This window comes from Piliocolobus tephrosceles, chromosome 3, assembly GCF_002776525.5.
Source record: "Piliocolobus tephrosceles isolate RC106 chromosome 3, ASM277652v3, whole genome shotgun sequence".
Taxonomy (NCBI): Eukaryota; Metazoa; Chordata; class Mammalia; order Primates; family Cercopithecidae; genus Piliocolobus; species Piliocolobus tephrosceles.
The window spans coordinates 92,078,652-92,150,740 of NC_045436.1; the positions used below are offsets into that span (position 1 = coordinate 92,078,652).

The 72,089-nt window shown below is 38.3% G+C and overlaps 3 protein-coding genes across 18 annotated transcripts in view; 2 read left to right on the forward strand and 1 right to left on the reverse strand.

Moving 5' to 3' along the window:
• The first annotated feature begins 1,982 nt into the window (after positions 1 to 1,982).
• AP1AR (adaptor related protein complex 1 associated regulatory protein) lies at positions 1,983 to 43,812 on the forward strand. Of its 3 annotated transcripts, XM_023219942.3 has the most exons (10): positions 1,983 to 2,421; positions 24,425 to 24,473; positions 25,976 to 26,002; positions 28,709 to 28,734; positions 32,011 to 32,107; positions 34,195 to 34,293; positions 36,211 to 36,269; positions 36,940 to 37,013; positions 37,777 to 37,905; positions 39,324 to 43,812. In XM_023219942.3, exons 1-10 carry the CDS (start codon positions 2,339 to 2,341, stop codon positions 39,587 to 39,589), a joined length of 909 nt encoding a protein of 302 aa, XP_023075710.1. In that variant the 5' UTR covers positions 1,983 to 2,338; the 3' UTR covers positions 39,590 to 43,812. The 3 variants fall into 3 exon arrangements, with proteins under 3 accessions (XP_023075710.1, XP_023075713.1, XP_023075711.1); XM_023219945.3 differs by lacking the exon at positions 37,777 to 37,905; XM_023219943.3 differs by lacking the exon at positions 34,195 to 34,293.
• A 3,229-nt stretch (positions 43,813 to 47,041) lies between these two features.
• On the reverse strand, positions 47,042 to 56,941 carry TIFA (TRAF interacting protein with forkhead associated domain). Of its 4 annotated transcripts, XM_023219946.1 has the most exons (4): positions 56,684 to 56,939; positions 55,173 to 55,231; positions 52,721 to 52,812; positions 47,104 to 49,447 (listed from the first exon to the last, which is right to left on the reverse strand). In XM_023219946.1, exon 4 carries the CDS (start codon positions 49,427 to 49,429, stop codon positions 48,872 to 48,874), a length of 558 nt encoding a protein of 185 aa, XP_023075714.1. In that variant the 5' UTR covers positions 49,430 to 49,447; positions 52,721 to 52,812; positions 55,173 to 55,231; positions 56,684 to 56,939; the 3' UTR covers positions 47,104 to 48,871. The 4 variants fall into 4 exon arrangements, with proteins under 4 accessions (XP_023075715.1, XP_023075714.1, XP_023075717.1 ...); XM_023219949.1 differs by lacking the exon at positions 52,721 to 52,812; XM_023219948.1 differs by lacking the exons at positions 55,173 to 55,231; positions 56,684 to 56,939 and adding an exon at positions 54,029 to 55,152.
• Positions 56,942 to 68,624: 11,683 nt separating this feature from the next.
• ALPK1 (alpha kinase 1) overlaps positions 68,625 to 72,089 on the forward strand; it is a 150,230-nt gene continuing 146,765 nt past the window's right edge. For 10 of the 11 annotated variants that reach the window (XM_023219960.3, XM_023219950.2, XM_023219961.2 and 7 more), the window contains exon 1: positions 68,625 to 68,838. The gene's annotated coding sequence lies outside the window, so the exon portion shown is untranslated. The remainder of the gene's footprint in view (positions 68,839 to 72,089) is intronic. The other variant, XM_023219962.2, reaches the window with a different exon arrangement.

Below are 72,089 nucleotides of genomic sequence, written 5' to 3' on the forward strand. Positions count from 1 at the left end.
AACAAGAATACACCAGCAAATTTCATCATCCTTCAATTTTTGAGCATTTAGTTTGTTTCTGGCTCTTGGTATTTCCAAATGATTTCTCAGAATGAGTTTCACTATCTGCAGCAGTTTAGAATAGTATCATTTCATTGTATCCTTGCAAATACTGAATATTTCCATCTGTAAGTCTTTGTTAACCTGACAAGTGAATCAATACAAATGACTAAAACATGCATTTTAATTTGCATTATTTTGCTTAGTGAAGTTTTTAAACGTCTTATTCATTTGTATTGCTTCTGAGGATCATTCATATCTTTAACTGAGATCAGATTTACTACAAAAAAATTATTTTTAAGTGAGACTTAGTTTTAATACAGGCTTATAGAATGCCTATAGGAAGTGCTGTCAAGTCTATAGCTATATTTTTTAATCAAACTTTTTATATTGAGACAATTGTAGTGTCACATGCAGTTTTAAGAAATAATATACAGATGACCGCGTATACCTTTAATCTAGTTTCCCCCAATGGTGACATGTTACAAAACTATTGCAATATCACAACCAGGATAATTGACATTAATATAGACAAGATGCAGGATTTCCATCCCTGACCTGTGGCAATCAATTATTCTGTTGTCCATTTATATAAATTTGTCAATTCTGAAATGTTACATAATGAAATTACACAGTATATAAGCATTTGAGATTGGCTTTTTCTTTAACCATAATTTCCTACAGATTCATTTCAAGGTGTGTTCATCTAGTGTGTTCCTCTTTGTTACTAAATATTCCATAGGATAGATGTGCCAGTTTCTGTAAACCTTTATAGTTGAATTCTAATGACTATTTCATTAATACATTTGTCTAATTTCAAGAGCTGGAAGAAGAAAATGCATTCACTATTTAGGAAGTCATTCGGTCATCCCAACATTCACTGAAAGCAGACCATTGGGACAAATGTTATCCCATGCTTCTGATTACAAAAATAACTAAAACCCAAATAAAATAAACATTAGTTAAGTAGCAGTGCTAAAATTGAAACCGGACAGGTATTTAAAGCAGCAAGAAAATGAGTTCAGAGAACATTTTATCATCAATAAAAATTTTCTAAAATCTAACAGTTTTTCTAGGTTTAATTAAACAGGCTAAAAACTTGATGTGTCCAGTCTACGAGAGCATCCTCCTATCCACTGGACTAGGTGTCCACTAAGCCACATCTTATATCTATTGTGAGGCCAACTGTCTTGAGGCCAAACAAGACGCGAGTTACATGGTAGCACTTGAGGGCTGCGGACCCATCAGAGCAGCCTTCTCTTCCCATCTACAGCAGTTCTGGGCAGCATGCTTGGAATGGCAACGCTGGCGTCCCCGAAAAACCCCAGCCCTCTTGCCAATTTCCTCTGAACCCCAACTACCCGACCCAAAATTATTTGAAGATCTGATTTTAAACAAAACGAGGCCAATAGTGCACCATTATTGTTTCCCTAAAACACTAACAGTATGGAGATTAAGATACAAACCAGAGACCGGAAAAAAATCTTGGTGCGTTCAAAGTAACCTCAGCTCCCGACTCTATTCTCCACCTACGGTGCAATAGTAACAAAAACTAAGCACACCATGCAGAGAAACGCCCCTTCGCACTTATAACTTCCGGCCTGGGACTCGAGCTCCTCACACGCCTTTGATACAAAGTGCGAAGGCTGAGCCTTAACCATGCCAAGCCCAGCGTGCTCCGGACTAGGATGCCCGAAACTGCAATGAAACAGGGAAATTTCCTAGTCAGGTCAAGGTCCAACAAAACAAACGTCCGCACGCAGAAACTGAACCCTCTCGCAGGCAGAGGCGGCCGGACCAGTAGCGAGCGGAAGTGTCGCAAAGGCCAGTCACCGGAGAAGGCGGGGCCCCGAGGCAGGGCGCCCAATTGGGGCGCGGTAGAGGCCGGGGGTGTGGCAGCGTCGGCGGCGAGCGGGGGCCTGGGCGCGCTGGGGGGCGGGGCCAGGGTGTAGGCTCGCGGGGACTGGCCTCCTTCAGCAGCTGGAGGCGGTCACTCGCGCAGGGCTGGGGGCTGAAGCAAGAAGGGCCATGCGGGCGGCGAAGGAGTCTAGACCCTTCAGTCCGGTGCTCTTCCCTCGCGCGGCGGTGGCTCTACGGCCGCGGGAGTAAACACTGCCTTTGTTCCCTAGCGCCTCGTCTCTTTCGCCGCCCAGTCCCCTCACGCCGCCGCGCTCCGGCTGGCCCACCCTCGGTCCCTGAACCCCATTTCGGCTCGTGCCGCGCGGATGCGGCTGCCGGGCCTGGGATTGGGCATTGAGCGGGAGGAGGAGGAGGAGCGGCGGCGCCTGGGCGGCATGCGATGGGGAACTGCTGCTGGACGCAGTGCTTCGGGCTGCTCCGCAAGGAAGCGGGGCGGCTGCAGCGAGTAGGCGGCGGCGGAGGGTAAGCCCGCTGGGGGAGGGGCCCGGCCCCCATGGCTCCTCCTATTCGGCCCCCGGCGGGGAATCCCTTTCACTGTCCCCCGGCGGCTGGAGGTGGCGGCCAAGAGCCCGGCTACACTCACTTGCTTAGCAGACGTCAGACGGGTGGTCGTGTTGGAGGCCCAGTCTGGGGGCTGGTCTCTGGGCCTCCTCGGAAAGAGGTAGAAGAGGGGGCAGGGTGTCGCTCCTGCCAGGGCACCCTGTCACGCGGGGAAGGAGTCACGGGAGACATCATCTCCAGGAAACAAGGGGTAACCTCGCGCTAATGGGCTGTAGGATCGGCTCCAGGGCAACCTGGACACACCCTGCGCTGAGCTTGGGTTTAATGCCAAAGCTAGTATCCCTGTATTTGACCCTCTCTTTAGCCCAGGCAGAGCAGGTGGGATCTGGCTACGGAGTTAATGCCTCAGACTGATTTTACCCAGAAGTCATTTGGATGCTGGAGTAAAATAAGGTTCCAGATGCTGATGAACTCTTTGATAGCTACTGATGAACTCTTTGATAGCTACAAAGACTTGCTGAATTACAGAGTTCCCAATGGGCATTCAGATTCTTGGTGCTGGTAACACAGGGGCTATATGTAATTTTTTCATATTAAGTTTTTGAAATTTCGAGAGGAATTCCCTGCCCTGATTGCTACTCAAACGTCCTATAACATTAGGTAAATTGCAGTCCTGAACTTAACTTCTCTTAAGTAAACCTGGGATGTTCTTAGGTTTTGTATATGCACCATCCACAGAATAGTAATTTCATAATTCCATTTTTTGTGTATTTTATTTCATGGATATTGAAAAAATTAGAGCAAATTCCTTTGGGGTTGACTTTGTTGTTATTAAATACCCCTCAAATTCAAATCTAGAATTGAAAATCTGAATCAAGCCAGTTTGTGTAAGGATTATTTTGCCCTTTCTGAAACAGATTGCTAATTTTTCATAATCTGTTCCATTTAACATTATTGGGTAATAAGATGTTACAACATAAATTGAACTAAATGATCATGATTTGAATCTTTGGTAATGGAGATCTTATAAAATAGGATTCTCATTCATTCATTAGGCATTGTGTCACCTTTCTGATACAAAGTAGCTAGGGTTTTACACTGATTATTTCTAGAATGGAAGGGCAAGGATTTGCTGTTTGTGCCTAGTTTAATATTTCGATTTCCCTAATTTATGAGTTCTTACTGTTGAGTGGGACATGACAACTGTTTTATCTTGTCATCCAGGATCATCTGATTTAAGTATTTCTAATTTTTATGTGTGAATGCAATTTACAAGGTCAGGCTGCTTAAGTAGGCTTGCCCAAAAGCTAGATACCACACAGTCTTTGGCTTTTACTATTATTCGTAGTTGTGTTACAGGGCGTTAAATTTTAGCTCTTAAGAAAGTTGGTTTGTGGGGAGCAGTACTTACATTATAAATGGATAAACAAGAAACTTTATACTTGACTTTGGACTACATGATGTGTCTGTGGGACTTTAGTTTTGCTTTTTTCATGTGGTCTCCGTAGAGTACAGCATTAAAATTGTATGTTCTACTCCCTCAGCTTATGAACTTGGCAGCATAGGGAGGTGGCAGGAGGAAATCCATGAATCAGCGTGAGTGTTAATTGTAGATATGCCATAAAAACATAAACAGGTTGACTATAAGTATTTCTTTTCTTTTTTTTTTTTTGAGACAGAGTCTCGCTCTGTCGCCCAGGCTGGAGTGCACTGGTGCGATCTCGGCTCACTGCAACCTTCGCTTGCCGGGTTCACGCCATTCTCCTGCCTCAGCCTCCCGAGTAGCTGAGACTACAGGCGCCCATCACCACGCCTGGCTAATTTTTTTGTATTTTTAGTAGAGACCGGTTTTCACCGTGTTAGTCAGGGTGGTCTCAATCTCCTGACCTCATGATCCGCCTGCCTTGGCCTCCCTAAGTGCTGGGATTACAGGCATGAGCCACCGTGCCCGGCCAGCAGGTTGAGTATTTCTTATCTGAAATACTTGCTTTGGAGTTCAGATTTTTATTCAGATTTTGGAATATATGCATTGTATATGGTTTAGTATCAGAAAAACTGAAATCCAGAATTCTCCAATGAGCATTTCCTTTGAATAACATGTTGGCAATCAAAAAGTTTCAGATTTTGGAACATTTCAGATTTTGGGTTTTGAGGTTAGGTATACTCAACCTGTGGTTGGATTTTTACTGTTTGTGGGCAAAACTCCTTGAACAAGTCCTGTGGAGGCAGTGAGAGTTTATAGGTTGTGGACACTGTCATCTAAAATCATACAATGGTGATATTAATCCTATTACTTTAAGTCTATAAACATAGGATTTGACAGTTCCCTTACTTGAATTTTCTGATTAACTTATTGTTTAACATCAATTTTAATACTGTTTTAGCAGCTTCCAGTAAGCATGTAGAGACAGATGGACATAGTTACTTGTGCAGTAAGGTTAAACTGTCTCTTATTTTAATTTCTTTTTTAATCAACTGTTTTGATTTTCTTTCAAGTATAGGTCTGGATAGTTAGTAGTTCTTCTAAAGGTGAAAAGTTGAGGAGTAGTCACAAAAACTTGATTTGATCCTATGTGTCATTGTAGTGACCGCAGAAGAAGAGGGTGTCCTCAACTTTTTTAGCTTGATTTAAGCTAGACTTCACAGGGATACTTTATGATCTGAGGCCTGGTTTCTGAGTCTTGCCGATCGACGTACCCCTGAGAAATCTCAAACTCAGATCATTCATTTTTTACTATTCAATCTGAAAACCAGAATTACCACTTTTTCCGTTTATAAAATACTAGGGAATTCTAGTATTGTATATTCTAGGATATGTTTCACCGGTCAAAATATCAATATCAGTGTTGAGGTATGTTGGAAACCTTACTACTAATAAAATTATTTGGTGATTTAAGCAGAGACAATTAAATGTCTTTAAGGAAAAAAAACCTAGGCATCTTAATAAGTCATACTTCTTCACTTTTTGCCTGCCAACACTTTCTACAGAGCTCCATCTGCTGGTCAGTTCTCCTGTTTCTCTGAGCAGGCCTTTGTATATTTCTTAGTTTTTTCTTTCTCAGATGGAAGACCCAATTAAGTTTTATTGTGTTGTATTTAATTCCTATTTCTATATTACTGTATAATTCCACATAGTAATTCTACTTAAGATAAACTATAGTTTTTATAGAAAGGTATAACCATATTTTGTATCTTTATCAATATGTAACATTTGTTGGCCTTTTTGGCTCTGGCAGCAAAGTTGCTTTCAGGCAATAGTTTACAGTGATTTGCTTTTCCATTCCTAGTAAAAGTGCTTTTAATAATAACTGCTAACATTCCATTACTTTCTATGTGCCAGGCACTGTTCTAAGTAGGGCAAGTAAGTATACATATTCTATATATTATAGGTTGAAAACTGAAACTTAGAAAGTTGAACTTTCCCAGGGTAGCAGAGCTGGGATTGCAACTCAGGTCCCTCTGAATTCAGAGTTCTTATCCTTAACCACCACAAATAGTTCATGGCACTTATTCTATAGGTAAACATTTGGTTGCTATCTCTCTCATTGCAGTATCTTGAACTTTGTCACCAGAAGAATTTATGAATATACCTGAACAACTTGACTCTTTATTCTGTGTGCTAAGCTGTCTTTTTCTTGAACCTATGCACTTGACTTCTGCAACATGACCTTTATCTTGTTTTTCTGTTTCTCTCCTAGCTATTCTTACTGTCTATTAAATGTGGGGTTTTTCCTGTCTTCTCTCTTTTGTTTAATTTCCTTCATGTGTGTATTACCTGCCCCTGAAGAAATTTTACCCATTTCTATGATTTCAACCACCACTACTTCCAAATCTCATCTTCTGCTTGTAGATCTTTTCAGTTGTCTACCTAAGAGGAACTCTTGGATATATTCAATTAAATCTCTATATATTATTTTCAGTCTCTCCTTAAACGTACCGAACCTGTTTCCTTCCTGTCTTCTGCCATAAACATTGCCTTTCAAACCGCTTAGTCAGCAGCTTCCAGACTACTGTCTGTACTGTAGCTGTCATACTTCAGCCCACCCTCCCTTCCTGTCATGAGTTAGGCTTTCTAAAACCCATATTGGATTGTTTCTTTCCTTTGTTCACCAACTTCCATCTCCTCCCTGATTCCCATAGCTAAATTTCTAAGTCTTTTTTTTTTTCCCCAAGAAGAAATCTTGCTCTCTTGCCCAGGCTGAAGTGCACTGGTGCGATCCTGGCTCACTACAGCCTCCGTTCCGCCTCCTGAGTTCAAGTGTTTCTTACCTCAGCTCCACAAGTAGCTGGGATTACAGGCACCTGCCACCATGCCTGGCTAATTTTTGTATTTTTAGTAGAGATGGGATTTTACCATGTTGGACTGACTGGTCTCGAACTCCTGACCTGAAGCAATCTGCCCACCTTGGCTTCCCAAAGTGCTAGAATTACAGGCATGAGCCACCGCGCGCGGCCCTAAATTGCGAAGTCTTTTTTCCTTCTGTAACAGCATGATGAATTACATGGCATTCACATGTATGGCATAATGTCCATTTGTACGCTTAGGATTATATTTAGTTCTATATTTGGGTTTCTATAATCTCTTTGTCAAAAAATGTCAGGATACTAATCAGTGAGAAAAACATTAAAAGAATAACATTAAAGCTATTCTAATTTCAAAAAACTTGTCATTCATAAATCTTAGCATTTTAATGTTTTTGATAAATTACTATCCTCCCAGCCTACTAGTTGAAACTTCTGACAAAGCAATGTAACCTTAACCTGTTTTTACCAGTGTTATTCTCTCCCATCCTCTCACTTACCACTTTCAATATCCTATATACCAGATGGACTGTGCTTGTTCTTGCTTTCCTAAAATACAGTGTTTTCTTCCCCCACCCCCCAAGACGGAGTCTTGCTCTGTCGCCCAAGTTGGGAGTGCAGTGGTGCGATCTTGCTCACTGCAACCTCCGCCTCCCAGGTTCAAGCAATTCTCCTGCCTCAGCCTCCTGAGTAGTTGGGATTACAGGTGCATGCCACCACACCTGGCTAATTTTTGTATTTTTTTAGTAGAGACGGGGTTTCACCATGTTGACCAGGCTGGTCTCAAACTCCTAACCTCATGATCCCCCCACCTCGGCCTCCTAAAATGCTGCGATTACAGGCGTGAGCCACTGTGCCTGACCAAATACAGTGTTTTCTAACCCTGTGTCTTTGTGGGTTATATTTATTTTTTACTTTTATTTTTATTTTTTGAGATGAGGTCTCACTCTGTCACCCAGGCTGGAGTGCAGTGGTGCAATCTATGCTTATTAAAACCTCCACCTCCCGGGCTCAAACAGTTCTACCTCAGCCTCTCGAGTAGCTGGGACTACAAGCGCAGGCCACCACGCTTGGCTAATTTTTGTATTTTTTGTAGAAACAGGGTTTCACCATGTTGCCCATGCTGGTCTCAAACTCCTGAACTCAAGTGATCTGCATACCTCAGCCTCCCAAAGTGTTGGAATGACAGTCGTGAGCTACTGTGCCTGACCTCTGTGATATTTCTTCTTTTTTTAGTTTTTTTGTGAGCTTTCACTTACCTTTACCTTACCTTGCTTACCTTCCCTGTGAAACTCGCTCCAAGCCCCTGAAGCCATATTATCTCCCTGAGGAAATAATATTTTCTACAGGCTTATTTTTGCTGTATATCAAGGGTTGGCAAACTTTTTCTGTAATGGGCCAGGTAACACGTATTTTAGGGTTGGCAGGTGGTGTGGTCTGTCGCAACTACTGAACTTGGCTGTTTTAGTGCAAGAGCAGCCATAGACAGTGTTTCAACAAATGAGTGTGACTGTATTTCAATGCAACTTTATTTACAAAAACAGGCAGAGGGCCAGATTTGGCCAGTGGGCCATAGTTGCCAGCTCCTGGTATCATATGTACCATGATATAGGCTGAGAGCTCCTCAAGGTCAAGGACTGTGTTTTATCACTCTATCCATTCTCAGTATCTTACATTTGTTGAATGAACAGCCAGAAGAGTTATTTGAACTTGCAGGGTCTACAAAACTGTAGTTTCTCCTATCCTTCATTTTTGTTATGGCCTAAAGATAATTCCCTAACTTTGGCAAAAACACCACATACCCAGATACTTAAACACATACCCTACCAGTTTTATATTGACTCACCGTTTTGTTTTTAAAGAGATCATATTGAGTACCTTTGAGAATTTTAAAAATATTTATTATATATTGCTAAAATATAGAAATCAATAGTGTCATCATTAGAAGATTTATTTTGGTTCTGCATGTTTTTCAGTTTTGAAAAAAAATATAAAAGTGTAAGATGTTTCCCTTGGAATTTCAGAAGATAGGAAGGAAAACAGTAGTGCATTTAAATGGATATGGATTTTTTAAACATTCTTTGTTAAACCTTAAAGACTCCCTAAGGCTCTGTTCTGAATCTCATTCTATTCTTTCCTAATACATTTTTAGCTTTAATGTACTTTTCCTGGGTGATAGTACTTCACCTACTACCTATATGCTAATAAGTTCAGTCATCTCAGTCTGAGCTCTGAAATATCTAATTGCTACTATGTAGTTCCACTTAGCTATCAAACATAACCGTAAATTCATTTTGTAAAGTTGAATTCATCTTTGTTTCCTTCTCATAGCCCTTTCCTCCTTTTTCCTGTTTAATCCCCAGCCTTTTCTACTGTTTTGTTCGCTACCTTGTAAGTGGTATAAGTAGTCACCTAAGCCATGAAACTAAGAACCGTATCAAGTTCCTTCCTGTTACTCATCCTTCAAACCCAGGTTATCAAGTCCCTACCTTCTGAAAGGCCCCTACATGTTAGGTCTTTCTGACATCTATATCCTCTCAGCCTTAGAACAGACCCTTCTGTCCTCTATATTTATAGTTCTACCCTCCTAATATGCCCTTTTGAACTTGTGTCTCCCTAATCTGAAAACCAAAAGGAAAGCAACACGAAACCTTTTGTAGACTCCAACATCTCACTCTAGCTGTTACCCTATCTCCTATCTTTTCCCTTAAATACTTTTCTTAGGAATTGTCTGGTCTTGCCTAGTCTTGATGTCTTCTTTGAGAAGTGTTTCCTCACTTCTCACTCAGTCTTCAAAGTAACCTAATGTTCACCTTCCCTGCTGCTGTTGCCCTCTGCATATTCATTTTCTTCTCAGTTATGACATTTTGGAGTCCTTCAAAACTTCTATTAGACTCTTCTCACACTATATTCTCCTTAAAGAATGACCTGCATATAGCTGCTAACCTAGGAGTTGTCTTTGACACCGTTCCCCATCATCCCACTTTTCCAGTCCATCCTCAAGACCAGATGATTTTTTTTTATCTCTTAAATAACTCTTCAGTCCACCCATTCTCTCGCTGGTGCCACATTGATCCAGGCTGTCATCATTTGTTGCCTAGATTTCCAGTAATTCTGTGTGTATTCCTTGTTCGCCATTCTCTGACACTACTTTGTTTTCCTTCGTGGCACTTACCACTCCATGACTTTGTAGACTCTGAGCATTTGTTTGTCTGTTGACTGTTCTCCCTTAATAGAGTAAAAATTTCATGTGGTCAGAGACTTCGTTTGTTTCTGTATCTACAGTGTGCTAGCGGTGCTTGCCACATAGTAGCTGCTCAATAAATATTTGTCGACTGAGTGAATAGACTATCAAGTGGGTCTATCCACATGTATTCCTGACCTTTTTCGATTTATCCTGCACCCTGGAATCAAAGTAGTCTTAAATGCACATCTGATACTCTGGTTTTTTTTCAGAGTCAATAGATCTTTTGCCTTTTAAATGCAAATCTGTGACACACATACAACATAAATTCTAAAGTGGCTTACCAAACTTGTAGGATAAAGACTGAAATCTTCATGGAGCTTTCAAGGCCGTGTGTTAATCTTTTCCTTGCCTACCTCTTCTTTCTCCTTTTATTTTTTTATTTTTGCTTCATGTGTGGCACACTTTTCCTTGAATCTATTTCTTTCCTTTTTACTTAGATAACTGCTATTCATTCATCTGGTAGATGCCAGCTTAAGAATTCTTCCCTACAGAATTCTTCCAAAACCATCTCCTACCCTCCAGAGGGTAAGTCTGCACATCATCATGGAACCATCTGCTTTTCTTCTGTGCATGTTCTTAGTTTATAGTTATATTGAAATAGTGTGATTATTTGGTTAATGTCTGTCCGCTGCTCTCAATAAAAAGGAAGGAGTTTATGCCTTTTTTCCCATACCATTGAATGAATACCTAGCTCTCAGTTAAGTGCTTAGTATCTATTACATGTTCAGTAAATACTTGTTGGCAGAATTAATGAATACAGTATCTTGAATATGTCGGGTTCTTTTCACTCCCACTTGCCTTTGGTACCTGCTGCTCCTTGAAACATCTCTTTTATCTGCCTGGAGGCCTGGCTCATTCCTCTGCCTCAGGCTGATTTTTCATGACGCCTCATCTGAACATATCCCATCTCACAGCATAGTAGTTGTTAATTTCTGTGTGTCTACCCTGTTAAATTATAAGCCTTTTGGATACATGGGTTTAAAATATTTCAAATGTATAGCTATGCATGTTGCTGTATTACATAGCTATGCCTGTCGCTCAGTAACTTACAGAAATAAACAATTGGAAGATTCAGTGGCATAGATAACTAAGTGGCAACAGTTTCCAAAAGAAGGGGGTTGTCAGTGATTTCAGATGCTGCACACAAATTGCAGAGGACAAATAGCAAAGAACTAAGAGACCTCTAAGGTCCCTTCTCATTATTAGTTTCCTTTAAATCAGGCTGTTAAAAGGCAATGACTGTTTTTTAAACCCTTGCATTATGTCTTTGACATGGTTGGAGGGAAGAATTTGTCTCTTCTCTGCCAAGGCATAAAATTAAGTTTTTGAACATATTCTTCCTAAATGTGGCTTTATTAGGAAGGAGCTTATTAAACAGTAAATATGATTATTATTACTACCTGTATTAGGGATCTCCAGAGAAATGGAACCAGTGGGAGGTATCTGTATTTCTATGTTTACATGTATATAGATATAGATATAAAATGAGAACTGTCATAAAGAATTGCCTCATATGATTATGGAGGTTAAGTCCCACAGTCTGTTATTTGCAAGCTGGACACCCAGGAAAGCTGGTCGTGTAAGTCTCAGTTCATGGGCAGAAGACCAGCATCTAAGCTCAAGCAGTCAGGTAGAGAGAATTCAATTCAACCTTCCTTCAACTTTTTTGTTCTGGTCAGGCCCTGAATGGATTGAATGATGGCAGCCCACCCACCTTGGAAAGGGGAATTTGCTTTACTCAGTCCACCAATTCAAATGCAAGTCTGTTCTCTAACACCCTTGCAGATGTACCAGATATAATGTTTAGCCCAATATCTGGGCATCTGGTGACCCACTCATGTTGACATATAAAATTAACCGTCATATCACCTTATGTCACTGCTATCCCTACCTGGAAAAATCTATTGATTTTATCCCTTGAGATTTCAGTGGTTAAATCTCTATTGAAATATTTGATACTAATTGAAAAACAATGTTTCCATCATCTTTGTAATAGTTTTTGCCAGGCATTAGATTTATAATCTTTCCAGTCTTCTGTTCTGAAAAAAAAAAATAGCAGTCTTGGGAAGCTTTTAATTTTTAATAGACTTTGGAACAATTTAACATGATTCTTCATCATTTATTTATAGTGTCAAGCAAAACATACAGGGAAAGACTTTGTTGTTTTATTCTAACAGATATTAAGAGGAATATGAAGAAAAGGTAAAATATCAATGTAGAATTTGTGATAATTTTTCAGTTACCTTTTACTTAACTTTGATATGAGTATTTGCCTGCTATGCAAAATAAAATGAGAAGCATAAAATACTGCATGTTAAGCGTATTCTTAACAAGACTGAAGAACAAGACTGAATTTTATTTATCTTTAATAAAAGTATCTTGAAATCTACCTTGAGAACATCGATAAGTGAGTATGTATGCGAGTATCTCCACTTTTGTACCACATTAGTTTCAAATTCTTCCAAATTTCTGTATATGCCTCCATGGTTCAGAGTATTATGCTCCAAGAACCAGTCATAGCCTTTCTTTTCTACCCCTCTGATGTCCTTTACGTGTTTGAATCTGTCTTAGGCTGTGTTGACATAAAGGAATATCTGAGGCTGGGTAATTTATAAAGAAAAAAAAAAGGCTTACTTGGCTCACAATTTTGACGTCTGGAAAAGTTCAGGATTTGGCATCTGCATCTGGTAAGGTGTAGACTGCTTCCACTTAGGGGCAAAAGGTGAAGGGAAGCCAGTGTGTGCAGAAATCATACGGCAAAAGAGGAAGCAAGGAAGGAGTGCCAGGCTCTTTTTAACAACCTGCTTTCATGGGAACTCACTCGTAACCATGAGGATGAGGTTGGCACCAAGCCATTCATGAGGGATCCGCCACTATTACCTAAACACTTCCCATTAGGCCCCACCCCTAACAATGGAGATCAAGTTTCAACATGAGATTGTTAGGGGACAAACATCCAAGCTATAACACAGTCCACTTTCACGTCTTCAGTAGTAGTAGAGTGGATACGCAGAAGCCTGCTTTACTTCATTTAGAGACAGCTCGCAGGACCATAAGAATTACATGTAAATGAATGTCCATGGATGACTTGGAGGGACTCTAGACTGTTAAGAGGAAAAGTACACTTCTGTTTTCTTGAAATCGTTGTTTTTGGAGCCTCTTACAGCTCCTCAACTTTTACCCTACTTAACACTCCTGAATATAAATGTTCTTGAATAGAATAGTGGATTGTTGCCCAAATTACTTATCATCTTCTTTCCTCCAGGGCATGTGACTGGATTCATGAAAGTTAAACGCACATATTATGTGCCCCCTAATCATTTTCTTCACAGCTCAGCTTTATGTGATACTGCTGTATTGCTAGAGAATTCTTCCAGCTTCTCACATCACTTTGTCCTTTATCGTTTCACTGCTGGCATTTAAGGCTTATGTCTTGGATTTACCGCATTTATTTTTCTCTTGTACTTTCACTCTTGATACTGCTGCTTTCACATTACATCCCCATTGGGATTCTGACACTTCTCCCATCATCTCTTATTTTCCAGTCCATCTCCCAAACCAGATGATTTTTATCTTCTAAATATTTCTTGAATCCATCCACTTTTCTCACTGACACCACCCTAGTCCAACTTATTCCTTGCTTAGCCTCAAATTTGATTGCATACGTTATTCATACGTTCATTCTATACATTTATCCCCACTCACTGTTTAGGACTTGTATCGTTCTTGGCACTTATAGGAGCAGCTTATGTGAACCAAGGTTTACTTCTGGTTCAAGTCATACATTTCTGTTCCTGTGCAGTGTTGTGTTATATGAATAGGCCATAATTACTTCACCCTTCTGTTGATGGGCCTTTAGATCATTTCCAACTTCTTTTTTTTTTTTTTTCTTTTTCTTTCACAAACTACCTCAATTTGTGCAAAGAGATAAATGTCTCTTTGTACACATGTGCAGAAGATTCTTTAGGTGGATATACCTGGGAATAGAATTGCTGAGTCATAGCTTATGTAGCTCTTCAAATTTACTAGAAAAATAAAACTTCTTCAAAATAATTATACTATAAACCTATACTGATAATGAATTTTCATTGTTTCATTTCCTAACTCTTGGTATTGTTAGATATTTTTTCAATCTGTTGATGAGAAATGCAATCTAATACTTGTGTCAAAACTTTATTGTACAATATTCCTATATACCAGCAACAAATAGTGCATATTTTAAAATTACCTTTTAAGATAGCAATGAAAAAATATGAGCGACTAGTAATCAATAGATGTGTAAGACTAGAACAATGTTTTTAAAGACGCCATCTAAATAAATGCGGGGCAATACCATTTTCATGGGTAAAAAGACTCGCTGTGCTTAAGATGTCCTCCGCCTATTTACTAGAAATTTAGTGCATTTGCAGTTAAATTCCTAATAGGAATTTTTTGGAACCTAAGCTGATTCCAGCAATTTTTATGGAAGAGCAAAGGGCCATAAAAGAGCCCACAAATTTTGAAGAAGGAAACTTGTCCTATCGGATTACAGACTCTAATAATTAAAACCCTGTTGTATTGCCACAAGGATAAACTAATTGGTGAACAGACTGGAATGTAATATCCAGGCTCTCTCAGTCAACTTGAAGGTGAAACTCAGTAATGTTTATTTTTAAAAGGCAATTGTTTTATGCCACAGGATAAGAATAACTGCTTTTCTAAAACAGAATTGTCAAGACTAATTACCTATATTCGAGAGTTTCTAAATGTATCATGCCTAGTTCAGGGACTCATAACCATTTTTTTTTCTTTTGTACATCAACTTCCAAAGGTGTGCAGCAGTCTCCTGTCAGTAATAATGCAGTGTTACACTGATTTTTGCCCAAAGATGGGTGAAGGAGGCCTCCTTAGATTTACTCTTGCCATTTTCTCTTGTTTCCTATGGTACCTCCAACATTCACACCTCCCCAAATCTCTGGTCTGTATAAACTTGGGGTTTTCTTACGGAGTTGTTTTGTTGTCATTATAAACGAAATTAATTTGAGATTCAGCAGGTTTAGTCAGAAGTTACAAATGTGAAAGCAGAGAATACTGGTTTTTAGCTTCCTTATTTTTAAGCAATTATGTTTGCATAATAGAAGAATCTTAGATTGTTCTGTGCCAATTTACACTATAATTTTATTTAGCAAATGTGGGAAGCTTTGTACAATATGACCTACTTATAGGCTAACAATAGGTCTAAAAAAGTAGGGTGGCTATTCTCCTTTATTTTTAGATTCTTAAGCAGTTATGATTGAAAATATTAGATCAGATTTTCTTTTAACTTTAAATGTCACCAGATTTATACACTCCTAATTTTTAGTGAAAACCTTTTTATGAATGATAGTTTATTAATAAAATGTTTTATGCATAATACAATTAAACTTATTTTTTTCTTATAAGAGTGTTCTAAAAGCATATAATATGAACAGTGTTACATATAAAATTAGCACACTTTTAGATTCCAGGCTATACACATATTATCAGAACATGCACAGCAGTGTTTTCAACTACAGAACTGTGATGGATTGAACATGGAGGAGGAAGAATTGAGGAAGAGCTAAAAGATACTTATCTATGCTTTACCTTGGATGTATGTTGAAAAGAGCTTACTTTTTGGAGTTTAGATACTTTACATATTTTTTTTGTACTAAGCCTTCAAAATCCAGTGCATATTTGACACATAATAGCCTTTAAAATTCAGACTAGCCACATTTCAGTTGCTCAGTAGCCACTTATCATACTGCTAGTGGTTATCATACTGGACAGTGCAGATCTATCCAATAGGATAACAATACTTCATAGGATGATTCTGGGAAGGAAATGAATACAAAATACATATTCTAAAAATAAGCTTTGTTCCTGACCTATCATAGGTCCTCAGTAAATGCAAGCCTCTCTTTACTCTCCATTATATTAATAGCTTGTTATGTTTTGGGTTTTGTAGCATATGTAGTTGGAAACTTCAAGTAAATAAAATACTGACTTTTTTTCAAATTGAAGAAAATAAAATGTTCTTATTTTTTCTCTAAACTAACAGTAATTGAGAGTCAGCTTTTGTAATAGATATTGCTGCTTTTGCTCATTTTGTTTCCTGTCTTTCCTTCTAAGACTCAATTTTCACCTAAGATTCTTAGAAATGTACATTAATAGTTGGCACCAAATTTCTGCTTTTATACTGTGATCCAGTTTCCTTTTGTCTCTTTTTTTTTTTTTTTCCGAGACAGAGTGTTGCTCTGTTGCCCAGGCTGTAATGCAGTGGCACGATCTCGGCTCACTGCAAGCTCCTCGCAGGTTCATGCCATTCTCCTGCCTCAGCCTCCTGAGTAGCTGGGACTATAGGCGCCCGCCACCGCGCCTGGCTAATTTTTTGTATTTTTAGTAGAGACAGGGTTTCACGATGGTCTTGATCTCTTGACCTCGTGATCCGCCTGCCTCGGCCTCCCAAAGTACTGGGATTACAGGCGTGAGCCACCACGCCTGGCTTTGTCTCATTTTTTTAATGATGCTGCCCTATATACATCTACAACTTCATTCTTGGAAATATTGTCAACCAGTACCTATGTAATAATGACATATTACTACACAGTACTTGGGGACCCTGAATAAGATGAGTTATGTGATTTTTCCTGTGGCTACTTTTGCTATCCCGTTAATACATAATTTTAGGCTGGGTGTGGTGGCTCACACCTGTAATTCCAACACTTTTGGACGGCTGAGGCAGGCAGATTGCTTGAGGCCAGGAGTTTGAGACCAGCCTGGCCAATATGGCGAAGCCACATCTCTACTAAAAATACAAAAATCAGGCCTAGTGTGGTGGCTCACACCTGTAATCCCAGCACTTTGGGAGGCCAAGGCGGGCAGATCACGAGGTTAGGAGATCGAGACCATCCTAGCTAACACGGTGAAACCACCTCTCTACTGAAAATACAAAAAAATTAGCTGGGCATGGTGACGGGCACCTGTAGTCCCAGCTACTTGGGAGACTGAGGCAGGAGAATGGCGTGAACCCAGGAGGCAGAGCTGGCAGTGACTGGAGATCGCGCCACTGCACTCCAGCCTGGGAGACAGAGCAAGACTCCGTCTCAAAAAAAAAAAAAACAAAAAACAAAAAGCAGCCGGGCATGGTGGTGCACACCTGTAGTCCCAGCTACTTGGGAGGCTGAGGCAGGAGAATCACTTGAACCCAAGAGACAGAGGTTGCAGTGAGCTGAGATCACACCACTGCACTACAGCCTGGGCAAGAGTGAGACTGTCTCAAAACAAACAAAAAATACATAATAGTTCTGTTTGGGCAACCACATTGGTGATTTCATCATGTCCCAGGCTCTCACCTTCAACCTTTTGGGTCAGGTGAGAAAACTAAGGTAAATTTAATAATTTTAAATGAGAAATGTAACTGTCAAGGAACTAACAGGGTGGGAGGTGCTTAGTGAGTGTAGATTCAGAACAAAGAAAGTTAATTATACAATTCAAATAACCCATCACCTTGGAACACTACCATCCACTGGGACTAGATAGCCCAGTTCCTTGAACCAGGGGACTTTTCTACAGAGTTTGGCTGAGCTCTACCAACGTTTCTTTCTCTATTTTATATTCTTCTGTTTCTTATATTTTGCACATCTTTTTAAAAATATGATTAGCTTCCTTCTCTTTCTTTTAAATCTTACAGGAGCCCTTCTGTTTCCTTAAGTTAACTTAGCATGTGAAGGTAACTGATCCATGATGTATTGTTTATAGCTTTAATTTCTATTTTCTTTGTTTCCAACTTACTGGGAGATAACTCACTCTTCCTCTGTCCCCAAGGAAGAGACTATACTTCCATTTCTCCATATCGCTTAGAAGTAAAATCCCTAGAAACGATAGGCATATGTATGTATTGGTAGTAACATGAAGTGTATGTATGGCAGGGGGAAAATTGCTGACATTGCATCTTTGTCTACCGACAACCTTATTGGGACAGCAAAAGCAAGCAAGATAAATTTCCTGGGTGTGAAGAAAAGAAGAAAAGAAAAGTACTTTTACTGATCTGAGATTGAGAAGTAGCTCCAGGGTTAAATATAGGAATACTTTTAAGGGGTTTTTGGACTGATGTTTATGTTGACGTTGTAGGTTTTGAATTTGAATAGAGGAGTCTCACCCAGACTCTAACTTTATATGAATGTCAAGCTCAAGGCATCTAAAAACACAAACCTGCTTCTTTCCCAGGCTTCCTCATCTTGGTAAATAACAAATCCATCCTAATTGTTCAGGCCTCACAGTTAGGAGATAGTCTTGATTTTTTCCTTTTTACATACATCCTTATATCTAATACATTAGCAAATTCTGTCAGCCCTGTCTTCAGAATTACTTCTCATTACTCCCACTATTATTACTGTGATTCAAGCCACCATCATTTCTTCGCTGTACTATTATAATAGCTTTCTAATTGGTCTCTTAAAACATGTCAGCTTGTCTTTTAAGGGTCTTCCAGTGAAGTTCTTATAGCTAATACATTCTTAAGAAATGATAGAATTTAAAAATCATTATTTTTCAGTGGCTCACGCCTGTAATCCCAGCACTTTGGGAGGCCGAGGCGGGTGGATCACGAGATCAGGAGATCGAGACCATCCTGGCTAACACAGTGAAACCCTGTCTCTACTAAAAATGCAAAAAATTAGCTGGGCGTGGCAGCGGGCGCCTGTAGTCCCAGCTACTTGGGAGGCTGAGGCAGGAGAATAGCGTGAACCCTGGAGGCGGAGCTTGCAGTGAGCCAAGATCGCGCCACTGCACTCCAGCCTGGGCCACAGAGCGAGACTCTGTCTCAAAAAAAAAAAAAAAATCATTATTTCTGTACTCTCTAGTGAAATAATAGAACTGAGTACTGATTATCAGTGGATGCTAAAAACCATTTGGTAAAAGCTTGATGTGAAACATTATGATGGATGGATTAGGCTGACATAAATATCCTAACTTACAGATCATCAGTAAAAGTGAGGCAGGCAAAAGTAAAGTTCCTTATGGTTTGATTCAATAGCAAGTACCATAAGTGAAGCATTCTTGCCTAAAAAAATTAAGCTCAGTATAATCAGACTTTTAAATCAAATTACTAATTTGCAGGAAATACAGGGGATAGAAGAAAAAGTTAAAGAGGAAAAATATCAGGTAATTCCAGAAAGTGAGAAATTTTGTAGGACAAGTGACACAATTTAACAAATCAATGGCATGAAAACAGACACTGGTGCTGGGAAGGGGCTGATATGGACTAAAAGAGGTGGAAGAGGCCTAACAAGCAAACATACTGTGTGGCTTTTGTTTGATTCTAATCTGAACAAATCATGTGTAAAAAGATAATCGGGGAAGTGGAAATATAGACTGGACTGGACGTTAGATAATAGTAAAGATTTACTTTAAATTTTGTTGGTATGTTAGCTTTTCTAAAAAAAAAAAAAAAACACCAGTTCTTAACACTTAGAGATGCCAGTTGAAGTAAGAGTAATATAACATGTCCAAGATTTGCTGTAAATACCAACAAAAAAATAAAACAAAAAAGAGTATAGTATAAATGAAACACGATCAGGAAGTAGTAACTTTTTAAGTGGGGTAATGGGTGCAGGGGGGCTTATGAATCTCTTCTCTCTGCTTTTGTGCATATTTGAAAAGGTTCATGATAAAAGTTTTAAAAAACAGAGTGAATGCTAAAGACAAAAATCTCTTCTATGAGTTCTTACCTAATTAATATTAAAATCTAAAACTCCTCCCATGGTCTATAAAGGCTTGTGATCTGACCCTGGCTATCTCTCAGACCTTGTCTCCCTTCCTTCTTCATTCCAGCCATTCTGACCATCTCGCTGTCTTAGATTGTGCCGAGTAGAGTTTTGCCTCAGAGCGTTTGCTTTTGCTTTTCCTCTGTTTAGAATTCTTTTCCTCCAAATATCCGTCTAGCTGGCTTCCTCATTTCCTTGGGGCCTTTGTTCTGCTTTTGCTTTAACCGAGAGGTCTGCCTTGACCACCCGACATAAAATAACCTCCTGGTCGGGCACGGTGGCTCACGCCAGCACTTTGGGAGGCTGAGGTGGGCAGATCACCTGAAGTCGGGAGTTCGAGACCAGCCTGACCAACATGGAGAACCCTGTCTCTACTAAAAATACAAAAAATTAGCTAGGTGTGGTGGCGCATGCCTGTAATCCCAGCTACTCGAGAGGCTGATGCAGGAGAATCGCTTGAACCCGGTGGGCGGAGGTTGTGGTGAGTCAAGATCACGCCATTGCATTCCAGCCTGGGCAACAAGAGCAAAACTCCATCTCAAAAAATAAAATAAAATAAAATAATAAAATAAAATAACAATACCTCCCTCCTCCATTCACTATCCTCACTCTAAGGTACTTTTCTTAAAATAAAAAAAAAAAGTATAGGCTTGGTGCAGTGGCTCACGCCTGTAATCCCAACACTTTGGGAGGCCGAGGTGGGTAGATCACCTGAGGTCAGGAGTTTGAGATCAGCCTGGCCAAACTGAAACTTCGTCTGTACTAAAATTACAAAAATTAGCCAGGTGTGGTGATGGGCGCCTGTAATCCCAGCTACTTGGGAGGTTGAGGCAGGAGAATCGCTTGAACCCGGGAGGTGGAGGTTGCAGTGGCCAAGATCCAGCCACTGCACTCCAGCCTGGGTAAGAGTGAGACTCTGTCTCGAAAAAGAAATATATATATATAATTTTTATAGATTTAGAGGGTACAACTGCAGATTTCTTACCTGTATATATCGCATAGTGAGATACCATCTTACGCCTATAATCCCGGCTATTTGGGAGGCTTAGGCAGGAGAATCGCTTGAACCCGGGAGGTGGAGGTTACAGTGAGCTGAGATCCAGTCACTGTACTCCAGCCTGGGTAAGAGTGAGACTCTGTCTCAAAAAAGATACGTATAATTTTTATAGATTTATGGGGTACAACTGCAGATTTTTTACCTGTATATATTGCATAGTGAGATACCATCTTGTGCTAGTCAGAATGGCCATTATTGAAAAGTTAGAAAGCAATAGATGTTGGCGAGGATGTGGGGAAAAGCAAACACTTAGCCACTGTTGGTGGGAATGTGAATTAGTACAAACTTTATGGAAAACAGCATGAGGTACTTTTCTTTCATGGCAATTACTATCATCTGTTGCATTTATCTAGGTGTTTATTGTCATTAATTCCCAAATTGTTAGCTCCAAGGTGGCAGGGCCTTTATCTTTTTATTGACAGTTGTATTGCCAGCACCTAGAACAGTGCCAGGCACTTGAGAAGCACTTGATAAATACTTATGAAATAAAAGTATAAAACTTGACTTAAAGTTTAATAGTTGAGTACTTCCATTCATTTCCCCAGTTCTTCCACTTACCCTTCACTTATATTCTCATCCTTACCTAGGAGCAAGTAGTGAAGGATTGATTGCCAAGAGCCTCATCGAGAACAAAACTGAAGGAAAGAATAGAAAATGTCAGGATGGTTTATTATAGGAAACGTTGTAAAAGGTGTATTCCAAATTTGCTAGGCTTTTAAGCATCCAATAATAGGAAAGATTTGAGTTTTCATTTTTCATTTCTTAATAGCTCTCCGAAATCTGAAATGGTCCTTTCAGACCATTAGAAAGTTGATTTTCTAATTATTTTTAAAATATGTATTACATACAATATAGAAAAGTATGTGAAAAGTTATGGTTTTATATGGCTGGAAGTTGGCAAAATGTCAGTGACTGAATTTAACGCATCACATGTCTGAGGGTCCTATTCAATCATCAATAATGTTTGAACAAATAAACATAATTCAAGCATACTTGAATAAGTAACTCTTAATTCATGAAATATACACACATTATGTTTCTGGTATTTTCAGATAAGTTACAGGATAAAGCTCCCCTGATAAAAACGTTACCCCTGAGTTTGCCAAATTTTAGCTTTTATTGTGGTAGGAGTCAAGATATGCATTTTGTGAGCAAAGTATCAATCTAATCCATTTTAAAAGGAAAGTTTGAATTTTTTCCCAAATACATTTTGCTTTTCTCTTGTTTTATTTATTGCTATTCTTAATTTGCTCCCTTGTCATATCACTTATATTCATGTTTATTAATCAGGATTTTGTGGGGACGGAAGCCCAGTTAAAACTATCTTAGGCAAAGGGTAGCATTTATAATAGGGATGTTAGGTTTCTCAACTAATAACCAAAAACCATGAGCAGGGTGGGATGCATCTGGTTCTTAGGGATGATTTTGATGCTGTCAGAGCACTTTTTCAGTTTAGTTCATTCCTCTCATTGCATGTTGTCAGAAAGCATAATCCCCAGCAACTCTCTAGAGCTCTTAGAAGGATATTGTCTCTCCCTGCTCAGTTTCTGTGTAACCCTGAACCAGTCAAATGAGGTGTGAGGGATTGACTGATTCTAGCTTAGTCAGATACTCAGGAATTCAGAGTCATGTGAGAATATGAGTGTCCTCACTATAGCTGGCTGTGAATAGAGGGGAGAGAAAAGGGAGACATTTACGACAGATAACACTTTTGCCTACTACTAAAGTTAGTTTGTATTATCTATGTATGATTAAACTAGAACATGGTGTTCTGCCATCTAATATAAATGTAGTATAACAGTTACCTTGGTTTCGACAGTATTCTACTTAGCTTTGGGCTTTGCCACAGCAGTGAAATCATACTGATGGCTCCTATTGATAGTATTACTGAGCTTTATTTCTAATTATTCAGCTGTACCACTCAGTAAACCTGGAGGAGGAAACATTAATCAGAGACAGATTCTTCATTCATGGAAGATAGTGATGGTTGCAGGGAGAGAAGCATATAGCACTGTAAGCAGGAATCCTAATGCCAGAACCCAGTGCTACTGCTGAAGGTTCAACTCATTTCTGTATTTGTTTGAGAAATAAAGAAGAGATTAAGAGTGGAGGCACTAGATAGAGGATTAAGGGTACTGCATTTATGTTGGATATACTCCATGACATCTGTGGAATTGTAATACCAAATTCTTTGCTTTTTACCAATGATCTTAGTGGGCAATGAGACAGATTTGCATCTATCAGCAGATAAAGATTATAGCAGGAACAATAGTTCCTATAATTTCATTGCTATTTTTTTCCTTCAGTCATGATATGACATTCTCTTTCACTAAACCTTCATCCACACACATACACATAATACAAAGAATTCTGCACTTTGGGAGTCCCAGAATTACTTGAGCCCAAGAGTTTGAGACCAGGCTGGGTAACATATTGAGACTTTGTCTCTACAAAAATAAGTGAAGCCAAGCATGGTGGTGCATGCCTGTTTTACTAGCTACTGGGGAGGCTGAGGCAGGAGGATCACTTGAGCCAAGGAGTGCAAAGCTGTAATGACTTAGGATTGCGCCACGGCACTCCAGCCTGGGCGACAGAGTAAGACCCTGTCTCCAAAAGAAGAAAGAAAAGCAAACGAATTCTGACCTGTCCTAACCCCAGGATTCTTCCTGTTTCTTAAAAGTGTGCTTTCTGTCCATGAATCCTGATGCTTTAGGAACACTTAGCACATTTGGATCCCCATTGTACGGGGATGGAGTTCTCCATCAGTTTTGACAGCTGTAACAGGAGGCACATTGACTGAAAGTCTCAATCTTCGGGCTCTTCCAGTTACAAAGGACTGTGAGTGGCCCTGTCCTGGGATGCCAGCTTGGATGCTGTAGTATTTAGAATGTAGACATAGAATGTAGACATATTTAGAATGTAGACATATCTTTGGAGAAGATATAATAAAGAAGATTCCTATTTGACTACATGTAAGTTTAATAGGGGCAGAAAAGAATGATTAAAGTCAATATTTGGCCCTAGTTGGAAAAAATAATGTAATGGATTGTTTCATTGACATGTATATGCATTGTTTCTCTCTTGTATTCATGAGGGCATGGGAAGATAACAAAGTCTTGAATAAAGATACATGATTCCACCACCAAAGATAACTACTCTTAGCATATTGACATATATCCTTTTAGTTAATGTTTTAGATAGTTAATGTTTTGTGTATTTTTAACAAAACTGAGAACATATTTTTATATATTATTTAACACATCAGTATTTTTGACAAGGTACTTGATGTAGTAAAAATAATGAGATACATGTTAAAATGTATTCTACTCAATGTAGTAAATACAGTAAATTATTACAGTAAATATTAGTACCAATAGAAAGAAATATTAGTTGACTAAACAAAGCCATAATGAAGTTTAAAAATCTGGACTTTTTATATTCTTAGATAAATTTTGTTGTTCTTTTTTTATAAACATAACTGTATGTTAGAGATTTTGAAGTTGCTCTTGAGGAAATAAATGCTTTTATGCTACTATATTAATTCAATCATAGAGTTAATTGTGTTTTTTAAAGTTTTTCTGTTTTCCTTCCCAGATCCAAGTATTTTAGAACATGCTCAAGAGGTGAGCACTTAACAATAGAGGTAAGTAGTCGTTAATTTGATTGGATTAAAAGTGCCTGCAGAAAGGCAGAAGGGGCTTTTTGTTGTAAAGAGGGAAAGATCTGGACCCAAATTTAGAATGAACTGTTTATGTTTCAATAGTATTCATGTTAGTGAAGATTGAAAGAGTTGGAGCAGTGGGGAAGGAATGAATAGGAAGAAGTTTGCAGAGGATTATGGTTCTGTTTTTCTAATAGCTTTTCCCCCCACCCTACATAAGTGAGGGAGAAGGTACTCTTCTGTCAGTAATAGTGGCTCACTAGGGCAGTGGGTATAATGAGAGATGGTTGGCCTGCCCCAGCCAGGAAAGTCCAGAAACAAAGCAGGAAGTTGAGTTTAAAGTAACTCCACAGCAGAATCACCGAGTCACTTTTTCTTTGAATGTAAAATATAATAATAGAAACTACCATTTATTCCTTACCTACTGTATAAACTAGCCACTCCACCATACAAATTACGAATGTCATCACAACTCTGTTGTAAACAGGTGGTGGTCACCCTGTTTCATGGATGAAAAATCAGAGGCTTAGACAGGTGGAGAAATTGGGCCATATTACACAACCTGTAAGTGGCAAAACCTAAATTCTAGTCCAAACTGCCTGGCTCCAAAGCTTGAACACTGTACTTCATGACCTTCTGTATTAATAAGGAAACGTGTAAGGCAGGAATTAGATATTTAAAAATCACAAACCAATATAAAAATAAGATAAAGATAATAACTTTAACAGTTTTATTCTCTTTTTAGAGAGATTCCTTAATTTTCTAAACCTTTTGAATTCATTGTTTCCTCTCAATCTTTAAACCAAACAGTATTAACAATAAAACGCCTTTTCTTTCAGGTGGTTACTTATCAAGTTATTTATATTTAAAATGCAGACATTTTAGTGATATAATAGTAATGACTTTCATTAGGTCACTGACATAATAGTATTAATCACATTATGATCAAACTGTTCACATTCCTATCTCTAGAAAGACATTTTATTTGGGGATAGTAAAGACCATTTAGTAGATTTTCAGTAAATGACTATGTGAATGAATAGATGAATAAATATAAACATGTTGGGAAATTCTTATTTGGGTCTCTTTTAGTCCCCATTCCTTGAATAATTTTCCTTCTTATGACATTTGTTCTGAAGTCAAGTGAAGTGGAATATTCTGGTAGCATGGACTGAAAATACTTGTATGAAATATTCAATTCAGATGAAAGTTTTAGTTCTGATTTATGTAGAAAATTGCTATAATTCTCCTGTTTGATTTTCATTCATAGAAAGTCATAAATTAAAATAGTATATGCTTGCCTTGGCCATTTTTAGGACCGTTGAATATATCAAATGAAATGATGTATTAAAGAGGCATTTGAATTAAATATCTTACAAATATAAAGATATATTATTTTTAAATGAAAAAAGTAACATAATTTCTTGCGAGATGTATACCTAAGACAAATATTCCTCCTAACACTTACTTTTTTGTCCTTTCAGTTTGAGAATCTAGTAGAAAGTGATGAAGTAAGTATTTCCATAATAGTACAAAACTTGTATTTTTCTCATTGATCATCTCATTAGTTCTAACAATTATGTTTACAATTTTTATTTTTGTTTTAGAATTTTTATTTTCTAGTTTTTATTTTTACTTTTTAGTTCTTTATTATTTCCTTGTTTTACTAATTTATATTAGAAAATAATTCCAAATACTAAGATACACTATACACACATACAGGTTTTAAAGCATTATACAGAAACCCGAGGAACTTCAGAAAGTTGTACTTCTAATATTTCTAACCTCTTGCCATTAGGTAGGTAAAATACTTCACAATCCAGAGTAAACCCTTTGTTTTCTTGTTGTTGCTGTTGTTTTCTTTTTAAGAGACAAGATCTCGGTATGTTGCCCAGGCTGGACTAAAACTCCTGGGCTCGAGCAGTCCTCCCGCCTCAGCTGAGTAGCTGGGACCATCGGTGTGTACCACTTCACCCAGCTTTGGAGTAGGCCCATTCTTTATAGTTTTCATAGATTCTGATGTCAGATTTTATACATATTTATTCTACAGTTTCTGACTTTAGCCATCATCTCTTTTATCAGTTATTCTTTATGTTGATTTTCTACATTTCATCTCATAAAATTCAGCAAGTTTTAAGATGCTTCTCAAATACAGAAGTGTTAAAAATACGAAGGGAGTGCATTTTATAATCAGCAAAATGTGGTGTATATTTCAACATTTGACCTTAGTCAAAAGGCTAAGAAGCATTTCTTATGCATTGGTATAGTTAGAACTTTAGTTTGTATGCTAATTTGCAACTTCACTAAATTAATTGTGTACGTTTCTGCAAATTACTTAACCTCCCTGGGTCTACTTTCTACATCTTGAAAATTGGTTAGTCTAGAAGAACTCTGCAAGTTGACACTTTGTCATTTTTGTTTTCTAGAGAAAGAAGAAAATGTATTAATCTTTTCCTTTAAAAATGTATTCTTTAGTCCAGCCTTTCTCGAGTATGTATAGAATACTAGTCTTAGAATGTAAATTAGCATGTAAAAGGTTCTGAGATAAACTATTGTTAAACTGAATTACTTAAACTTGTTCAACTCACCTCTTCCCAAATTAATGTGGGTAAAAATCCTTTTATAAAATAATAATACATATTTTTCATCTGATAGGACACATTTTGGAAACTATTTTAGCCATTTGTTCTCCCAGTAGAATATCATTCCATTTCATAGAACTTACTTCTTTTCCTTTGCAAAGGTCGCTTTTGTCTTCATGTCTTTCTCTTTGAAAGTTTAAGCAAACACTGGACATGATATTTTTAAAGCATCTGACAAGTGTTAAAAGTAAGCGTTCTTTCAGCCACCATTAGAATTCATCCCAGCATCATAACACTTTTCAAGAGAACTGGTGATTCCGTGTATTTTCCCAAGATGCTTTTTGTTTGGTTGGCTGGGGATTTTTTTGTTTACTTTTGTTTTTGCTAACCCCTCTTCTCCTCTCTCATTTACTTCATATTTTGTGTTTGGTTTAGTTGAATGTCATCTTGTTTTGTAGTGCTACTTTCTAAACTAATGTGGACCGTTTGGATTTTTATTCCTGCTCTTATATTTTAACTTTCAGATATGAATAGTTTAAATGTGTAAGAAGTAGGCATAAACCTGAATAAATCCTGAAAATAGTTATGCTTTGCTTTGGAGGAAAAAACTACAGATAATTTCATAACCTTGTGAAAGAAAACAAAAAGTTGATTCTCATTATTGTAATTATGTTTGATAAAGTTGCTGTAAATGCTAAATTGATGAATGCTGAAGCATTACTGCAGGGGAAATACAGGGTTAAGTTCCTGCAAGCCTCTGATCACAATATGTTCATCAATCAGTATATAGCCTCATTCAATGTATGTTTCTGTGTAAGATACCGTATTAAACATATATTATTGATTCATTAACTTTGAACTCAAAGCCAGTAGCCCAAACTCATGCTTGTATGAAGCTTACCTAATGCACATATTTTCCCCATAACGCACATCATAGCTTTCTTGGCCTTTAGGAACACTGGAATACTTAGTATTCTACACTTGGAGGCCATTTTAAACAGAAATCACCAGCCAAAAAGCACAAAAATGCAAACAGTGTGGCACTAAATAGACTGTAAAAAAGATACTTGTTTATAGCATGAGAGCTGAAATAAGAAAGCAGAGTGTCTGTTGCCCTGTTCTACTTCATCTGGGAATGTGCATTGCTGAGCAACTCAAAATTTTTACTGCTCCATGCCTGTCCTTGAATAACCAAGAAAGCTCAAAGAGTATTGATTTTGTGGTTACAAGTAAATTTTCCAAGTAAGCAAATTTGCAAATACAGAAACTGCAAAAAAGTGAGGATCAATTGTTAATATAAATGAGAACATAGAGAATATGTTGTCTAATACCATCCTGACCCCAGTTCATTTGGTATATAACAAATACTTGTTTAAAAAAATTGAGAAATGTCCAGCAAATGATTTTATGTAATTAAGCTAGATAGTAAACTAAATTTTGCTATGGAGAAGTAGCAAATTTTTAAAACTTTTTGTTTCAAGTATTTTTAATAGTGAAATATATTTAATAGTGAAATGTATTTACTCTGATAAAAATGGGTAAGTTGAAAGTATTTAGACTGAATAAAAATTGTATTGATTACTTTAAATAGAATTTAGCTAATTTGTTTTAATTGTTTAATTAATTTTTGTACAGGGGGAGAGCCCAGGAAGCAGTCATAGGTAAGGCTTTGTCAAAAAAAAAAAAAAAAAAAAAAAAAATTATGCTTTATCATTTGCTTACTTTGAGACATTAAGCAGTTTACATTTCAGAACTTTTAGTTTTTTCTTTCTATAAGATTGAGACAAATATATCTCAAAAGGACTGTTTTGAATATTAAAGAATTTAATGTAAGTGCCTAGATGCTTTCCTGTTGTACCTGTTATATGTTTTTTAGTTTTCTTAAAACCATTAGTATTGATAAGTACATTTCTTTTAAATTTTTTAACTTTATTACCCCTTTCCTTCTTTATGCATTCTAAAACTTGTTCTTCTAAATTTTTTCACATCTTTTAATAGTAACTAAAACCTTGTACTATAATTATTTAAGCAGCTTTTACATATTTTATTAAAATTGCATGTGTTACTTAAGTATCTTTAAGTCAAAAGAACATTCTTGATTTCAAGAGAATATTTTCATATACAGTGTTACATTAGGAACATATAATCCTTACTTTTTTTAGTTTAGCAAACATTTATTTTTTTTATTTTTTTATTTTTTTATTTTATTATTATTATTATTATTTTATTATTATACTTTAAGTTCTAGGGTACATGTGCATAACGTGCAGGTTTGTTACATATGTATACTTGTGCCATGTTGGTGTGCTGCACCCATCAACTCGTCAGCACCCATCAATTCATCATTTATATCAGGTATAACTCCCAATGCCATCTCTCCCCCCTCCCCCGCCATGATAGGCCCCGATGTGTGATGTTCCCCTTCCCAAGTCCAAGTGATGTCATTGTTCAGTTCCCACCTATGAGTGAGAACATGCGGTGTTTGGTTTTCTGTTCTTGTGATAGTTTAGCAAACATTTATTAAGCAACTGTCATGTGCCAAGCACCGTGCTAGACACTGGGATTTTAAAAATCAGACATAGTCTCTCCAATAGAAGAAAGAACATCCTGGTCTGGGAGATAGATTCTCGAGATGACTAATTTCAATATGAGGTAGGGAAAGCAATTAAATAGTGATTATAGAACATTCTAGGGAACCATAGAGAAGAGGCTGTTAGTCCAAAACAGCTTCTTGTCTGGAGAGATAAATCCAAGAAGACATTTTTAAGGGGATAACACCTGGTGTTGATTGTTGAAGAGTTGGTTAGTGCTAAGGCAGAGCAGGAGGACATTCCAGACAGAAGAAATTGCATAAGCAAAGTGAGAGAACTGATTGTAAAGAGGCACAAGGAAAGTATGTGAAGTGATGGAAATGTCACATATCTTGCTTTCAGTGGAAGTTACATGAGTGTATACAAGTATTAAAACTTTATGAACTGAACACTTAAAATCTGTATTTCATTTTATTTCAGTTATATTTCAAAGAAAAAATTTTAAAGCCCTAATATATAACTAGGGCTAGCAGAAGTTAGAGCTGGAGGGACGGAAGTAGGAGATAATACCTATAAATGGCTAGTTAACCATGATAGTTATCAAGATCACCTAACTGAGGTGGGGTCTGGGGAGAGGTGGAGCATGGTGAGAGAGCAGTGATCTGAGGATTGACTAGGCGGACACTAGAAGAGGATTCTGAAGATGACCAAGAAGTAGTAGGCAAAAAGAAGAACCAGGAGAGCTTGGGAAGCCAAGGGAGGGGAGACAGACAGATGGGAATGGTTAACACTGTCCCATGAAACTGAGGTAGTAAGATAAGGACTTACAATTGTCTATTGTATTTGGCAACATAGAATCCATTGATTAACTTTGCTAGAGTTATTGGAGTGATGGGAGCAGAGGTAGACTGCAGCGAGTTGACAAGTGAATGGGAGGTAAGGACATGAAGGCAAGAGAACAGTAGTTAAGAACAAGAGCTACACTACCTGGGGTTCAGATTCTAGCTTTGCCACCTACTATATGACTTACTTAGCCATACTCTTAATCTGTCTTCCTCTCACTTCCCTCATATGTATAATCCTTATAGCTACCTTGGAGGGTTGTTGTGAAGATTACAATTTGTTAATATATGTGAAACATTTAGAAGAGAGCCAGGCACATAGTAAGTGCTAGATGTGCTGACTATTGATATTATACATTTAATTTCAGGACTTGGCTGAAAGAAAGAGGGAGCAGTAGCTTGAGATAGATATAGGTCAAATGGAGGTTTTTTTCTTAGTTCCTCCCTCCCTCCCTCATTTCCTCCCTTCCTTCCCATGGAAGAGAGGTGCAGACAGACAAAAGGAATAGGTTAAAGGTAAAAGAGAGGTACTAATTCATAGAACAAGGTCCCAGATAATTCTCTGGAGTGGGGCAGGAGAGATGGACACAATGGTGAATGAATCAAGGGTATAAATGTAGTAGGTGACTCCGAACAAGTTAAGAACATTCCTCTTTAGAGGATGGTGAGGAGAATAGGAAGGATATATGTAAGTAAGTGGGGGTTGCCACAAAGTTGGGGTGATTCATGGTTGATACTCCTCATTTCTTAAAAGTGGAGTGAAATTGCCTTTTAAGAGAAAAAAAAGTATGAATAAGGAACTTGAGTATGTGAAGATTTTTAATTTGGTAGTATAGGATATGTGAAGGAGTTGCCACATGTATGTAAAAGGACTACTGCTAAGGGCCGAGTGCCAAATTGATGTCAGTTTTCTCTAGCAGCCTGAAACAGGAAGGGCTGATCATTGAAATGACCCAGGGTCAGAATGTGAGTAAACTGAGTGAATATGGAATAATGATAGGAGTGCAAGAAGGGGAATATGTTGGTAAGAAAGTAGTTCAGATCTGCCTTGGTGTCCATGTTGGTTGTAAGTAAAGCAAGGCCAGAAGATGATTGGGACAGACAGACTGGAAGAAAAGGGAAGCATGAAGGGCCTGGGGAAGCCAGAGTGATTTAGGAGGATTAAGAAGAGTTCCAGAATGGTATGAGGGCTGAGATCAGGGTGTAATAGTGTACTGACGTCTGTATTTTATGATGAGCATTTTGGGATACGGTTTAGGGTATATACCCATAGGTCAGATGGCTGAAGCAGAGCCAGATGAAGGTAAGTAAAATCCGTATTTCTTAAAAGGTGGCTGTAGTGCTTTAAAAACTATTCTGATATTGTATCAACTCACCAATTTATATACTAGAATAATAGCAAATGTTAGAATGTATACTTTTTACTCTTAACAATTGAAGTTGTAGCAGATTGCTTTAACATTTTTAACAGCAAAATTTGAGAATTTCACTGGCTTTTGAGTGTTTTATTTGGACTTAGACTCATTTTGTTTTTTCTTTTTCTCCTCCCCCTTTTTTTCTCTAGGCCTCTTACTGAGGAAGAAATTGTTGACCTAAGAGAAAGGCATTATGATTCCATTGCCGAAAAACAAAAAGATCTTGATAGGAAAATTCAGAAAGAGGTGAATAGTCTCTTATATTGCTTAAGTACATGTTATCATAAAGGAGAGAGTTGTCATTAGATAATATATTCTGTAGAGTCATTGAACCTATATTTAGATATATACAGATGAATATGATTTAAAAGTTAAATCATTCCAGCCTATTATAATTTCTTTGAGTTTGGCTTAATTTATCAGAAATCATATGCTGCCAAAAAATGGAGATAGTACATTCTTTTAAAAACAATTTCTTAATTCACAAAGTAGGAACTCTGGCAAGAATATGCACCTTGATATTTAAAACCAACTTTTAGAGCAGGCTCAGACCTGTAATCCTAGCACGTTGAGTGGCCGAGGCAGGTGCATTGCTTGAGCCCAAGAAGTGGAGACCAGCCTGAGCAACATGGCAAAGCCCCATCTCTACAAAAAATACAAAATTAGCTTGGTATAGGGGTGCACGCTTGTGGTCCCAGCTACTTGGGAGGCTGAGGTGGGAGGATTGCTTGAGCCAGAGAGGTCAAGGCTGCAGTGAGCCAAGATCATGCCATTACACTCCAGCCTGGGCAACAGAGTGAGACCCTGTCTCAAAAAGGAAACAACAACAAAAAGCAAATTTTAAAAAAATTACCCTGTTTCACAGTAAGTGGTTTTTTGAAGAGTTTTTTGTCTTGGTGGGTATATTTGTTCTCAGAGAACTAAGTACTGATAATCGTAAGTGTTAAAGTTATTTAATGTGTTTATGGAAATGGCCTATAATTACTGTTTTGCACCCACTACACTAAATGGAATTATTCACATTCCACTGCACATTTAAAAATTTTCTGTTTAAGACCAGGCATGGTGGCCGTAGTTCCAGCACTTTAGGAGACCGAGGTGGACAGATCACTTAAGGCCAGTAATTTGAGACCAGCCTGGGCAACATGCTGAAAACCTATCTCTAAAAAAAAACACAAAAATTAGCCGGGCATGGTAGCATGCACCTGTAATCCCAGCTACTAAGGAGGCTGAAGTGGGAAGATTGCTTGAGCCCAGGATCTTCAAGGCTATGGGAGGTCGAAGGGAAGCCACTACACTCCAGCCTGGGTGACAGAGCAAGACCCTGTCTCAGAAAAAAAAATTAATACACACACATACATACATATATATACATATATTTGTCTGTTTAAATTGGGTATGGTGGCTCATGCCTGTAGTCCCAGCACTTTGGAGGCCAAGATGGGCAGATTGAGTCCAGGAGTTAAAAACCAGCCTGAGCAACTTGGCAAGGCCTCATCTCTGCAAGAAATACAAAAATTCACCTGGGGTGGTGGTGCACGCCTATAATCGCAGCTACTCTGGAGGCTGAGGTGGGAGAATGGCTTGAGCCCAGGAGGTCAAGGCTGCAGTGTTGGTGCCATGGTACTACAGCCTGGGTGACAGAATAACACCCTGTCTCAAAAAGAAAAGTATGTTTAGGACCAATTAGTGATTTCCAAAGCATTAACATAAACTGTACAGTAGCTGTTAATAGTCTAAAGAAAAAAATTTGTGTTGAAATTTGATTTTCAAGTTAACTTTAACATGCAATAGATACTACTAAAGCAGTTTGTGTGCTCTTATGAATGGCAAGAACGTACATTTGAAGTAATTTTTTGATAGTTTGATAGTAATAAAATTAAGGAGACGTGCATTGATGTTAATTAGATGACAAAACATGAATTTTGTGAAAGCTGAGTTCACTTTGGTCAACAGTGATGTAATTGATCTTAAAGGTACTGGATTTATGAGGGCCAAAACTGTCCAACTAGTGAGGGTGATAGGTGTTGGAATGATTGTTTAAAATGAAGATCACTGCATATTCTAAAGAAATACTTTGTACAGAGTAGATGCTACTGCTTCATGACTCAATTTCTAAAGAATCCTGTAATGTGTTTTATATCTTTTGGGTTATTTTGTAAAAGAAGAAATTTAAACAAATAGTTGCAAACATTTCAATTTTGTTATGCTTTGTAGAGATCAATTATTTTTTAATAATTTATTTTTTGTTTTATAAATAGAAGCATTTTATTTTTAGAGCAGTTAGACAGGTTCTGATTTTTGTTAATCCTTATTGTTTTGTTCATGTACAGTTAGCCTTACAAGAAGAGAAGTTAAGACTAGAAGAAGAAGCTTTATACGCTGCACAGCGTGAAGCAGCCAGGGCAGCAAAGCAGCGAAAGCTCTTGGAGGTGAGGGGAAAAGACCCCAGCATATATTAGGGTTGCTTTTCTCCTTATTTGCTCTAACCAATCTTAGTTGGGACGTTTTTTTTCTATTCTCAAGGACTTCTTGTTTAACAACGAATGTATTTACCCATATATTCTTAAGAATTTTCAAGGCAAATTAGTCAGTCTTTAACAGCTAGAAATAATATCAGATTACATGCTTGATGCTCAGTGCTATTTAGCTTTAGATTAGCAAATGCTGATTCCTGTTTATCCTAAAGATGAATTTTAGTGCTATAAAACTCAGTATTCTTTCGGAAAAATTAAATGTACTCTTAGAGGGAAAATGTTGCCAAACTAGCCTTTAAATATAATTGGCAAAGCATTTTGTTTTGTGAGGGTTTTTTTTTTTTTTAACAGTTTCTTAAATTGCTAGAATTTATTTTATTCCCTGGAACTGGATAAACTGTGCTGTTTTGCCCCATAAGGTTATTATTTGCTTCTCATCTTTATTCTTGTGTCCTTGGGAGATTGGGAGTTTGGGTCTTGAGAAATCTTTGATATATTATCAGGGAAGGCAGCAGATTTACCATATCTTACCATGCTGCATTACCATAATGTCTGGCAACTATAAGTAACATTTATGGAACCCTAACTGTCAGGAGCAGCAATGTTTTACCTTATTTAATCCTCACAACAATCTTATGAGATAGTATTTTTAATCCCTTTTTTACAAATGAGAAAACTGAGAGTAGGATATGTTTTGTAACTTGCTTGAGATCCTACAGTTAATAAGGGCCAGAGCCAAAGTTCAAGCACAACAGTGCTTAGCCGGTATCCTTAATATCTTCCTCCATATTTTGCCTGTTTGGATTCACCTCTGTAGTGTTAATTGAAGTAGTATAAAGATCATGTCACATTGTAAAACTTAGAGAAACTGAAATATCATGTGTATCATACTGTTACATGATTTCTGTGTGAACTGTGTCCTTCCCCCCCTCTTTCCCTTCATTTTTTTTTTCTCTCTGCTGTTTTAGCAGATTATATGAAGGAATATCTTTGCTTTTTAAGTCAGTTCTAAATAATGAACAAGTTTTTAACTTTTGCCTTCTACTAAGAAAAGTATTTTTCTGGTTATCATATAGGCACTCTTTTTACTGTAATAGATTATCTACTGCTTCCCTTTTAAAGACAAAGCATTCCATATGCAGCATCCATATGGGTGATTTCCAGGGTTCTCTGAGTTTTTCCTACCCTGGTTTAAATATTTGATATAGGAACACATTACAGTCTATACAGTACATACTGACACACAAACATACACAGACACCCACCAATCATTTGATCTTCATGGTAACCCTGAGCTTGCTAGAGCAGTAATATAGCTATCTGTAATTTATAGATGAAGGAACAGTAGGTAAAGGCCATGCCAGGAATACATAGCTAATAGCTATCAGAGCGACAACTCTGACAGCTCTTCTAAATCTTAGTCAATTGCTTTTATTATTTCTGAGTCAACTCAGCCAGATCTTATAAATCTGTTGTTTTATTGCTACTTATTTCACCCAGAATAGAACTTCTTGTATTGTTTTAACTACTCCTTTCCTGCTCCTCATTTTTCCAATAGGTTGAAAGTTCTTGGGTATACTAAGAATGTTAAGAATATCAATACATATCTGTTTTAAAAAAGTTTTTTTTAAAATAACACTATGAATATTCTGGCCACTTCTGGATTATACATGGATAAATTCAGAAAAATTATTCCCATAAATAAGGGGATATAGAATTGAATAGTGGTGGATTTAAGGAAAAATATGTCAACAGAATAATTTTTTTTTTTTTAGAAACTAGAAAAAAATACTTTTTGGTATTGCATGAGTGGTTTTAAAATACATAATTTTACAACAGAGTGATTTTTTTAATTACATTATGTTTCCAAAGCAAGAAAGGCAGAGAATTGTGCAGCAATATCATCCTTCCAACAATGGAGAATATCAAAGGTAAATAATGAAACATACGCCTCCTTCTCTTTGTGGTAGAACATTTTATTGCTACGTAGAGCATTGTTCACCTCGAGATGTGTATATACGTATTCATGTTTATGTGTTCCCTAAAAATTACTCCTTCTAAAAGACATTACCTTGGAAGAATACTGAGAGCATATAAATTGAAACATTATTATTATTCATTTAAACTGACTTTATTGCATTTTTAAGAGTGGTCTCATTTCCCATATAGATGTAATACCATAGGTGAAAGTCTTTGGGTGAGTTATTTATACCTTAGTTGTTTGTGTTTTCCTTAGTCCCTCTCTTTCTTACAATAAAGTTTATGTGTGGTCATTTTTTGGAAGAGATATTTCAGTGTCACATTTCCACAAATATCACTACTCGTTCAAAGAATTTTGTTCATGCTTCATTATTGTAAAGTTGGACTTATGGCTAAGCTTTGGAGATTGGATTTCAGGATTAACCAAAATCATCTTATTTTCAGTTTCATGCTAGTATTAAGAAAATTAAGAACTATTTTCATATAGGTTATTCTAATTGTACAGCAGTTATGAATTTGTATGACATAGGTCTTCAAGCCAAAATGCCATCATTAGCTTAAATATTTGTTATATTGCATCTATCATGAATATATTAAAAAATTATTTCACTTTTATTACAGTTCAGGACCAGAAGATGACTTTGAATCTTGTTTGAGAAATACAAAGTCACAGTATGAAGTTTTTCGAAGTAGTAGTAAGTATTAAAGTATTTTCTGTACTTTTTTATGCCACAGTAAACAGATAAGTAGAGATTCTGGCTCTGTTTCTGTAGAATAACTTTCTGTTCTTAAATTTGTAATTCCCAGATAGGTCAGTTTCCTAGGTAGTCATTAATTATACAACCTCATCTTTTCTTTTTAAAAAGAAGTTGGAGCAAAGAAAAATCTCAGACTGTTTCTGTAGATCCATATAGGAAGTCAAGCACTCCTTTTTCCATTTCTACTGTGATCCTAACCCTTCCCTTTCCAAAAAAAAAAGAAAGGAAAGATGGGAGGAAGTAATAGAAAAGTGTACTTGTTTTTTACTTCAAATTGACTTATAAGATTAAAATATTTCCTCAAGTTTCAAAAGCAAAAACTCATATGCTTCCCAATAGTGGAAGCATAGTATAGTAGTGGGTCCTTTTGAAAATATAGGTTGCTTTTTATCTTTCTTGTTCGTTTTTTGGTGCCCCTTTGTAATTGACTGTTAAAAATATTTTCTAGAGTTCACCATATTTGAAAAGTTTATAATCACTTAAATTTGCATGTTTGCTATGCTTAGATGGCCAAAAAAAAAAAAGTTTCTTTATACTGTTCCTAACAGAAACTTACCAATAAAATGACTTTCAGAATTATTTCTTATGAAGCTAAAAGTAATAATAATAATATTTAGAGAGATAATTGTTACATAATAAAATGGCTGTTGTGGTAGAAGTGTAGATGAGAGTATTCAGTTGTATTTCGTGTATACTCTAGGACTCTCATCAGATGCTACAGTTTTGACACCAAATACAGAAAGCAGTTGTGATTTAATGACCAAAACTAAATCAACTAGTGGAAATGACGACAGCACGTCCTTAGATCTAGAGTGGGAAGATGAAGAAGGTATTTTATAATTCACAATTTTACCTGAAAAATTTAACATAATCTGTGTTGATTTATATAAATCTACCTTGGTCTTTATTTAAATGGAAATAAATTCAAGCCCTTGAAAAATCATATAAACACTTTTTAGACTGTTATTATATTGGTGATTATCACTGTTGATAAAAATGTTTAGAAAATTCCTTAATTTTTAATGTTTCTTTAGATTTAGAAAATAAATGTTAATTTCTTTAAGGTTTTGTAATCCAAGCCCATGACATTACTCGGTATGAATGATTACTACCCCCTTGTGGACATTCTAAAGCCGGAAGTTAAATATAACTTCTCTTAAAAATAAATCCACAGAAACAAATTCACCAGATACAAATCTACAAAATTATATTAGTATCTAGCTCATATTTTTATCATATCTATAGAAATAACTTGTGTTACTGGGTTGAGTCCTGGTGATTTTTCAGGAGTGACAGACAATGGTTATACAGATTTAAATGTTCTTTTATGGTGGGATCTGAGCTTTAAGGTCAAAAAAGAAAATCATTAAATGTGTCTAGGAATATTACAATCTCTTTGCGAATCCTAGATTTTAATTGTTACCAACGTTGATTCTGTACTTACAGATTCAAACTTCTTTTCTGTCCTCTCTCCCTTCCTTCTGCCAGTAAAATGACATTCTTTTTTCCTTTCAAGATTATTGACACTTTCACTTTACCAATTTCATTTTGTTTCGAATTAGATCTAGAACAGTTTCCCATAGAAACGTCTCTCCTCTGTTTGGTAGAGTCGGAAGAGCATAAGACCACAGACTTTGGAGCCAGATTGAATGGATTAAAATTCTTGCTTCACCACTGTTTAGCTATGTGACATTACCCAAATCACTTAGCCTTTCTGTCCCGGTTAGCTGAACTACAGAATGAGAATGATAGTACTGTACTCCATAGAGTTGTTGCGGGTTAAATCAGTTCATATCTGTGACATGTATATAACATTAACTGGAGCCTAGTAAATGCTGGAAAAGTACATGTTATCATTAGAGTGACTGTCATTCTCTGGGAAATGAAATTATGTGGGTAGGAAAGGACTTTGGCGGACATAATAACTTGGCCATATAAGACTAATAGCAATTGAAATCCTCCATCCGTTCTGTTTTATTTATGACTCTTCAGGAATTTCATCCCATCAGATAGTAAATGATGCATCAAAACTGCCCTTTGGTGACTGTTAATACTTATTTTTATCTCAGGCATACTTCAGGGTTAGACCCTAACAATCTCCCTTAAGAAGACCTCCATGGGACTGGGTCTTTAATTCACACATCAAGTCTGATAGTTAAATAAAAACTATATTGCTAAACTTGGAAGTTTTTAAATATAGCTTTATTATCTGTTCTGAGATTTCTAAAAACTCTGTTCAAATCATAGGAATGAATAGAATGCTTCCAATGAGAGAACGTTCCAAAACAGAGGAAGACATTCTACGGGCAGCACTTAAGTATAGCAACAAGAAGACTGGAAGTAATCCTACATCAGCCTCTGATGATTCCAATGGGCTGGAGTGGGAGAATGATTTTGTTAGTGCCGAAATGGATGATAATGGAAATTCCGAGTATTCTGGATTTGTAAATCCTGTATTAGAACTGTCTGATTCTGGCATAAGGCATTCTGACACAGATCAACAGACTCGATAGGGTAAAATTGTGTGACCTTGTTTATCAGTTATGACCAAATGTTAAAAACCAACTAGAATGTATAAGTGATTGTGCTGAGCCTTTTTGTAAGGGAGATGTGTAAGAAACCATGTTGTAAATGCTTATTTTATTAGAAAGGAGTAGGGATGATAGGATCTGAATTGATACAGAATCAAGTGCAATTTCATCATCTGCCTTCTGCTTTTCAAGACCAATTTAATGGTCCTGTCATGTTACCAATTAAATTTACTTTAAGTCTTTTCTTTATAGCATTTCTGTTTACTATGGTAGATTTCCACTTTTCCATTTTTTAAATTAATTTTACTTTGAATGATTTATGAAGCCTATTCATTGTCTAACTATGAAAACATTAAGACTTTTTTTGTTAATTCTCAGCAGATGTGAAGGAAGCATGAGGAGGGATTGTCAGATTCAGATTTAGAATAGTGTTCCCTTTTCCAGCATTATTTATTTCTATGACTTCTTTGGATTTTATTATCTAATAGTAAGTACAGTTGATTTGAGTAGATGACTCTAAGAAATGCAGAAGTATCAGCATTACATGTCCTTATTTACATGTCCTAGTATGATAATGTTGATTCAATCTGAACAAAAGATAATATAAAAATAACCCTTCAGAGTTTGGACATTTCAAGTTGGTAATAATAAAAAATAACACTTAAGAAGATATATATATATATATATAGTTTTTTCCACTTCATTTTACATGCCACTATATTGACTTTAATTGATATATAGTATTAAGTTTTTAGGTACCATTATTTTTAAAAAATTCTATATTTCCAATGAATGATCTTAGATTTTACACAGAACATATTCTCTGCATGATTTAAGAAAGGAAAATCTAAAAAGGTAATACGGGTATTTCAAATAAAATCCTTTCTGGTATGAAAGGCTCCATTGATTTTATTAAGCTTTCGTTTACCTTGTAGTACAAGGTGCTTTAATGGGATAGAACTAAGCATATCAATATCTATAACCGCATTTTGTTATAGACAATCAACTGTTCTTTTCTCTAAAATGTATGTGTCAATTTAAAAGGCCAGGAATAGAAAACACTCCATAATTGCTTTCCTTGATTTTGCTGAGGATTTGGTATGATTTTAGTAAGCAAACTGTTTTTTGGTTTTTCCTTAATGTTTTTAAATTTTTTTCCTCTTGCAACAATGACAGTGCATGTTCTTATAAATATAGGAAGGTCCAGATATAAATAGTAACCTAAAGTTCTTGCTGTACTAAAAAAAAAAAAAAATCATGTGGCCCTTTCAATATTTGAACTGCTAAGCAATGACATCTGTAGTTTTATCTCCTTTTTTATGTCATAGAAATTAATATACTTTAAATATGTAAATATAATACATTAGGTAATGCCATTATTTATATCTGTCTTAATTTAAGTTGTAGCTGTGTCTTGGAAATATTTTTAAGGTAATCTATATTCACCTTGCCTGTGTTAATGCTTTTTAAAGTTTGTATACATCAGATGTATATTTTTGGTTTGGCATAAGCTACTATTGTAATTTTTCTTGGCTTTTTGTTCATAAAGAATTTTTTGAAGGAATGGTAACAAATGGTAATTTACAAATGGTTGTGAATAAACACATTTTTACACTTAAAGGTAGTAAGTTATTTGACTGTTACTGGTTTTACTCCATAAACATGCAAGTATTCTGATTCCTGACTTGTAATTATTTTATTAAATCTGATGTGAAGACAAAAAGAAGTAAATTAAGAAAGCAAGATGGAACTAAACTTGAAAATGTGTTTTAACTGTTAAAAAAAGTTAACATTTTGTGTTTATAAAAAGTACTAGAAATAATTTATTCAGCAAATATTGGAATAGTATTAATATTGGAACTGGTGGTGGGTGTTAGGGACATAGAAGTACAAAGACACATAAGGTCTCTGCTCTTTGCTTACCATTCTGGTGAGAGAGATAGACAATAATAAGTAAACATATGTATAAGAAAATCACAGGTCACAGAAAATATACAAGATTATAGGAGAGAGAGTAACTGGGGGCCAATTGACTACTTCTCATAGGTCAGGAGAATCCTCTCTGAGGAGATACCTTGGCTAAAACTTAATTGTTTTAAGTTTTCATTGTTAACTTGGCTAAAACCTAATTGTTAAGCAGGAACCAGTCAAGTAAAAAAGCCTGGTGTGAAGCATGTTATCAGCAAAGGGTACAGCAAGTACAGAGTACCTGAGGTGGGAAAGAGTTTGTTATGTTCTGTGAATAAAAAGACCACTGGGAATGAAGCATCACGAGTGAGGGAGAAGAGTGGTAATGAGATGATACTGGAGTGGTAGTTAAGGACTAGATGATGCAAGACCTTGTAGGCCAAGAATGAGTTTTATTCGATGTGTAATAGAAAGCTACTGACATTTTTTGTAAGCAAGGATGTACAGTCATCATATACACATTTTCAAAAGATTGCTTTAGTTGCTGTGTAGAGAATGGATTGTAAGAAGGCAAGAGTGGATGTATAGTATTCCCAGTGGAATATAGTGTGCCTTGGGTTTACAATGGTTTTGAAAAGGCAGAGCAGATTTTACAGGTAGAAGCATCAGGATTTTCTGGTGGGTTGGATGTAAGACTAAAGAAAGGGGTAGAATCAGATACTACTGTAGGGTAACACATCTGGCACGGTGCCGTGGCTACCTTGCTCACTCCACATAGTCCACGTAGGCAAAACTCAGCCTAGCAGCTGCAAGTGCCCTTAACTGTAACTTCTTGGTTCTGATTTGACTTAATAAATGTAATGGGAGGAACAGGTTTGGGAAAGTGGGGAAAATGAAAGAGTTCTATTTGAAAAGTTAACTTTGAGGTGTTTATAAGATGAACATGTCAAGTTGGTGATGGGATATATGTCTGCAGCCCAAGAAAGAGGTCTAGGTTCAAGTTTGGGAGTCATTAGTAGGAAAATGGTATTTTAAGTCATTAAACCAGCTTAGTTTACCCCAGGGGAGCATATAGAGAAGCTCAACTAGGTGTTGACATTTAGAAGTTGGGGGTAGGGAAACAGCCAAAAGAAACAGATACAGGAGAAATGCAGGAACCAGAGCATAGTGTCACAGGGGCCAGGAAATCAGAGGGCTCAACAATAGCAAATGCTTTGAAAAGAGGTCTGCTGCTTTAGTTGCATTTGGGGACAGTTATACAAATGAAGGGATGGAAACTGGGGAGTTGGGGATGAGGAATAAAGAACAGCTAATGCAGACAACTTGAAAAGAGCAGAGAAATGGGGTAGCTGGAAGGGGATGTGAAGTTATAGAAAGGTTTTTATTTAAGATACTAGTTTTAGAGTAGGTAGATAGGCAGATATGAACAGAGCAGGACAGGGCCACAAAGAATGTCAGGGCTGGTGACAGGGAGGGGAAAATCTAACGGGAGACATCTTGAGCTCATGGGCAACAACTTCCCAATAAGAATTTAAGATGACAGAGTTTGGCCTTCCTCTGGGGGCATGTCCAGGCACGCGCAATAAGGGGCAAAATGACAGAGTTTGACGAATATATGACCTTCCCACGGGGCTTGGCAGGGGGGCGCTAGCCCAGTAAGGGAAAATTGCCTTAAGAGAGCATGTGCATAACTTCAACCACCAAAAGACACTCCCAGATACTGGCAAACCACTCCACATACAGGGAGGAGAAGAGACAGGGAGAAAAAATAGGAAATAATAAACCTCTAAGAACCCTAAGACAAAGGTCAGGCTGGGTGCTCAATCTTTTGACGTCCCCCTTGGTTCCATCCAAGTGTACTTTTTTTTGCTTCAATAAACTCTTGTTTCTGCCTTAAATATACTTCTGTCTCTTGGCTGAATTCTTTCTCCCAGGAAGACAAAGATCAAGGACTATGGAGCCTGCCCATACTCACCACTGGTAACACTAGAACTTTTGAAATGATGTATTTTGGGATTATACCTGCTTTTTTTTTTCAATAGAGAAATATATTTTTCTAGCAGAGGCCAGAGGTTTCATTTAACTATGTAAATATGTCCTAATCATAATTTCTTGAGAATACAGACATCTAAAAAAGATTTTATAGTAAATATATAGTATTTTCCCATCTTCATTTATTTGGTATTTCTGGTTAATTATCTGACAGTAAAGGAGTTTACAAAAGAAATCTGAGATTCCACATTGAAATCCTAAATATAAAACAACAACAATAACAGCAAAAACGGAGAGAAACAGAATCCCTGCATCTGATTCTTGAATCCTTAGGAAATATTAAAGGTGAAAATGAAATTAAATTTGGAAAATGATATCAAAATAAATTGTATGAGTATTATTATTTCAAATTTAAAGATTTTTTTTCCTCCTACCCAGATAATGTCCTCTGTAGTTCAGAAATCTTATATGAGACCATTGAAAATGAGGACCTAACTCTGCCCCATGCTACTCAGAGGAACACATATTGTGTGTAAACGCTGTGGTGAGGAGACTACATACTGTTTCTCGGTTGATATTCACAGAGACCCTATGAAGGAAGCACTATTTAATCCTTGTTTTTCAAAAGAGGAATCTGAGATGTCAAATTACAGGAATGGTCGATAAACCCAAGCAGTATGAGTCAGAACCCATACTCAACACTGTACAATTCTTTCTGGTAGAAATTAGGTCAGTATTGTTTTGAGAGTTTTGGGGGCTTCAGGGGAATTTTTTGCTTAGCTATTAAAAAGAATGTGTCTAACCTGGGTGGGCGCGGTGGCTCATGCCTATAATCCCAGCACTTTGGGAGGCTGAGGCGGGCAGATCACCTGAGGTTGGGAGTTCAAGATCAGCCTGACCAACATGGAGAAACCCCGTCTCTACTAAAAATACAAAATTAGCTGGGCGTGGTGGAGCATGCCTGTAATCCCAGCTCCTCGGGAGGCTGAGGCAGGAGAATTGCTTGAACCCGGGAGGCGGAGGTTGCAGTGAGCCGAGATTGTGCCATTGCACTCCAGCCTGGGCAACAAGAGTGAAACTCTGACTCAAAAAAAAAAAAGAATGTGTCTAACCTAACTTTGGAGGATTAAAAAACTTTCAAGATGCCGAAAGTGGTATTATTATAAAAAGGCACTTTGAAGTAATGGGGAAATTTCATTGTCACACCTTATTGTGACTGTCTATACTCAGAAGTTTTCTGTTTTGAAATGTCACTGTTGAGTTAGCTCAGTTGATTGTTCATAGTCAGTTACAGATTGTATTTCTTGTTCTACTATTTTTCCCCCTTCTGACTACTGCACTTGAGTAGTCTGAAAAAAATAAAGAAGTTACTGTCTTGATTTGGGCCTTTCAAGCAGTTATTTCACTGATGCCACTAAGCAGGGCCAAACTGGTTCATCTCTAGTCCCTTGGTAGCCTTCCATCAGGAACAAAATTATGAAACCAGCAACAAAGCTGAAACTACTGCCATCCCAGTTTCTTCACCAGTGCTCCCAGCCCTAAGTTCATTGCTTAAGAGGTAAAGGACAAATAAGTATTTTCATGCAGGTTGAATAGGTTGGATCTGAGGACAACTCATACCAACTAGAAGCCCATTAAATTCCACCCACACTTTCCATAGGGCTCATCTTGGTCACCACCTGAAATGGAAACTCTGATAGTTTCGATCATGGCCCACGTAGTAAAATAATAATACCTGTTATCTTAACATAATAATATAAGGAATTAAACAAGTGTTAGAGAATTGGAAACATAAAAAGAGCCAGGAGGCAACATGCAACCATCCACCACATATACACACACACAAGGTTAATAGTAGTTCTCTTCTGGTAGTAAGATTATGGCTAATTTTTCTACAAGGCATATATATTTATTTACACGTATAAAAATTTTTTTTTTTTTTTTTTTTTTGAGGCGGAGTCTCGCTCTGTCGCCCAGACTGGAGTGCAGTGGCCAGATCTCAGCTCACTGCAAGCTCCGCCTCCCGGGTTTACGCCATTCTCCTGCCTCAGCCTCCAGAGTAGCTGGGACTACAGGCGCCCGCCACCTCGCCCGGCTAGTTTTTGTATTTTTAGTAGAGACGGGGTTTCACCGTGTTAGCCAGGATGGTCTCGATCTCCTGACCCCATGATCCGCCCGTCTCGGCCTCCCAAAGTGCTGGGATTACAGGCTTGAGCCACCGGTATAAAAATTTTTTAATGTAAAAACACATACCTAATCCCACCTCCATTAAAACAAATGCCGCCACTCATGTTAGAGTCTAACAGTAATACATTTTACTTTTAAGTCAGTTACTGCATTAGATAGTAGGAACAGAATTCTCTAGAAAACGGTTATATAACCATATGACATATGAAATTTAACCATTGGAGTTGCAGGATCAAGAAAAGACTGCCAATTATTCTAACACTGGCACCATTCATATACCTCTTTACCTAAAGAGCCCCAGAAAAATCACTTTCCAGAGACAAAGAAGTCCTTAAGGTGTATATGGAAGGTTTCACATCTTAGCTGCAGTACCTTCTGTCAAACACCAATAGTTTTGTTTGCCCCACCCCCACCCCGTGACCATTTTTTTGAGAAAATGTTGTATCCATCCACATGATCACTGACCAGAGCAGCCATTATATAACATGACTACATTACCTGAGACAAGCTGATTGGTGAAGGGCTGGGCACCTGACCCAAGCTGACCCTTCCCTGGAAATGAAATCAAGAGATCAGGTCTCTTTGGGGGGATCAATAACGTGTAAACCTTGGGAGCTACAGGTCGCCATGGAGCCAATGCGCATTGAGGGTCAGAGCCAGCACATTCAATCCCACCTGAGGTCTGCTGCATTCCTTCCTTGGTTCTGTGAAATATGGCTTTCCTCTAACAACCCCGCTTTGGGGTTGGGTAGCTCTGGCAGAAATGCTAACTTTGTAATCAAAATAATTCTAATACTAACCAATTGCTCTTTTATTATAAAGCATTCATTATTATTTACTACTGGAGTTGAGCTATGGAAAGTGTTTCTATTCTTTGGAGAACAATGATAAATAAACTTTTAGCAACCCCCTCTCTCCTTTGCCAATTTTTTAAGAAAAAAAAATAGAAAAAAATTTTAATATTTCTCAAGTTGAACAAAACCCTTTCCAAGATTTACATTAGGAGAAATCATTATTCTGTTTGAGCATGAGATTTTTCTGGCCCTAAATATTACTTAACACATTGTTTGGGTTCAATAACAATAATACATGAATCCCTTAATATTAAATTTATAACTTAGAAACATATTCATCAGCCTCAAAGACAAGAAACAGAGGTGAAAGTCTTCCGAAATAGTCAAAATGTGACAGTATGCACACATTAAAGTATATACACTTCACTCATAGAAAGCCTTTACCATGAGACTAGACACTGTAAGCAATTCAAACAAGCTGGGTGATCTGGCTGTAAATCCACATCAGATAGGAAGCTAAAATCCTAGAAAGAATCAATAGTAGATAACCTTGTATTAAGGTGAGTATATTGGTTTTCTATCTGCTGCTATGACAAATTACTGTGATTTCGTGGCTTATGACCAACACAAATTTATCATCATAAAGTTTTGTAGGTTAACAAGTCAAATATATCTCACTGGACCAAAATCAGGGTGTCTACAAGACTTTGTTCCTCTCTGGATCTTTCTTTGTCTTTTCTGGCTTCCAGATGTCCAATGCACACTTTCCAGCTTCAAGAGACTGTCCATATTCCTTGGCTCATGACCTCCTTCTTTCCAGCGACAGCAGGTCAAGTCCGTCTCACACCTCATCACTCTGACATCCTGATCTGCCTCTCTTCCACTTTTAAGGATCTGGTGATCAATTGGGCACACCAAGATAATCCAGCATAATCTATTTTAATTCCATCTGCAGCATTCATTCCCCTTTGCCATGTAACAGCACAGTTACAAGTTGTGGAGACTAGCACATGAACTCTGGACATCTTTGGGTAGGCCATTACTCTGGGCATCACAGGGAATAAGCAGGAAAACTAGACACACAAACTCAAGCAGTCATTCAGGCCACTTTGTACAGGGACAAATATTTCACTCTACTGGAACAGTCCCAGGGCTGGGGAGTCAGGGTTAGGGTGCTGGACATCACATACTATTGCCCGGGAATAGACTGATGATCTGAATCAAGATGAGGTTTAAAGCCTCTTTTGGTAAGAGGCTCGAGGGTTCACAAAAGCATTTTTAAAAGGCTGTTACAAAAACATGGACCTCTCACTACAGGAAATTTCATTTACCTGGAAAATTGTACAGCGAGCCTCACTACCTGGCAATGCTACAATTTAACTTAACTGAACGGTTACCTCATCTACTTAACATTCACTAGCTACCTTAGTTAAGATAAGTTGAATAAGTATCTTAAATAAAAAAATATTATTTAAGAACTGAAAAAGACTTTTTTGAAGTTAACACTAGGAATATTTAGCGTTAATTATAAACATTCACATATATTTATCTATGTAAAGTAGCCCAGGAACAGTTCTTTCCCTTATTTAGAAAAAAATTCAAAGAAAATGGTTAATTAAACTTTGACTTTATGTACATGGATACTATTAAAAAGATGAATTCGTGAAATTTTAAAATTGTGTATAACACATAAAAGTCAAACTTCTAATTTGATAAGTAAATAATCCTAAACTTAACACAGTGGTTCTTTAAAATGTTTAAATATTTGTCCTAGATGCTGAATATAGACAAAGAGAACTGTCATCTTCGGAGTAAACATACTATAATTCTGTAAAAAGAAATCATAGAAAAGCAAGGTAGTATTTCTCAAATAAGTCCTCCTATACTAAAACCACAGTGACGCACAGACACTAGCCTAGAACATATTCCAGTACTGCAAGTACTGACATGCTGCAAACACCAGTAACAACCTGTTTGGAGCCTTGACCTCAAAAACAAATGGCTGCTGTGAAATGATGTGACCAAACCAAGAGATGGTTCCTTACAAAAACAAAGCAAAACACAAGATGAAAATCAAGCAGCAGAAGAAAACAATATAACCTTATTTTGAGAACACTACTTCATCTCAAAGGATACTTTTTGCATATTAATCCTCACAGACAAGCACTTAAAATAATTTTGTGTAGATCCAGGAATACAACAGGTGACTAAGTTAATGACTAACACAATTTACAGGCTTCAAAATGATAACACTGAATTCCAAATTTCATAGCATAACAGATGACTATAATATACAACCCTAATAAACTCTTAATAAGTAGTGTCTATACAGTATCTACAGAGCTTTTCATTCTTCATATTTCTCCTCTTAGACTTTCTGTGTTCATGACTCATTTTCATCCATTTCTGCTGGAGAACTGCTTTGGGAGGAGCAGAGCGAGTAAGTGCCATACTCGGGTATGGGCCTGTGCGGTGGCCAGTCGTTTTCTTGCAACAGTGATCTTGGAGATAAAATAAATTGAGTCTCAAAAAATTCCAATGACTCGCCATCTTCCTTCTCCATCAGAAACTGATACTCTCCGAATCTGACCATGCACCTGTACGGCAGGTCCATTTTATTTAGGTAGCCCAGCTCTCTACTGTCCACGATCAGACTGGTCTTTTTACTCATATTTTTTATTTCAAAGGAGAGAACTGAGCTGTTGAATTTTTTAAACAGCTGCAGAGAAAACTGAACTCGGGAAACCTGTTTGTCCTGAAAAGTATAATGACAGATGTTGGAATTTCGGCCAAATTTCACCACTTCACTGGAAGGGAGTTTCTCTCTGTTAAAAAACCTTATTGACTGAAATATTCCACACTGCAACTGGCCCGGATGGTAAACCGTCATCTGGAGACAAGTTATTGTCTCTTCTGTGTCAGCATCTTCAAAACTGGTCATGATGTGCACAAGGCCCACCTGCAATAATTAAATTACCATGTTAGTTTCTGCTTATGTTTGAGGCATTCAGAGCTTTGATTCTAACGTTTTGATGAACATCAACTGATAGGCAATTTATTTGGACTAAGAAAACGATACATAGACAACACTTTCAGTGAACTAGTAGATATGTGAAAAGTTATACCAAGCCCTATAAAATTGCTACACTAGCTTTTCCTATCTTTTTCATTTCTAGTTTGACCATAAGACCACACATAAAAGGCAGACAATAACAAGAATGATTTTTGATAATAAAATGAGTTGAGGGAAGCATAAAGAAACCTCAGTTCCTCTTTCACCTAAATAGAGTCACTTGAGCCCAGAGAAAATATGACAGGTGTACTTTAAAAAGAAAATCAGGAAATAAAAAATCCCTTTGGTTTGAATACCTTCAGAGGATATATACATAAAGAAAACTTACCGTTTATTAATTGGATTATAATTAAATATATTATGAATTATGAAACCTGGTTAAATAAACTTAATAGTTATAAACAAATAATTGCAACATTTATCCTTTATATCCTCACTTTGATTTCTAACAGGTAAATGATTAAAAATAGTAAATGCTTTAAATGGTTATTTTATTCTATAATTTCAAATTTCAGACATTACTTTTAAGAATATAAGTCTCCATTAACTGGTTCTAATTATCACAGCCTACACTGGTATCAGAATTAATTATTTTTGTCAGTGGTACTCAATGACTGGATGGACAAACTGTCATTAACTACAAATAGCACAATCTAACTGTTGTTAACCACATCCCTTGAGAGCCGATGGCCCGAGGTGCCCTCCACCTACACTTCACTTCATATATCTTTGATAATTAGTACAGTACTTAAAAGCAGTATAACAGGACAGCAGAAATAGCTACTAAAAGTTTTGTGAAGTTACTTCAACACAGAATAGCCATTTTAAAACCAATTTAATTTTTTAAAAGTACATGCACATGATTTTAAAATTCAAACACTAACAACGGATTTAAAAAACAAGTATTTCTCCCCCACCTGAACTCTTTTGTCTTTCTCTCCTAGAGTACAACCACTGTAAAAGCTACTTTTATCCTTACAGAAATTTTCTTTACACAACCAGCATAACTATGTGTGTACACTCTCACACACAAACACACATACAAGCACATTTCTCCACAGAGAAAAAAGTTTCTTACACAAATAGAAACATGCTATATTTAGTTCTGAACCTTTCTTTGTTCTTCTCCTTTTTTTTTTTTTTTTTTTTTTGAGACAGGTCTCTGTCGCCCAGGCTGGAGTGCAATGGCATGATCTCAGCTCACTGCAAACTCCACCTCCCGGGTTAAAGCAATTCTCCTGCCTCAGCCTCCCAGGTAACTGGGATTACAGAAATGCACCACCACACCCGGCTAATTTTTGTATTTTTAGTAGAGACAGAGTTTCACCATGTTGGCCAAGCTGCTCTCAAACTCCTGAGCTCAGGTGATTCATGATTCACCCGCCTCACCCTCCCAAAAGTGCTGGGATTACAGGCATGAGCCACTGTGCCTGACCGATTTTTCAATTAATAATACATATGGGTGATAATTTTCCCATATCTACACGTACAAATATACCTCATTCTTTACCAGCTGCACAGAATTCTGTAACTGTAGCACGGCGATAAGTTACGCTGGTACACAGAGAGATGCTGAGTGCCCCCTGCATTCCTTGGATGATTCTCAGTTGCTGCGGCTACCGGGCACTGTCTGCTTATACTGATTTGGGGTTTGGAGATCATCAGTCTTAAGTAAGATTGATTTGTTGTTTTATTGTTTTTTTGTTTGCCATCTATGTTAGATGTTGGCATCAAAATTATGCTGGTTTGAAATATAAAAAACAAAAACCAGAATATTTTCCTTCCCTTTCTACCTTGCGGGCATTTACTTTTTTTTTTTTTTTTTTTTTTGGAGACAGCGTCTTGCTGTCACTGGAGTGCAGTGGCGTGATCTTGGCTCACTGCAACCTCTGCCTCCCAGATTCAAGTAATTCTCCTGCCTCAACCTCCCGAGTAGGTGGGACTGCAAGTGTGCGCCACCACTCCCAGCTAATTTTTCATATTTTAGCAGAGATGGGGTTTCACCGTGATGCCCAGGCTGCTCTCGAACTCCTGAGCTTAGGCAATCCAGCCACCTCTGTCTCTCAAAGTGCTAGGATTACAGGCATGAGCCACCATTCTCAGCCCTGCTATTTACTTTTAAAATACAATCTTTCCTTCTGTTTTGCAAAGTTTTGTTGCTGGAAATCAAACTCTCAATTTATTAAGTTATCCAACAAATGACATAGGTAAGCAATATTTATTTTCTATTGATTTGAAAACGCATCTTCAATTTTATTTTCATAATATATTTTTGAACATTATTGCATCATATTGCTCTACCCAAGCAGGCCACAGATGTCCAGCTATAAGCAGAAAAACTGAGAAAAATCCTCAAAATCCCGTGCCAGGGGTGGTAAAACTCACTATGAAACCAAAGTCAGCAAGAATTAACACACAATGGGTAGAACTGGTTAATCCATCTTACACTGTGATTTGAAGACACTGTAATTATGATAATAAAGTCTCATTATTCAGGAAGCAGAGAGCATAAAAGAATAATTATAAGTTATGGAATGATGCATTAGCAGTCGACAAGAAAAGCATTTGCTATTAACAAGAGCCTGAAAAGAAGCGTCAGAAATCTGTAAGTGATCTCCAGCTTTATTTACAATATGCTGCCATCGATCTAGTTCATTCTTGGACTTCAGGCAATAAGAATTGCAAAAGGAGAACTGGATTAAAAACCATGGTGTATTCTGGATCTAAATAGGCTTTTGGTAATATCCAAATTTTGTTTTCGTATGCTCTACATAAGCTATTACTTTATAATTCAGTCTTCTGAGCAAATCCACCACAAGAAATCTTACCCCATATAGGTTCTTATACTCAGTCCCCAGGGCAGATACATTATCCACTGTTAGGGAGAAAAAATGGCATTCTGGTTTATATATACATCAGTGGCTATGAGTGTCTTGGTATCAATTGGTATCCAGTATCAATTCTCTGGATTTGATGAATCTCTGGGTTCACAATTGTGACTCCCTCCAACAAACACGGAGGCAGACTGCATTAGTGTCAAATATTTGCTACCCCATCCTTGCAGGCCTATCCCTACCAGTTCTGCCCCTTTAAAATGATGATCCACTTCATTAACAACCATGTCAATGAAACATGAATGGAAGAGAAGCAGAAACTTACTTCCAACCAGAAGCTTAAAAGCCACTGTGTAGTTCCACCTTCCCACTTTCTTTTGTCAAAACATCAGCAGTTCCCACAAGGAGCAGCTCAGTCTGGGTCCCAGAGGAAAGAGCCAAAGACAGATACATAAAGGACAGGTAATATTAGCAAAAAAATCAACCCTTCTTCCAATAAGCCACTGAAATTTTTGAGGTCATTTGTTACTGCACCATATCAGACCCTGAGCTGATGGATGCATTCACCTATCTTATGAAGGTGTAAAACCACGGCAAACCCTGACAGTGATATGGTTTGGCTGTGTCCCCACCCCAATCTCATCTTGAATTATAGCTCCCATGATTCCCACATGTTGGGGAAGGTACCTGATGGGAGGTAATTGAATCATGGGGGTGGTCTTTCCCATGCTGTTCTTGTGATAAGTCTCACGAGATCTGATGGTTTTATAAGGGGGAGTTGCCCTGCACAAGCCCTCTCTTTGCCTGCTGCCATCCATGTAAGACATGACTTGCTCTTCCTTGCCTTCTGCCATGATTGTGAGACCTCCCCAGCCATGTGGAACTGTGAGTCCATTAAATCTCTTTCCTGTATAAATTACCCAGTCTCAGGTGTGTCTTTATTAGCAGTGTGAGAACAAACTATTACAGACAGGAATAAGGGCTATTACTTATTTCATGCCTTTCATATGCCAGGCAGACTGCTAAGTCCCTGACACACTGTGACCAAGTACATCCATTTTTCTAAGTCATAGTTTAATTTTTTTTATTATTTTCTCTTTTCTGCTTCCCCCTGTGCCCTGCTTCCTACTTAGACCTTCAGAAATGCAAATGTAACCTTTCACTTCTCCTGACCAGACATTCCCTACAGGGCAAGTATATCTAACCATGTGCTCCAAGACGACCTTGACTTTGATCTCTCCTGGATAGTTGGCAGTCAATTTGCAGACCAAAGCATGTCCCCACAGAACTCTCACTTCCAGGGGTTGGCCTCTGAACTCACACCTACTAGGAGGGCATGGTGAGAGTGTGCCTGGCTGGCCACTTATATAACTTATATTTCTGCCCAGGAAGGTGCCAACTCAACTGTCTGGTAAAGCACCAGGGAAGTAGAGGACCCCCTGCTCTGGCTCACTTCCCACCCTACTTTATAAAAGCGCCCACTTTCTGCTGCAAAAGTGAAACAGCACATTCCGGGTGTGGATAAAGGCAGGACGTTTTGTGCCCCCTTCCCCAAGCTAGCTTAGGAATTCAGTGTTTTTTGTATCAGACCACACTCTTGTTAATTGGACTCTGCATGCAGCGGGCCACTAACCTGCTTTTTGGTGACAACAGGTCATCTCATCTTCAAAATAACCCTGTGAATCACTGCTTCACTGATGAGGGAGCTGAATCTCAGAGGGTTTAAAAACCAGCCCAGATCACAAATCCAATGTCAAAGACAGAACTCAAACTCTAATGCATCCTCTCGTAACCATTACAAACACTGCCTGCCCGATTACCAGTTACTTCACAAACCTTAGCAGTTAACCTGTAGAGAAACGGGCCATAAAGGTGTGTGGGCTACAACCAGCAAGGTACCAAATAAGAATCTAATACTGGGGAGGAAAATATGCCATTAGTACGACCTCATAGGAGGAGCAGGCTCTGAAGCACCAGGTTACTGTGAATATCAGTTATCCTTAAGCCTGGGTGTATAATATTAGCATGGACCTAGTACTCATCGGTAATTGTGGCAGGTTGTTTAGAGACCATGTTGATCTCTGACTTCAAGGAACTTAGAAACGAATCTATTTGTTTATCTCCAAAACCACAAGGTCTCTCTACAAAGTGGCCTGAACACTCTGACATTTCAGAGTGGTCAGCAGAAAAACAGGAAAAGACAGAAGCTGACAACTAAAATAATACACTTAAAATTGTTAGATGTTTAAAAATCACTGGTGCACATTTGCTCAAAACAGCATTTTGAAATCTGTTAGTCATAAGTTATCAAAGAAACAGGGGAACAATGATTTTATATAGTGATAACAATGGTTACCTCTGGAGACAAAAACTGGGGGCCCGAGATAGGAAGGAGACTTACTCTCCACTGCACACTCTATGCCTTTGGAATTTTATACCATGTGCACTTCAATATCTATTCAAACACTTAACAAATATTTTCTTTACAACATCACCAACCCTCTGATGTTTATGGAATTGACAGTGGTTGGAGACTAGCAAAGTATCATTAAAGGGGTAAACTGTGATATCTAACATGGAAAAGTTGTAAAACACTGATTAATATCTGACAAACAGTAATATCTGTGTTAACAAAGGAAATACAATAAATATAGAAATAAAAATAAGCACTGCCATTGGAAACTGTCTCTGAAAGCTGAATACAGAAGGCATGGATGCTGCATTCTTAAGTGTCCAGCTCTTCTGTGCTGGACATCAGGATGTATATATACACTTACCTGGGAGGCTTAGAGTGGGGAAGAGAAGGCTTAGATCAAGGGCAAGGCTTCTGACTCCTCTTTGGGGAAAGAAGAATGGATACGTGTAGAGTTATTATGTGCAAAAACAGTACCTCCACCTCTGCTACCCTCCTTGCAACACACACACAGGCACACACACATACCCACACACACCCCCGCCAAGGTCCTGCAAAGTCAGTGAAGAGATGTACTACCCTCACCTTGCCACCTTGCCGAAGGGTGTTCGGCCTTAAAATGTCATAAACAAAAAGATATATAGAAATATTTTCGCTAAAAGGACCCAGGTGTCTAAGCGGTTTAACAGAAAGCTTGGCGCCCCTGGGTGGTCATGCATGCCAACAAGATATCTCATGCTTTAAGAAGTCTGTTTTTTAAAAGAGGATTGACTATACTAATGGGGTCTGCTCTGGATGGTGAAAATTTTTACATTCATTTCCCCCCAGCCCCCTCTCCTCCCCAGTTCCCCCTGAATATATTCTCAAGAAAGAGTATGTCTTTGGGTGTTTGCAAGCAGGAAGTTTCAAGGCTTTTCTCCCTAACGAACAACGAACAATGAACACTGAGCACACAGGAGGGGAACAGAAACTTGGAAGCAGAACAAAGGACCAAGTTATCCTCCTGCCTCCTAACCCTGCTCAACAGGATCACCCTGAAGTGTGGCTCTGAAGACATGTGTGAACTCTGCCACAGCTGTTTGGCAGAATTAATACTAAAGCCACAGGTCTTGCTTGCAAAAACAAAGAATCAAAAAAAAAAAAAAAAATGTGAAAACCAAACACAGCAGGAGGCAACACTTAAGAAAGCTCCGTGTCTTTCAGACATAACACTTTCTTTCTCCCACTCTACTTAATTGGCCTGACCCGGGGTACAGTCCCACTTCCTGGTGGCTGCGGACATCCGCAGTGAGGCTCAGTCTGTGGATTTTGGCTTCAGAGGATTTGGGAAATTCCACCTTTCAATCTGAAATCTGGGGAAAGTCCCAGAAAAACGGATTACTATATTTATCTCATGAACCAGACTGAAACAAGAACTCAGGTCTAGGATCAAGGACCTCGGCACTCCAAGGAGCCCAGGGCCCCTCAGAAAGGTCTCGCTCGGCCACCGACAGCGTGGGGCCGTGGCAGTTGGCAAGGGGGGGCGTCACGCACAACTGCTCTGGAGCCACACTGCATAAATGGCATTCGTTTTTGTTTTCTGATTAGAAAAACGTTGCAAAGAACACTAAAGTACAGAGAAAAAAACACCCCCATCTCCAATGTTTCCTCATTTATATAAATATTCTCATATTTTATAAAACAGGGAGGTGCCGTCTATAATTTTTGCAGGCTTTCCTTAGCATATGGTGAGCGTGTGCCAGGTGAGCCGGAGCGGCGGGGGATGACTTCCAATCCGAAACCCCGAAAATCTCCTGGACAAAGCTGCTGTCTCTGCGGGATAAACCGAAAAGGGCCAGTCCCCACCTCACCCCTAGCCCACCGCCCCGCAAGTACCTGGGGCTGGGGAGTGCGTGAACTCTCCTGAGTTGTTCGGCTCGGCCGGCTCAGAGCGAGGGGAATCGAGGAGACTGGGCGCAGGCTGGGGGAGGGCGCCCGGCCGCTGCTCCTCCGCGCGGGCAGGTGTGAGCCCGGGGACGCGGGGAACCGAGCCAGGGACCACGGACCGCGAGCCGCCGATCCTCCTGCGCGCGCGGCCTCCCCTCCCACTGGCTGGCAGAGCACGTCCTCTCGCGCGCCCGGGGCCTTTGTAAAGCCCGCCCCGAAGGCGCGGAGGTTTTCAGGCTACGCCGCCCCACTCGCGCTCCCGCCCCTTCCTTCCTCGGGAGGTGAACCGGCCGCCGGCGCCTTTCTTCCGAAGCACCCAGCTCCCTGGCCGCCTCTCTGAGTTCTCTGGCAGGGTTTGGTGCACGGTGCACCGACCCGGACCCCGCCTTCCCAAACGAGTGGCCTCTCCGGAGAGCCCAATTGGCGAGCTAGAGAAAAGAAGGGAACTGGATCATTTCAGCATTAAGGGGGACTTTTCCCCAAAATGAATGTTGCCCCAGGGCGGGGGCAGGCGGGGAGTTTAACTAATCTTTCGGTGACTCCAAGGATACCAAGCAAGCCAGTGCATGGCATGGACGAGCTCCTCTAATCATCGCAGCCCCCCTTACACATGAGTAAACTGAGGCTCAGAGAATGGTGGAGTGTGGCGAGAAGTGGAATTTTTTTTTTATTTTATTTTTTTATTTTTTGAGACGAGTCTCACTCTGTCGCCCATGCTGGAGTGCAGGGGCGTGATCTCGGCTCACTGCAACCTCTGCCTCCCGCAGAGGCGGGATTTGAACTTGCTCCAGGTTGCCCTCGCCTTACACCCAGCAGAGCAGTCCAGTTGCTCTCTCCTGCCGCTTCCACCGGAACGGACATCCAGAGTCCACAAGTAAAAGCTGGTACATGATGAAATGGGAAACACCTCTCAGGAGTCCTTTGTAGCTTAGAATAAGGTGATGCTACTTTTCTGCCTCAGTGAAAAGGTTTGGAATGACCTAAGTGTGAAGAACCTAAGGAGAGTAGGTGTCAAGAGAGGATAGACCCGGGCGCAGTGGCTCACACCTGTAATCCCAGCACAAGGCCAGGAGTTCGAGACCAGTCTGGCCAACATGACGAAACTCCATCTCTACTAAAAATACAAAAATTAGCCAGGCTTGGTGGTGGGTGCCTGTAATCCCAACTACTTGAGAGGCTGAGGCAGGAGAATGGCTTGAATTGGGGAGGCAGAGGTTGCAGTGATCCTGAGATGGCGCTGTTGCAGTGAGCCCAAGATGGCGCCACTGCACTCCAGTCTGGGCAACAGAGTGAGACTCTGTTTAAAAAAGCGAGATTTCCACAGACTGGGGTGGGGACCACGGGAGGTGGTTTCAGGATGATTCAAGCCCATTTCATTTATTGTGCACTTTATTTCTATTATATTGCATTGTAATATATAATGAGATAATTATACAACTCACCATAATGTAGAATCAGTGGAAGTCCTGAGCTTGTTTTCATGCAACTAGGCGCACATATTTGGGGGTGATGGGAGACACTGACGATCATCAGGCATTAGGTTCTCATAAGAAGCCTGCAACCTAGATCCCTCCCATGTGCAGGGTTCCTGCTCCTATAAGAATCTAAGGCCCCAGTGATCTGACAAGAAACAGAGCTCAGGCAGTAACACAGGTGATAGTTAACAGCTGTAAATACAGATAAAGCTTCGCTTGCTGGCCCAGAGCTCACCTCCTGCTTTGCCACTGGGTTCCTAACAGTCCATGGACCACTGCTGGTTCAAGGCACAGAGGTTGGGGGCCCTTGCTGTAGAAGGAGAAAGAAGACTGAGGATAGATAGAGGAAGGAGGACAAAACTTGACCTGGCTGAGATCATAGTGGCCTACTTCTTCGCATGGGAAACCAAATTCTGATGATGGAAATGAGTGGAAGCCCCTTGTCTGTGTTCTGTCCTTGAGTTCAGGAGAGTTGCTTGTTTGTGGATCTGTTTCACTGGCAATAAAATGACATTGATGTCTGCCTGATGAAGAGGTTCTATGGGGGCGGTTAAGTTTTGAACTGTGTCAGGAGCTAGGTATAATCAAGTACAGTGACTGTGGGGAAAGAAGGGTGCATTTACAAGTGAGGCAGATTCCCGTAAGGGCTGCAATTTTGTTAATCATCAACATTTATTATTTCTTCTCCGGAAGAGACAGTCAGGATACCTTCTCTCAGCAGGTGAACATGAGAGCAGGTGGAAGATAAGACATACTATCTGATTATGTCAGTGAACTCATACAGTAGAACAGTATTATCAGAATTGGAGTTTCCAATCTCTAATTTGAAAACTGACAAAAGGCCCAGAAAATTTCTAAAAGCTTGAATAAAGCCAGAGCCCAAAAGAAATGTGACTATTTATTGCTGTACTTTCAATTTATTAAGTTTTCTGAAAATCACCAAGGGACATTTGCAAAAGAAACAATTTTAAGCCACTCATATCTAAATTAGGCAAAGTAATTTGTAATATGGGCTTTATTATTGCTTCTGTTTGTATAAAACCATTAAAAATGATTATTTTTTAATGAAGAGATTATTTTACAGTTTTACTACAGGTTTTACTTGTTTTATTTTTATTCAACATCGAAGTTTAAACAAATAGAGCAATAATAGCTCTTCTAGAAAAACATGAACATCATTCTTTGATAATGAAAGTGTCTTTACTGTTAAAGAAACACAGTAGGAATTTTAATTATGCAATGAAAGGTACTAGACGTTTCAGGAAGGGGTGTATACAAATATCCTCATCTCAGGCTATTATTTCTCTTAAAACAAGCAAATTACTAAAGTCTGAAAGTACTTCGGCCGAAGTTACATCAGACTGAGGAAATGTAAGGCTTCCAGTGTGTGCCACCATTACAAATATGCTGATGAGAACATAGCAGCTGGAAATCCCCTTTGAGGCCCTCTTGCTGCGGTTTTTCTTTTTGAGAAGAAAAACCAAAAAACAAAAGTATTTTTGTTTCAATGTGATTGTGTCATTTTGATAAATTCATTATCTGATCCTGACATAGCCTTAAAGTGTGAAACTTTCTCTTGCACGCAGAACTGCTCATGGTCTGCCAACATCTTTTAAATTAGACAGATGCAGTTAAACTCTCCTGTGAATTCAACAGGATTTTAAACTTGGTTAACCTCACTTGCTACAACCAAATGCCCTGAGTAGTGTTGGGGTTATAGGAAGTAACATAAATGCTTTCAGGAAAAAATTACAAGCAACCCTTCAGGGAAATGACTATCCTAAAAGTTGGGCTAGGATTGTATTCAAAATAGAAAAAAACAGTAGGCATGTGTTATTGATACAGAAAGGAGGGATTTACTGTTTTAATTACCAATGACCCATCGTTTAATTTGAAAATAACATAAAATGCCCATAATCCATTATATTTCTATCCAGCTTTGAACAATTTGAAATTTCTAAATTGTATTAATGTTTAAAAAAAAAAAGTAAAGATATATCTTGGCTCTCCTATTCAACTGATGGCATGCCATCACTTCCTCTTATCATCGTCCCTCATCCCCATGACATGGGTCAATATGATTTCTAATTAAGTTACTTGGTTGTTTGGAAATACAAAGTTTTTCCATGGCAAGAATCTTAAGAGTTTTAGATAATTTTGCTAGCCCATAATTAAGATGATGTACATAAACGCCTACTGTGTGTTATTTAAAATAAAAAATAAAAGCAGCTAATTTGTGGTAATACAATCACACCATGTAAAAAAAAAAAAAAAAAGAGGTGCATGTTTGTGTTACTTGCTGCTGAATGAATTATATGACCTTGCTTTCTATCCAAGGCGTTCTAAGCACCTGAGACCCATGCTTGTCTCACTCTCCTGTCCAGCCCTGACGTTCAAATTCTGTGCAGTTCAGCTCAAGTGTGTCTCGCTGGCTCATGGTGGATGCTCTCTGCTAACATGTGAAAACGTTTAGAATCACCTGAGATAGCTGACCTAAATCGTTTTCCTCTAGTTCCTAAATGAGGGACAGGCGGCAGCCCAAATCTCTTCCTCTTCCCTGTTCTTGAAATCAAGTAACCACAATTAAAATGAACAAGTTAAAGCCGAGCCTGGTGGCTCACGCCTGTAATCCCAGCACTTTGGGAGGCCAAGGCAGGCAGACCACTTGAGGCCAGGAGTTTCAGACCAGTCGGGCCAACCTGGTGAAACCCTGTCTCTACTAAAATGCAAAAATCAGCCATAAGTGGTGGCATGTGCCTGTAGTCCCAGCTACTCGGAAAGCTGAGACATGAGAATTGCTTGAACATGGGAGGTGGAGGTTGCAGTGAGCAGAGATCATGCCACTGCACTCCAGCCTGGGCAACAGAGTGAGGCTCTGTCTGAAAAAAAAAAAAAAAGAATAAATAAACAAAACGAATAATTTAAATATATGTGTGAAGGATGCACTACTAAAGGAAACACAGAGTGCAGAACAAAAATGCTAGCATTTGTGGAAAAACATAAATATGTGAACTATCCAAGGAGATAGAATGGATAATGTTGGTTAATTCTGAGGAGAACATGGCTGACAGAGGACAGAAGGCTGGAGTCAGGCAGAGTTCTCACTGTGTCCTTTTTCCAACAGTTTGGCTTTTTGTAATTATCTTCATGTGCTACAGTTACACACACACACACAACTTTTTAAAGAAGAGTCAAGTAAGAGAAATTCCCCAAGAGACAAGTCTCAAGGCTTTAAAGCCTCAATATTTTTCATATGATGAAGGTTTACAACAAAATTCAGGCTCTCAAGAGAACAGCCAGATGGTGAGGAGAAAAGTGGATCTCCTAAAGACAAGGCCCCTGGAGGATGCAGGGCGAGGAATGAGTCAGCCTGTTTGGGCCATCATTTCTGTCCCACCCTGGAGGCAGTTGTGGGAAAGGTGCTGTGGGAGGCAGAATTCCAAAATGGCTCCCTAGGTCTTCACCACCTGGTACATACAGTCTGTATAATCTCCTCTTGAAAAGAGTCAGAACCTATAAATATGTTGTAATATCACTATCATGATTAGATTTATAATCAGTTATCTTTGAGTTAACAAAATGGGAGATGATCCAGCTGGGCTGGGCCTAATCAGGTGAGTTTTTGGTTTTGTTTTTGTTTTTTTCTGTTTTTGAGCCAGGGTCTCATTCTGTCGTCCGGGCTGGAGTACAGTGGTGCGATCTCGGTTCACTACAACCTTCACTTCCTGGGTTCAAACGATTCTCCCACCTCAGCTGGAACTACAGGAGCATACTACCATGCCTGGCTAATTTTTTTTAATTTTTTTAGTAAAGATGGGGTTTCACTATGTTGGCCAGGCTGGTCTTGAACTCCTGATCTCAGGGGATCCTCCTGCCTTGGTGTCCCAAAGTACTGGGATTACAGGCATGAGCCACTGCACCTGGCCTAATCAGGTGAGTTATTAAAGGTAAAAGGACTGCACCCTTCATGAAGTCAAAAACATATGTTCCTGCTGGCCTGGAAGGAGCAAATATCCATGCAGGAGCTGCCTATGAAGGCCACATGGCAAGGAAATTCCAGTGGCATTTAGGAGCTGAGAGTCGCCCAGTCAATAGCTAGCAAGAAAATGGGGCCTCAGTGCTATAACTGCAATTCTGCCAAAAACCCAAATAAACCTTGAAGGACCCCAAGCCTCAGATAAGTGGGCCGACTTCTGACTGACAGAAACCTTGAAATGATAAATGAGTGCTGTTTGGTTTTTTGTATATCATAGAACCTTTATTTTTCCTCTAAATTATTTAAAAACTTATATAACATCCATGTTTTAGTTATGATACCATTTATAATGTGTAAAATGCACCTTCGTTTATAAATATTTTACAGATAGTTTAGTAAGTGCTGTTTTAAGCTGCTAACTTTGTAGCAACCTGTTATGCAGCAATTTAAAAAGCTAACATAGTTGCTTTTGTTAGAGGGTCCCCGTCAATTATGCGGGTCCTCAACTTAATCTGGCCTAAACCCCCCAGTCACTCATTATGAGGGCTTGAGGCCATGTAGGCAAGCATGGGAGGAGTTGATTTGGGGGAGTACATTATTTCTACCTGTCGTATACTCCCCTCAAACCGAGTAACTTGATTTTTTCCTTGTTGAATCTAAACTTTGTCAAATAGTACTCCTTGTCAGTGTAATTTTTAGTAAAAATCAACGAACAAAAATAACTCTCCCCTTCTTCAATGTTACATTTAAGTATTTATATTTTTACACTTCAAGTGTTAGTACTTTTCCCTTAACTTTTATTTTAGTTTAGTTTATTTTTCAAAACAGAGTCTCTCTCTGTCACTCAGGCTGGAGTGCAGTGGCGCAATCATGGCTTGCCGCAGCCTCAGCCACCTCGACTCCTCCCACCTCAGCCTCCTAAGTAGCTGAGACTACAGCTAGCTGGCTAACTTTTGTATTTTTTGTAGAGACGGGATTTTGCCGCGTTGCCCAGGCTGTTCTCAAACTCCTGGACTCAAGGGATCCATCAGCCTCAGCCTCCCAAAGTGCTAGGGTTGCAGGTGTGAACCACTATGCTATGAATTACTAGCTTCCCAACAAGGAACAACATTTTAAACCACTAATGGGGGATCATAAGATAACATTTTTAACACAATGATTTTATTTCCTCATAAAGTAAAATAGCAAAAGTTGGCTCAGAGAAGTGCCATATCTGGACTAAGTTATTTTTACATCTATCTCTCTGATTCTCTCTTTGTGTTTATCCTCATTGTGCTGTCAACTAGGTACGTAAATCTGAAAAGAAAGTTCCAGAATGGCATTCTAGTTCCTATCCCCATAGAAATGTCACTATTCTCTGATATCTGGGGCCTTCAAGTTTATTACATATTAAAATGGTTAAGGTGACCTTGAACTCACCTTCCTCCAACGCTGAAGGACCCTTGGAAGGATATAGCCCCTTCTCAAAGTATGTACCACCTGGATATTTTACTTAATCTAGGCTTCAGTTGGAAGATTCTCATCCGACTCTACTTATTCATCTTACTAGGTTTTGTTTTTTTGTTGTTGTTTTGTTTTTTTTGTTTTGTTTTTTTTGAGATGGAGTCTCACTCTTGTTGCCCAGGCTGGAGTGCAGTGGTGTGATCTTGGCTCACTGCAATCTCCATCTCCTGGGTTCAAGCAATTCTCCTGCCTCAGCCTCCTGAGTAGGTGGGACTACAGGCACCCACCACCACCCCCAGCTAATTTTGTATTTTTAGTAGAGACAGGGTTTCACCGTGTTGGTCAGGCTGTTCTCGAACTCCTGGCCTCAGGTGATCCACCCACCTCGGCCTCCCAAAGTGCTGGGATTACAGGCATGAGTCACTGCACCAGGCCTAGAATTTTAAAAATATTCCATCATCTGCTTTCTGCCACTGCTTTACTGATTTGTTCTTTTTATATCCATCCTTGACCTACTTGCCAAGCCATAGGACACTTTTCTCATCCTACTTCACTTCTCTGCATCATTTATTCTTGTTGACCAGTTTCACTTCATTGACACTGTCACTTCCACCTACTGGGCTTTTAAGCAGGCTTTCATGAGTGTGTTACCTGTGCAATCCACAGGGCCCTGCACTTAGAGTTTCATGCTTGTATCGGCGATCACCAACCTGAAATGCTTAATATTTTGAACGAGAGGCCCTGCAAATTCTCTTGTCAGTCCTATTTTTAGGATATACTTTGTTTTGGTTTTTCTATTACTGTTCTAGGTATTCTTTTCCCATGTCCTCTACGGATCTCTCTTTTTCTGCATGAATGCCGGTATTACCAACTTTCCTCTCTGTGGCCTTCTTTCTATCCTGTACATTCCTCTTTGGTAACATCTAACTACAATTACAGTTTTTTGACTGCCTCTAAGTCATTTACCCATATTTCTATGTCTCTCACCCAGGCCTGTGAATCTATTTCCTAAATATTTCTTTCCCTTCCTTTTTATTCCATTGTGACTGTCATTAATTAAGCTCAGTCATCACTTCTCTCCAGAATACTGCAGTACTCTTCTCATTATCCTAATTCCAGTCTTGCCTCCTTACCCACCCACCACCAGGATCCCTCCCTTGCATAAACCTTGCTCCATAAGCCAACCTTCCCACACCAGTAACTATTCTTTCTAAAACAATTTTATGATTTTACACTATTTGAAATTTTCTGTTTTCTTTCTTTCTTTTTTTTTTTAGATGGAATCTTGCTCTGTCGCCCAGGCTGGAGTGCAGTGGCGCAATCTCGTCTCACTGAAACCTCCACCTCCTGGGTTCAAGCAATTCTTTGCCTCAGGCTTCCAAGTTGCTGTAACTACAGGCATCTGCCACCATGCCCGGCTAATTTTTGTATTTTTAGTAGAGACGGGGTTTCACCATCTTGACCAGGCTGGTCTTGAACTCCTGACCTTGTGATCCGCCCGCCTCAGCCTCTCAAAGTGATGGGATTACAGGCGTGAGCCACCACGCCCAGCCCACATTTTCTGTGTTTTCAATATAAATATCCAAATTCCTTAAAATGAAACACAAAGACCTCCTATTATGAGCCAACTCTTGCCAATTTTTTCCAACTAATTTCTGGCCACATCGCTACTAACCCATCGATCACTGTGATTGCCTTAAGGACATTGCTTGTGTGCACAGTCTGAATCTGTAGCACCAGTGTAGCACTTGACACAAAAGATTCTCTAAACATGTTATTGAGATGAACGAATGATATCAGCTTGTATCAGCATTTTATACTTTATATTCAAGATGATAAAATCTAGAAAATCAAAATGAATATGATGCTGCAGCCAGTTTTCCTGTGTGTCATAATGTATGCCTTATATAGGTGTACATCTCAATCACTTAAAATAGTTGAAATTTGTGTAATGAAACTTCCATCTTTGAAATCTTACTAAAACTCACCACTGGATTATAAATGAGACATTTTGTCTTTGTGTTTTATGTGACTCTAAGGCTCTTACCAGGAATCCCTGTTGAAGACAGTCTTGACTGTTGTCCAAACTGTAAGGAAGCTAAATGTCTCGTATGAGATCCCTCCTCTTCTATCCGTGCCGTTGCCTCTCTCCATACTCAAGTGTGCAGTGCCCTTTTCTAGGCTCTGAAATGTACAGCCCTTCGTCCTCAACACTGTATTTCCAACATTTTTGCTCTCCTACCCCCAAATAGAATTTTGCAAAGACAGTTAACTCCTTCACATAAAGTAGATATTCATCTTTCATTATAACTTTAGATACAAAGGGTCTAAATCTGATGTTGAATAAACATAACTCATGCATTACTCTTTTAAATGTATCCAACACAAATTTTATATCCTAGTGATTTGATGTTCCCCATCACCCATTTAAAAACACATGTACAGGCTGGGCGCAGTTTTGCTCACTTCTATAGTCCCAGCACTTTGGGAGGCTCAGGTGGGTAGATCACTTGAGCCCAGGAGTTTGAGACTAATCTGAGCAACATGGAGAAACACTGTCTTTACAAAAAACAAAAAACAAAAACAAAAAGGAAAATTAGCCAGGTGTGATGGTGTACACCTGTGGTCCCAGCTACTTGGGAAGCTGAAGCAGGAGGATCACTTGAGCCCAGGAGGTCAAGGCTGCAGTGAGCTGTGATTGTGCCACTGCATTCCAGCCCGGCTGACAGCCCTGTCTCAAAAAAGTTTAAAATTTTAAAAATTTAAAAATAAAGACACATGTACAATATCTTTTTTAACAACTGGAAATTTTATACCATTCCTGTATTTCCTTAAGCTTCTGTTTCATTTCACTTCATCCATAGAAGTTTATCCCAGTATAAAAGAGTTTATATACTTGAAAGTTTTTATCCTATTTCTTTTTTTTTTTTTTTTTTTTTTGAGGCGGAGTTTGGCTCTGTCGCCCAGGCTGGAGTGCTGTGGCCCCATCTCGGCTCACTGCAAACTCCGCCTTCCCAGTTCACGCCATTCTCCTGCCTCAGCCTCCCGAGTAGCTGGGACTACAGGCGCTTGCCACCACGCCCGGCTAATTTTTTGTATTTTTAGTAGAGATGGGGTTTCACCATGTTAGCCAGGATGGTCTGGATCTCCTGACCTCGTGATCCGCCCACCTTGGCCTCCCAAAGTGCCCGGATTACAAGCGTGAGCCACCGCGCCTGGCCTGTCCTATTTCTTTATGGTAAAATATGTAGGCCAGGTGCAGTGGCTTAAGCCTATAATCCCAGCACTTTGGGATGCTAAAGCAGGCAGATCACCCAGGGTCAGAAGTTCAAGACCAGCCTGGCCAATATGGTGAAACCCTGTCTCTACTAAAATACAAAAATTAGCTGGGTGTGGTGGTGGGTGCCTGTAGTCCCAGCTATTTGGGAAGCTGAGGCAGGAGAATCGCTTGAACCCAGGAGGCAGGAGGTTGCAGTGAGTGGAGATCATGCCACTGTACTCCAGCCTGGACAACACAACAACACTCTGTCTCTCAAAAAAAGTATATACTGAAATTAAACCTTTCTGGCCGGGTGCGGTGGCTCATGCCTGTAATCCCAGCACTTTGGGAGGCCGAGGCAGACAGATCACCTGAAGTCAGGAGTTCGAGACCAGCCTGACCAACATGGTGAAACCCCGCTTCTACTAAAACTACAAAAAATTGGCTGGGCATTCTGGCAGGCACCTGTAATACTGGCTACTTGGGAGGCTGAGGCAGGAGAATCGCTGGAACCCAGGAGGCAGAGGCTGCAGTGAGCCAAGATCGTGCCACTGCACTCCAGCCTGGGCAACAAGAGCGAAACTCCATCTCAAAAAAAAAGAAAGAAAGAAATTAAACATTTCTATTTTCTGTGACCATAGACTTTAAGTATTAAACTTTCTTAAAGATTGAATTGTACAAGTATTGATTCATAATTGATGAAAAAGACTAAAATAAAATGATATGTTTTGATGAATATTAAATGATAAAATTTATTCAAAAGGCATTTCTCAATAAGATTTGTGGAGTTTCAAAAAATTAGTTCATGGATGAATATTACTTGTAGTTAGAACAAAACAACATTCCACAAAAATATACACATGGAAGAGGAGAGGAACTGTGTTTACATACATAAATAGAGATAGAATTTTGTTATAGCAATCCCATTTGGTTATTTAAACTTCTAAGGTCATATATTAAACATTACATAGCAATCTATCACAAAAAAAAAAAAAGTGTTTTAAGTGATCTAGCAGCTGACTATTCAATTATTTCCTCCTATTTTGTTGTAAACCATTGACTTGCCAAAGCATTTATGACCCAGCTTTTGGAGTCCTTCACTCTGTCAGTTTCTAGGAAGTATACCAAAGGCCTTACCAAAATTCTTCAAATTACTATTAATAAAACTGTTACTCCTTCACTCTAGAGGAAACTTCTTTAACCCAGCAGGCTCGAAAAGGATTGAGAAAATTAAAATACTGTTCATGTCAATAGCTTTTCCAATAACATATATTTTGACGTTTAGAAATCTTATGCACTTTTGTTTTTTTGGTCAAAATTTCAAGTTGCAGATTTCAGTTGTTCCACTGAAGGACAATGTCCACTGTGTAACTTAATAAGACACTCTTCACTGTCAAACTAGTCGGCCTAATCAGATATTCTATCCAAAAAGTCCTAACTTTATTTTCCAATTCAAATAAACCTAATAATACATGTGTCTCTGTGATAGAAAGCTCACTTCGAAGACAGAGCACAGAATGAAGCCTTAGTGTGCATCTGTCTTTTGATAATAGATTTCAACGATGTCACGTTCATTGTTTCTTACTGACATTCTCTCTTCTTGGCTCTAAGAGGACTCTCCATTCTTAGTCTAAATAATAAGTTTTTCTTTCACTTTCATTAGGAGAAGGAACTTTTCTGTAGTAATACAGTTCCCAGAATACCTTTCGCTGAAGCAATTCCTAAAGGGGTGTGTCTTATGGTGCAGGATTGCTGAAAGTCCCGGAATTGAATTACACAACCATATTCTGAGACAGTCACAGGATTTGTTTTTTTTTTTTTTTTAATTCCTACTTCCTGAAACTGATGCCATTTATGAGAAACAGTGTATTTCAGAGAGGCTGTACCAGAATTCACTCTGCTCCGAGTTAGATTTGCTGGTCTTAAAGTATTTTTCCTCTTCAAGATAAAAGTGAGTATCATCTTTTAAATGACAAAACGTAGTAGATGGCATAATATATGAGGAAGTATTTTTCTTAAGTGTTAACTCGGTTTCCATCTGCTGATCTTGTCTGCATTTAAATAACTTTAGAGCTCTAAGAACCTTGGCACTTCTGTAATAGAAACTTTCCAGAAAGGGGAGGGTGAGTTGGTGGGGTGAAGTGGGTAGAGCGGGGAAGAGGAGGGAGAGAAGGGAAGAGTTACCTACAACAGTAAACTGTAGTCATTATGAAGGGGAGAAAGCAAACCAGTTTTTCATAAGGTTTTAATAACAAGATTCTTAAATCACTAAGCTTCTGGTCTTACTTTCACTTAATTGAGATGTTTAATTAAAGGATTGTTAGGATTATTTATTTGAAAAAAATAACTCTATGACTTGTGCCTGGAATACATAGGGAATAATAGAAACTACCACTTTTATGACGGCATCAGTAATTTCGCTAGGAAACAGGTAGATAGGGCACGAGACTTACTCATCAGAAATGGGAGAATTGACGGGAATTCTGAGTGCGTGGAAGCATTGTTTAGAGATAAAGCATCTAGAAAAATTAAATTCCTTTGCATGTCTATTTAGAAGAGTCCTTTCATTAAAAAATTCTAGTGTTTGAAATTAGTGCTTTAGAGTACTTTGGAAAGCCACAAATTAAAACCTTTGAGATTGTTTGGGATTTGAGGATGGGTGAGGGTGCACACAGAGGCAGGATCAGGAAGCAGAGGACTTTATGCCGCAATATAATGGCATCTCTGTTTGCAATATATACTTCTGTCTCTCTCTGTGTGTCTCTCTCTCTCCCCCTTTTACTTTCTTTTTACTTTGCGCTACTAATTCTCTTATAAGAAACAATATCCATTTGAATTGGGGTATAATTTATGCACTTAGGATACACTCTAGACTCTGGACCAATGTCAAGTCCAGTCTTTGTCTGCTGACCAAAATAATTTACTTCTCTCTTCCCACCTCCTTCCCACCTTATCAACCTCAAGCCTCAAGAGAAACAAAATACTTAAAATTATTTTAGAAATAACTTATTCCCCATATCAAAGATCTTTTAAATCTGAGATGAATCCCTCAAATTCTTCCCCCAAGAAGACACCAAAATTGTATAGCATCTCTATCTGCATGAGTAGGAAGCCAATAATTACTTTAAACTTTTCAAAATCTATTTTAAGCTGTAAAGAAAAGGCGTGTGTAAATTATGATGGATATTAGGCATTATCATATAAAATAATACTGTGATGAGCTTCGTTGATGTGTTAAGCTGTAACAATACCTCCCAGCAAGTGCCATGTGATCTAGGTTTGGATTTAGAGCCTGCAGTTTTCCTGTGCATTTTAAGATAATTCTGAAGTCCCATGGCTCCTCCTATCCCAACCAATTTTACTGATCCCTTTCCCACGAACACAAGGCATGAATTGCTTTTATTGTTCTCTAATCTATTGCAGAGAATGATGGCTTTTTGGCATAAACTGTTCATTGTAAATGATTCTCTTTCTTGAAATTTTAAATGCCTATGGATTGAAGAACTCTTAAAGGAATGAGCATTTAAACTTTTGGTGAAAATACATTCCATATTTTTGGTTTTTTTTGTATTTCGTATTGTATTTGTCGCCTCTCTGTACGGGGGAGTCTTTGTTTCTTGTTATTGATAGTGACAACTATTTTTGCAGAATGTTGTAATATGCATTATTTATAGAGAACTGTGGGATAGACAAACTTAAAAAACTTTAAGAATATTATCTGGTGCTATCATTCTTCTATGTCTGAAGAAAAGAAGAGATGATTATGACTTAAATATCAGATAAATATAAACACAACTTTTCTTAAGTATGGTATACATACTACTGATTTTAGGCAGTACATGTCTAAACTTAAAAATTTTGGGTTATTTGCTAGTTTAATATAAATTAAAAACATAATCTGCATATAAAACCTAGAATTTAATGAAAACTATTGTTTAGGAAAGTGTTAAGTAAGAAGTTGAGCTAATTTACTATTGATTTTAAGGAAATGATTAAATACATAATATTACAGGTAATCTGCAGATTTGGCAAAAATTATGAAGATGGCATGCAAATGGCTAAAGTTTCATACATGCTACACTAATGCATTTGAGAAGTGGATATTTTCTTAGCCAGTGCAGTATCTTTGAACTTTACTGGGCCTTGGTTACAGAGCTCAGTTGATAGTGCAATCTGTTCAATTTCCTAAGTATAGATGTACAAAATATTTGACAGAGAAATATTTTATCAAACCTTTATCAGACCTATAGTCTAATAAACCATTATATTTCCTCATAAATTATTATATAATTGAAGGGATGCAGAAGATAGCCAATATTTTTTCAAATAAGAGTGATAGAAAGGGTGAAATGTCTCAGCGTGAATACTACAGGTTCATTCTGCTTGTTTCACTGAACTTCTGAACTCAGGGGCGGGGGGACTTTAAACGTTATCTACGTCAAGTGCTATTAATGGACCATAGTATGTGCCAATGGCTATATGTAATAATTTCATTTCTGGGAATCCATCCTAAGGAGGAAATAATTCTAGATAAGGGAATAATTCGCAAACATGTTCACCATAAAGTTATAATAACAAATAATTTCAATCATTCTCATAAAAGGGGGAGGTTAAGCAAACGAAACAGTACCCAAAAACATGATAGGATAAAAAGATAGTACCAGCACAGAAAATACTAATTGAAAAACAGATTCAGGATTGAATAGCTTGTATGTACACAACTATTTACATAAAATGGTATAGATATAAATTCAGAAACACTCTAAAAGTGATTGTTGTCTTACAGTGATAGATTGTCTTTTTCCCTGCCTTCTATTTCTTTCTACATAACATGATATTCTTACATAAGATTTTTAAATTATTATATACTTACATCATTTTTTGAGAAAACAAATGTAATTTATTAAAGAGAACTATATTGCTATTATTATATAGTAAATAAAACTATGCAGCTTTGGAAGATAAAAGTTTTTCTTTCTTTTTATTTGGCATGCAAATAACCAGCTACGTGAAAGAAGGGAGGACTGAGTCTCAGTGCTAGGAACAAGTGGGTGCAGCAAAGTCAGTGAACAGAGAAGGAAATACCAACCGAAACACTTACTATTGGTTCATTTTTCTTGTGTTGATTGCTTCTCTGTCAACTGTAGCTTTTACTTCAGTCTAATAATTCTTTTGGCTTAAAGATAAAAAAAAAAAAAAGGC

Excerpts from the sequence above, each read along its gene's own strand:
- TIFA (XM_023219947.2), bottom strand. The coding sequence starts at position 49,429 with ATGACCAGTTTTGAAGATGCTGACACAGAAGAGACAATAACTTGTCTC.
- AP1AR (XM_023219942.3), top strand. The coding sequence starts at position 2,339 with ATGGGGAACTGCTGCTGGACGCAGTGCTTCGGGCTGCTCCGCAAGGAA. Across the intron at positions 32,108-34,194 it reads ATAGGAAAATTCAGAAAGAG|TTAGCCTTACAAGAAGAGAA; the intron begins GTGAATAGTCTC and ends GTTCATGTACAG. Across the intron at positions 37,906-39,323 it reads AGAGTGGGAAGATGAAGAAG|GAATGAATAGAATGCTTCCA; the intron begins GTATTTTATAAT and ends TTCAAATCATAG.